Source organism: Salmo trutta, chromosome 28 (genome assembly GCF_901001165.1).
Source record: "Salmo trutta chromosome 28, fSalTru1.1, whole genome shotgun sequence".
Classification (NCBI taxonomy): Eukaryota; Metazoa; Chordata; class Actinopteri; order Salmoniformes; family Salmonidae; genus Salmo; species Salmo trutta.
Window position 1 is genome coordinate 112,081 of NC_042984.1, and position 55,213 is coordinate 167,293.

General features: G+C 46.0%; 2 protein-coding genes and 1 long non-coding RNA gene across 4 annotated transcripts; 2 read left to right on the forward strand and 1 right to left on the reverse strand.

Annotated features, from left to right (window-relative positions):
• Positions 1 to 3,574: 3,574 nt before the first annotated feature.
• ebp (EBP cholestenol delta-isomerase) lies at positions 3,575 to 20,425 on the reverse strand. Of its 2 annotated transcripts, XM_029718219.1 has the most exons (6): positions 20,230 to 20,424; positions 18,315 to 18,642; positions 18,098 to 18,134; positions 8,581 to 8,711; positions 4,655 to 4,681; positions 3,575 to 4,015 (listed from the first exon to the last, which is right to left on the reverse strand). In XM_029718219.1, exons 2-6 carry the CDS (start codon positions 18,640 to 18,642, stop codon positions 3,828 to 3,830), a joined length of 711 nt encoding a protein of 236 aa, XP_029574079.1. In that variant the 5' UTR covers positions 20,230 to 20,424; the 3' UTR covers positions 3,575 to 3,827. The 2 variants fall into 2 exon arrangements, with proteins under 2 accessions (XP_029574079.1, XP_029574080.1); XM_029718220.1 differs by lacking the exon at positions 4,655 to 4,681 and having other exon boundaries at positions 3,575 to 4,042; positions 20,230 to 20,425.
• Positions 20,426 to 25,742: 5,317 nt separating this feature from the next.
• Positions 25,743 to 50,518, forward strand: si:dkey-109j17.5 (zinc finger BED domain-containing protein 4). Its single transcript, XM_029720306.1, has 6 exons — positions 25,743 to 26,512; positions 33,346 to 33,600; positions 47,088 to 47,359; positions 48,645 to 49,206; positions 49,295 to 49,462; positions 49,553 to 50,518. The coding sequence occupies exons 1-6, from the start codon at positions 26,363 to 26,365 to the stop codon at positions 50,231 to 50,233; spliced, it is 2,088 nt and encodes a 695-aa protein (XP_029576166.1). The 5' UTR covers positions 25,743 to 26,362; the 3' UTR covers positions 50,234 to 50,518.
• A 1,507-nt stretch (positions 50,519 to 52,025) lies between these two features.
• LOC115165231 (uncharacterized) lies at positions 52,026 to 54,621 on the forward strand. Its single transcript, XR_003870111.1, has 2 exons — positions 52,026 to 52,465; positions 52,504 to 54,621. It is a non-coding gene; the product is annotated as an uncharacterized LOC115165231 (long non-coding RNA).
• The last annotated feature ends 592 nt before the right edge of the window (positions 54,622 to 55,213 follow it).

Below are 55,213 nucleotides of genomic sequence, written 5' to 3' on the forward strand. Positions count from 1 at the left end.
GTTCTCTGGCAAATGCCAAACGTCCTGCACGGTGTTGGGCTGTAAGCACAACCCCACCTGTGGACGTCGGGCCCTCATACCACCCTCATGGAGTGTGTTTCTGACCGTTTGAGCAGACACATGCACATTTGTGGCCTGCTGGAGGTCATTTTGCAGGGCTCTGGCAGTGCTCCTCCTGCTCCTCCTTGCACAAAGGCGGAGGTAGCGGTCCTGCTGCTGGGTTGTTGCCCTCCTCCACGTCTCCTGATGTACTGGCCTGTCTCCTGGTAGTGCCTCCATGCTCTGGACACTATGCTGACAGACACAGCAAACCTTCTTGCCACAGCTCGCATTGATGTGCCATCCTGGATGAGCTGCACTACCTGAGCCACTTGTGTGGGTTGTAGACTCCGTCTCATGCTACCACTAGAGTGAAAGCACCGCCAGCATTCAAAAGTGACCAAAACATCAGCCAGGAAGCATAGGAACTGAGAAGTGGTCTCTGGTCTCCACCTGCAGAACCACTCCTTTATTGGGGGTGTCTTGCTTATTGCCTATAATGTCCAACTGTTGTCTATTCCATTTGCACAACAGCATGTGAAATTTATTGTCAATCAGTGTTGCTTCCTAAGTGGACAGTTTGATTTCACAGAAGTGTGATTGACTTGGAGTTACATTGTGTTGTTTAAGTGTTCCCTTTATTTTTTTGAGCAGTATATATTAAGGAGTGAAAGAGACTGGGTCTCTATAGAAAGACAGATAGCTGTGGAATGTGTTGGGTGGACAAGAGGAGAGCACCGTGTTGATACAGGGGAGACAGATGGAAATCTGTGGATTAGATGAAGAGGGGTTGAGGTCAGGACAGATTCACTTAAGGGAGTAATAAAGGTTTGTGGTATCCTGTTACCCTCTTTACTCTCTTCCTGTAGAACCATAAGATGTAAGGATTGGAGAAATGTTTAGTTGTCTGAATTACAGCTGTAGAGAAACTTCGGGAAGAATTAAACTTGGTTAAAACTTCTCTAGTGTCCTTGAGTTATTTACTCTGAAAAATAAGAACCTATCACTATGAACCGAGAGGCCACTTTGGGGATTTTGGTGTCTAATGCAAGCAACTGCACAATGATCACTTTAATTACTTAACACAAACAGCGGAGTATTTATGCAGATTGTTAGTTAGAATAACATCAATAAGTGTTGACTTAGATGTCTTTTGGATTGAGTCTTGTGACTGCACTTATAATTTGAGTAAAATTCATTGTATTGCACAGTCCTCTTATGGCCTCAGAGTTTTGAGATTACCAATCCCAGTTTAAATCGCCCATAAGGTGTAGGCCGTCATTGTAAATAAGAATTTGTTCTTAACTGACTTGCCTAATTAAATAAAAAAATGTTAAATTACGACCATGTCAATTTTCCACGTGTCAGTTCAGCTAGAGAATCCAGGTATTCTACTTCTGCAGATGGAGGTCTATAACATCCTATTAAGTCTAAATTCACAGCTTTCAATAACTGCAGTTTCAATGCTAAAAACTCCACCTGTTTTGGTTAAGATCAAGACCTTAGTTCAGGAACCACATATCTGTCTTTCATTTGGATGGATGGATATACCTCCACCCTTACTTTTTGAAGAGTATTCTCTTGTCTTATCCGGTGTCCTGTGTGAATGTAAATATGCTCTCTCTAATTCTCTCTTTCTTTCTTTCTTTCTTTCTCTCGGAGGACCTGAGCCCTAGGACTACCTGGCATGATGACTCCTTGCTGTCCCCAGTCCACCTGGCCATGCTGCTGCTCCAGTTTCAACTGTTCTGCCTGCGGCTACGGAACCCTGACCTGTTCACCGGACGTGCTTGTTGCACCCTCGACAATTACTATGATTATTATTATTTGACCATGCTGGTCATTTACGAACATTTTAACATCTTGACCATGTTCTGTTATAATATCCACCCGGCACAGCCAGAAGAGGACTGGCCACCCCTCATAGCCTGGTTCCTCTCTAGGTTTCTTCCTAGGTTTTTGGCCTTTCTCAGGAGTTTTTCCTAGGGAGTTTTTCCCAGCCACCGTGCTTCTTTCACATGCATTGCTTGCTGTTTGGGGTTTTAGGCTGGGTTTCTGTACAGCACTTTGAGATTTCAGCTGATGTACGAAGGGCTATATAAATAAATTTGATTTGATTTACTTCGTCGGTCACATCGATAAACATTATAACCATCCAAGCCTATAGACTGATTTAGAACAGATCTCTTTAGCCAGGTCTCAGACAGAACTAAGACATCTGGGTCAGCAGTGTGAACCCAGACTTTTATCATGTTCATGTTCTGACTCTCACATTAATATGCATCATTCCCAACCCTGATCAAGTTTTAAAATAATTTGGAGTCAGAAGTTCATCCATAGCCAATGGGCCTGGGTTTGGGTGAATGTTTCCTGATCCATAGCCAATGGGCCTGGGTTTGGGTGAATGTTTCCTGATCCATAGCCAATGGGCCTGGGTGACTGTTTCCTGATCCATAGCCAATGGGCCTGGGTTTGGGTGAATGTTTCCTGATCCATAGCCAATGGGCCTGGGTTTGGGTGAATGTTTCCTGACACCGAAAACAGAAGAATAATAAAACACATTGATTTGTTACTTCTTAAAATTGCTCTGCACTTAGATGACATAAAAAAATCCAAACTACAGTCATCTGATACAACAAACACCGTTTTTAGCCAGACCAAACCCTTTGGATGAGAGTTTTATAAGCATGTCACAGTAGGAGTCAAATGGTAACACAATCAGATCCCTCTGAAAGATAAAAGCTGCTATACCATCAGTCAAAGTAGGGTTTAGCGGTATCTTTGGGGTAAGATGAGATTGCATAGTCTCAGTTATCAAAAACAATGAGCCATAACCCATGTAGGCAGCAATTACAACCATTTGTACAAAAATACAAATTTTTAACCACTGAATCAAACAATTAACAAAAACAAATGAAAATATGCTGAGTCAGTCTTTTGGAACCTTAAATGCCCTAAAAATGTTCAGCTGTAGCCTACAGGTCCAGTAGAGTTAGAAACCAAGTGGGTGCCTGAGCGTCGCAGCCTTTGTTGAAACACTGTGTTCAACAGCCGCTGCAGGAATGTACTGACAGGGACTTCTCCCAGTGTGTGGATCTGGTCAATGCGCCCAGTCGCCTTGCAATAGGCTACCGCACAGTGAGGCAGCAGCGGACCAAGCAGACCGGCCAATCACAGGTGGTGAGTCCACCTAGCGGGGGTATCCTGGGTTAGGAAGCCCAGCCCATCTAGAGGTTATGTCACACGTGTCTAGATAGTCAGTCACCTGAAACATCAAGGATGATCAATGGAAACAGGATGCACCTGAGCTCAATTTCAAGCAAAGGGTCTGAATACTTATGTGAATAAGGTATTTCAGTTTTTATGAATGTATACATTATGGGGTATTATGATGTCGATTTGACGAGTAAAACAATACATTTAATCCATTTTAGAATAAGGCTGTAACATAAACTAAATGTGGAAAAAGGGAAGGGGTCTGAATACTTTCTGAATGCACTGTTCACAAACCAACAGATAAGAGTCAAAGACCACATGTCGTCATGAGTTTAATCAGTTTAGAAAAAGGGAAAATTCACATTGCATAATGCCACCAAATTATGAAAAATATTCTATACAATCCACACATACATGACAGTATCTATCAACATGATTTTGTTCGGTCAGTTCAAACATTCATATTATTAATCAGAGTTCTGTTCAACAGCTAAAAGTATCTGCCTTTCTCCGTCTAGCTATTTTGATATCCTTTTTTTAATACCTCCCGCTCTCCCACCCACCCCTGCTCATCAGTTGGTCTTCTCCTTCTGGGCCAGGTCAGTGTGTGTCTGGGCCTGCTGCAGGTGTCTCCATGCATCCAGTATGAGGACCAGAGGAATGATGATCCAGAGGATGTTCATGAAGACAAAATAGAACCAAAAGTACAGAGGATGACCCATCTGACTGTGGCTGTAACCATCACGGTGCTCAGTGTAGAAATACAGGACCGCCCCATACAGCTGACCTGGAGACAGATGACAGGGGTTAAGGCACACAGAACTGTGTAGAAATACAGGACCGCCCCATACAGCTGACCTGGAGACAGATGACAGGGGTTAAGGCACACAGAACTGTGTAGAAATACAGGACCGCCCCATACAGCTGACCTGGAGACAGATGACAGGGGTTAAGGCACACAGAACTGTGTAGAAATACAGGACCGCCCCATACAGCTGACCTGGAGACAGATGACAGGGGTTAAGGCACACAGAACTGTGTAGAAATACAGGACCGCCCCATACAGCTGACCTGGAGACAGATGACAGGGGTTAAGGCACACAGAACTGTGTAGAAATACAGGACCGCCCCATACAGCTGACCTGGAATCAGATGACAGGGGTTAAGGCACACAGAACTGTGTAGAAATACAGGACCGCCCCATACAGCTGACCTGGAGACAGATGACAGGGGTTAAGGCACACAGAACTGTGTAGAAATACAGGACCGCCCCATACAGCTGACCTGGAGACAGATGACAGGGGTTAAGGCACACAGAACTGTGTAGAAATACAGGACCGCCCCATACAGCTGACCTGGAGACAGATGACAGGGGTTAAGGCACACAGAACTGTGTAGAAATACAGGACCGCCCCATACAGCTGACCTGGAATTAGATAATAAAATGTCTTAAAAACACACAGATCAGAATCAGCTCATGGGGTTTCTACCCCCCCCAGGTAATCAGCTCATGGGGTTTCTACCCCCCCCCCCCAGGTAATCAGCTCATAGGGTTTCTACCCCCCCAGGTAATCAGCTCATAGGGTTTCCACCCCCACCCCCCCCCCCAGGTAATCAGCTCATAGGTTCCCCCCCCCCAGGTAATCAGCTCATAGGGTTTCCCCCCCCCCAGGTAATCAGCTCATAGGGTTTCCCCCCCCCCAGGTAATCAGCTCATAGGGTTTCCACCCCCCAGGTAATCAGCTCATGGGGTTTCTACCCCCCCCAGGTAATCAGCTCATGGGGTTTCTACCTCCCCAGGTAATCAGCTCATAGGGTTTCCCCCCCCCCCCCCCCCCAGGTAATCAGCTCATAGGGTTCCCCCCCCCAGGTAATCAGCTCATAGGGTCCCCCCCCAGGTAATCAGCTCATAGGGTTTCCACCCCCCCCCCCAGGTAATCAGCTCATGGGGTTTCTACCTCCCCAGGTAATCAGCTCATAGGGTTTCCACCCCCCCCCCCCCCCCCCCCCCCAGGTAATCAGCTCATAGGGTTTCCACCCCCCAGGTAATCAGCTCATAGGGTTTCTACCCCCAGGTAATCAGCTCATAGGTTCCCCCCCCCCCCCCCCCCCCAGGTAATCAGCTCATAGGGTTTCCACCCCCCAGGTAATCAGCTCATAGGGTTTCTACCCCCCAGGTAATCAGCTCATAGGGTTTCTACCCCCCCAGGTAATCAGCTTATAGGGTTCCCCCCCCCCCAGGTAATCAGATCATTGGGTTTCCCCCCCCAGGTAATCAGCTCATAGGGTCCCCCCCAGGTAATCAGCTCATAGGGTTTCCACCCCCCCCCCCCCCCCGCCCCCCAGGTAATCAGCTCATAGGGTTTCCCCCCCAGGTAATCAGCTCATAGGGTCCCCACCCCAGGTAATCAGCTCATAGGGTTTCCAACCCCCCAGGTAATCAGCTCATAGGGTTTCTAACCCCCCAGGTAATCAGCTCATAGGGTTTCTACCCCCCCAGGTAATCAGCTCATAGGGTTTCCCCCCCCCCAGGTAATCAGCTCATAGGGTTTCCACCCTCCCCCCCCCCCCCAGGTAATCAGCTCATAGGGTTTCCACCCCCCCCCCCCCCCCAGGTAATCAGCTCATAGGGTTTCCACCCCCCCCCCCCCCCAGGTAATCAGCTCATAGGGTTTCCACCCTCCCCCCCAGGTAATCAGCTCATAGGGTTTCCACCCTCCCCCCCAGGTAATCAGCTCATAGGGTTTCCACCCCCCCCCCCCACCAGGTAATCAGCTCATAGGGTTTCCACCCCCCCATGTAATCAGCTCATAGGGTTTCTACCCCCCCAGGTAATCAGCTCATAGGGTTCCCCCCCAGGTAAATCAGCTCATTGGGTCCCCCCCCAGGTAATCAGCTCATAGGGTTCCCCCCCCCCCCCCAAGGTAATCAGCTCATAGGGTTTCCACCCCCCAGGTAATCTGCTCATAGGGTTTCCACCCCCCCCCCCCGCCCCCCAGGTAATCAGCTCATAGGGTTTCCCCCCCAGGTAATCAGCTCATAGGGTCCCCCCCCCCCCCAGGTAATCAGCTCATAGGGTTTCCAACCCCCCAGGTAATCAGCTCATAGGGTTTCTACCCCCCCCCAGGTAATCAGCTCATAGGGTTTCCCCCCCAGGTAATCAGCTCATAGGGTTTCCACCCTCCCCCCCCCCCCAGGTAATCAGCTCATAGGGTTTCCACCCCCCCCCCCCAGGTAATCAGCTCATAGGGTTTCCACCCCCCCCCCCAGGTAATCAGCTCATAGGGTTTCCACCCTCCCCCCCAGGTAATCAGCTCATAGGGTTTCCACCCTCCCCCCCAGGTAATCAGCTCATAGGGTTTCCACCCCCCCCCCCCCCACCAGGTAATCAGCTCATAGGGTTTCCACCCCCCCATGTAATCAGCTCATAGGGTTTCTACCCCCCCAGGTAATCAGCTCATAGGGTTCCCCCCCCAGGTAATCAGCTCATAGGGTTTCCACCCCCCCAGGTAATCAGCTCATAGGGTTTCCACCCCCCCAGGTAATCAGCTCATAGGGTTTCCACCCCCCCCCCCCCCCACCAGGTAATCAGCTCATAGGGTTTCCACCCCCCCATGTAATCAGCTCATAGGGTTCCCCCCCCAGGTAATCAGCTCATAGGGTTTCCACCCCCCCAGGTAATCAGCTCATAGGGTTTCCACCCCCCCAGGTAATCAGCTCATAGGGTTTCCACCCCCCCCCCAGGTAATCAGCTCATAGGGTTTCCACCCCCCCAGCTAATCAGCTCATAGGGTTTCCACCCCCCCCCCCAGGTAATCAGCTCATAGGGTTTTCCCCCAAGGTAATCAGCTCATAGGGTCCCCCCCAGGTAATCAGCTCATAGGGTTCCCCCCCAGGTAATCAGCTCATAGGGTTCCCCCCCCAGGTAAATCAGCTCATATGGTTCCCCCCCCCCAGGTAATCAGCTCATATGGTTCCCCCCCAGGTAATCAGCTCATAGGGTTCCCCCCCAGGTAATCAGCTCATAGGGTTTCCACCCCCCCCCCCCCCCAGGTAATCAGCTCATAGGGTTTCCACCCCCCCCCGCCCCCCAGGTAATCAGCTCATAGGGTTTCCCCCCCAGGTAATCAGCTCATAGGGTTTCCCCCCCAGGTAATCAGCTCATAGGGTCCCCCCCCAGGTAATCAGCTCATAGGGTTCCCCCCCCAGGTAATCAGCTCATAGGGTTTCCACCCCCGGTAATCAGCTCATAGGGTTTCCACCCCCCCCCCCCCCCCCAGGTAATCAGCTCATAGGGTTTCCACCCCCCCCAGGTAATCAGCTCATAGGGTTTCCACCCCCCCAGGTAATCAGCTCATAGGGTTTCTACCCCCCCCCAGGTAATCAGCTCATAGGGTTTCCACCCTCCCCCCCAGGTAATCAGCTCATAGGGTTTCCACCCTCCCCCCCCCAGGTAATCAGCTCATAGGGTTTCCACCCCCCCCATGTAATCAGCTCATAGGGTTTCTACCCCCCCCCAGGTAATCAGCTCATAGGGTTCCCCCCCCAGATAATCAGCTCATAGGGTTCCCCCCCAGGTAAATCAGCTCATAGGGTCCCCCCCAGGTAAATCAGCTCATTGGGTCCCCCCCAGGTAATCAGCTCATAGGGTTCCCCCCCCCCCAGGTAATCAGCTCATAGGGTCCCCCCCAGGTAATCAGCTCATAGGGTCCCCCCCCCCCCAGATAATCAGCTCATAGGGTTCCCCCCCAGGTAATCAGCTTATAGGGTTTCCCCCCCAGGTAATCAGCTCATAGGGTTTCCCCCCCAGGTAATCAGCTCATAGGGTTTCCCCCCCGGTAATCAGCTCATAGGGTTTCCACCCCCCCAGGTAATCAGCTCATAGGGTTTCCACCCCCCCAGGTAATCAGCTCATAGGGTTTCCCCCCCAGGTAATCAGCTCATAGGGTTTCCACCCCCCCAGGTAATCAGCTCATAGGGTTTCCACCCCCCCAGGTAATCAGCTCATAGGGTTTCCACCCCCCCAGGTAATCAGCTCATAGGGTTTCTACCCCCCCCAGGTAATCAGCTCATAGGGTTTCCACTCCCCCCCCCCCCCCCCCCCCCCCCCCCCCCAGGTAATCAGCTCATTGGGTTTCCCCCCCCAGGTAATCAGCTCATAGGGTTTCCACCCCCCCAGGTAATCAGCTCATAGGGTCCCCCCCAGGTAATCAGCTCATAGGGTTTCCCCCCCAGGTAATCAGCTCATAGGGTTTCCACCCCCCCCCCCCCCCAGGTAATCAGCTCATAGGGTCACCCCCCCAGGTACTGTATCAGTTTACCTACCAAGAGAGACAATGAGTTGCAGGACAAAGCGGCATGGTTTGTTGGCCAGGAAGGCAAACACCGTCCACACACTCAATGGACCCCAGAACCAGGCTGTTACTGTCTCCATACACACCGTGAAGTTATCAGCTCTACACGGAGAGAGAGGAGGAGAGAGGGAGGAGGAGAGAGGGAGAGAGAGAGAGAGGAGGAGAGCGATAGAGGAAAGGAGGAGAGAACACTCAGCAGTTGATTGAATTGTTCTCAGACTACAGTTAGTATACTAAATAAAAATAAAACAGTATACTAAACAAAAATAAAACCGTTAGTATACTAAACAAAAATATATAAAAAAAAAAACACAATGTAACAATTTCAAAGATTTTACTGAGTCACAGTTAATGAGGAAATCAGTCAACTGAAAGATTCATTAGGCCCTAATCTATGGATTTTGGGAATAGAGATATGCATCTGTTGGTCAGACACTGTACCTTAATAAAAAGTAGGGGTCAGTGCTTTGAGAGGCAAAGATCACCTCCTCGACACTCTCCCAATCACCTCCTCGACACTCTCCAATCACTAGGAGGGCACTGTCTCTGTGCTTGAGGCGTCACTACAGACACCCTGGTTCGGATCCAGGCTGTATCACAACCGGCCGTGATTGGGAGTCCCATAGGGCGGCGCAGAATTCGCCCAGCGACTTCCGGGTTTGGCCGGTGTAGGCCGTCATTGTAAATAAGAATTTGTTCTTAACTGACTTGCCTAGTTAAATAATATATATATTTTTTTAAATGTAGGTGCCTTTTGGCAAACTCCAAGCGGGCTGTCATGTGCCTTTTACTGAGGACTGGCTTCTGTCTGGCCACTCCTCAATAAAAGGTGGAGTGCTGCAGCGATGGTTGTCCTTCTGGAAGGTTCTCATCTCCACCGAGGAAGTCTGGAGCTCTGTCAGAGTGACCATCGGGTTCTTGGTCACATCCCTGACAAAGGCCCTTCTCCCCCGATTGGGACCTTATATAGACAGGTGTGTGCCTTTCTAAATCATGTGTCCAATGAATTGAACACAGGTGGACTCCAATAAAGTAGTAGAAACATCAAGGGTGATCTATGGAAACAGGATGCACCTGAGCTCAATTTCAAATCTCACAGCAAAGGGTCTGAATACTTATTTAAATAAGTATCACTTTATTTTGAATAAATTAGCACAGAAAAAAAGATTAGAAAACCAGGTTTTTCACTGTCATTATGGGATATTGTGTGTAGATTGATGAAGAAAACATTTAATTGAATCCATTTTAGAATAAGGATGTAACAAAATGTGAAAAAGTCAAGGGGTCTGAATAGTTTCTGAAGGCACTGTATATGATTATTATTTTTTTAATAATGTTTTTATATCACTTGGTCCCCACACCTCCTCAATGGTCATGTTGCTCCCCCTATGGTGTTATTTGTCACATGCACCGAATACAACAGGTGTAGACGTTAGTGAAATGCATACTTGTGGCAGGGGTTGCAAATGATTAGACTACAAAAGGGAAGCACAGCCACGAGTTGCCCAGTGACACGAACCTACCAGAAAAAATAAGTAATGGCCACGAAGGAGATGGCTGCCGTTTTACAATCCAGTAACCAATTGTGCATGTTTATTTGCAACTTATTTTGTACATAATGTTTCTGCCACGGTGTCTTATGACAGAAAAGAGCTTCTAGACAACAGGACAGCGATTACTCACCCTGGAGGTATTCTTCTTCAACGAACGGGACGGATTTACTCCAGACAACAGCCCTCATCCCCGTCATTCGCAGGAGGAAAAGACAGATCTTTATAAGGCACCTGGACCGTCATCCGAGAGGGTAATCTACCTTTACCATCGGTCCTATTAGCCAACGTACAATCAAATCGATAATAATAATAGACCAACGGGACATTAAAAACGAATATCTTATGTTTCACAGAGTTTTGGCTGAACGACAACATGATTAACTTACAGCTGGGGAGTTAAGCTTTTTCGGCAGGATAGAACAGCAGCCTTTGGTAAGACAAGGGTCCGCGGCCTATGTATATTTGTAAACAAAAGCTGGTGCACGATATCTAAGGAAGTCTCGAGGTTTTGCTCGCCTGGTAGAGTATCTCATGATAAGCTGTAGACTACACCATTTACCAAGAGAGTTTACATCTATATTTTTCGGAGCCGTCTATATATACACACACCACTATAGACCAGACCGATGTTGGCACTAAGACCGCACTCAATGAGCTGTATACGGCCATAAGCAAACAGGAAAACACTCATCCAGAGGCGCTCCTAGTGGCCGAGGACTTGAATGCAGGGAAACTTAAAATCTGATTTACCTAATTTCTACCAGCATGTTAAATGTGCAACCTAAAGAAAAAAACCTCTAGAACACCTTTACTCCACACACAGAGACACCTACAAAGCTCTCCCTCGCCCTCCATTTGGCAAATCTGACCATAATTATATCCTCCGGATTCTTGCTTACAAGCAAAAATGAAAGCAGAAACCACCAGTGACTCGGTCTATAAGAAACTGGTCAGATGAAGCAGATGCTAAGCTACAGGACTGTTTTGCTAGCACAGACTGGAATATGCTCCGGGATTCTTCCGATGGCATTGAGAAGTAACCAAATCAGTCACTGGCTGCATGGCCAGGCACGACTCCAACACCATCATCAAGTTTGCCGATGACAACAGTTGTAGGCCTGATCAACGACGAGACAGCCTATAGGGAGCAGGTCAGAGACCTGGCCGTGTGGTGCCAGGATAACAACGACGAGACAGCCTATAGGGAGCAGGTCAGAGACCTGGCCGTGTGGTGCCAGCAGAACGTTCTCCACGGCGTCTCCAGACTGTCACGTCTGTCACATGTGCTCAGTGTGAACCTGCTTTCATCTGTGAAGAGCACAGGGCGCCAGTGGCAAATTTGCCAATCTTGGTGTTCTCTGGCAAATGCCAAACGTCCTGCACGGTGTTGGGCTGTAAGCACAACCCCCACCTGTGGACGTCGGGCCCTCATACCACCCTCATGGAGTCTGTTTCTGACCGTTTGAGCAGACACATGCACATTTGTGGCCTGCTGGAGGTCATTTTGCAGGGCTCTGGCAGTGCTCCTCCTTGCACAAAGGCGGAGGTAGCGGTCCTGCTGCTGGGTTGTTGCCCTCCTACGGCCTCCTCCACGTCTCCTAATGTACTGGCCTGTCTCCTGGTAGCGCCTCCATGCTCTGGACACTATGCTGACAGACACAGCAAACCTTCTTGCCACAGCTCGCATTGATGTGCCATCCTGGATGAGCTGCACTACCTGAGCCACTTGTGTGGGTTGTAGACTGTCTCATGTTACCACTAGAGTGAAAGCACCGCCAGCATTCAAAAGTGACCAAAACATCAGCCAGGAAGCATAGGAACTGAGAAGTGGTCTGTGGTTACCACCTGCAGAACCACTCCTTTATTGGGGGTGTCTTGCTAATTGCCTATAATTTCCACCTGTTGTCTATTCCATTTGCACAACAGCATGTGAAATTTATTGTCAATCAGTGTTGCTTCCTAACTGGACAGTTTGATTTCACAGAAGTGTGATTGACTTGGAGTTACATTGTGTTGTTTAAGTGTTCCCTTTATTTTTTTTAGCAGTATATATTTTTTTGTCCCTATTGTGTTATTGACTGTACGTTTGTTAATTCCATGTGTAACTCTGTTTGTTGTACTGCTTTGCTTTATCTTGGTCAGGTCGCAGTTGTAAATGAGAACTTGTTCTCAACTTTCCTGCCTGGTTAAATAAAGGTGAAATAAAAAAAAATAAAAAAATCAATCTTCACCTGACCATTTTTTTATTTTTATTGACAGTCACTGGTGCTTCCTGCTTTAATTTTTGCTTGTAAGCAGGAATCAGGATAGAATTATGGTCAGATTTGTCAAATGGAGGGCGAGGGAGAGTTTTGTGTCACTGTGTGTGGAATAAAGGTGGCCTAGAGGTTTTTCCCCCTCTGGTTGCACATTTAACATGCTGATAGAAATTCAGTAAAACTGATTTAAGTTTCCCTGCATTAAAGTCACCGGCAACTAGAAGCGCCGCTTCTGGATGAGCGTTTTCCTGTTTGCTTTTGGCGGTATATAGCTCATTGAGTGCAGTCTTAGTACCAACATCGGTCTGTGGTGGTATGTAGACAGCCACAAAAAATACAGATACTCTATCTACAGAGTTTATCTCCTGATAAGCTGTAGATCACACTACCTCAGGCACGCAAAACCTTGAGACTTCCTTAGATATTGTGCACCAGCTGTAATATACATAGACTGCCACCCCTTGTCTTACCAGAGGCTGCTGTTCCATCCTGCTGATGCAGTGTACAGTGAGGGGGGAAAAAAGTATTTGATCCCCTGCTGATTTTGTACGTATGCCCACTGACAAGAAATGAGGAAAATAAGTATTTGACCCCCTCTGTCAGAAAGATTTGTCTCCCAGGTGTCTTTTATACAGGTAACGAGCTGAATTTAGGAGCACACTCTTAAAGGGAGTGCTCCTAATCTCAGTTTGTTACCTGTATAAAAGACACCTTTTCACAGAAGCAATCAATCAATCAATCAATCAGATTCCAAACTCTCCACCATGGCCAAGACCAAAGAGCTCTCCAAGGATGTCAGGGACAAGATTGTAGACCTACACAAGGCTGGAGTGGGCTACAAGACCATCGCCAAGCAGCTTGGTGAGAAGGTGACAGCAGTTGGTGCGATTATTCGAAAATGGAAGAAACACAAAAGAACTGTCAATCTCCCTCGGCCTGGGGCTCCATGCAAGATCTCACCTCGTGGAGTTGCAATGATCATGAGAACGGTGAGGAATCAGCCCAGAACTACACGGGAGGATCTTGTCAATGATCTCAAGGTAGCTGGGACCATAGTCACCAAGAAAACAATTGGTAACACACTACGCCGTGAAGGACTGAAATCCTGCAGCGCCCGCAAGGTCCCCCTGCTCAAGAAAGCACATATACATGCCCATCTGAAGTTTGCCAATGAACATCTGAATGATTCAGAGGACAACTGGGTGAAAGTGTTGTGGTCAGATGAGACCAAAATGTAGCTCTTTGGCATTAACTCAACTCGCCGTGTTTGGAGGAGGAGGAATGCTGCCTATGACCCCAAGAACACCATCCCCACCGTCAAACATGGAGGTGGAAACATTATGCTTTGGGGGTGTTTTTCTGCTAAGGGGACAGGACAACTTCACCACATCAAAGGGACGATGGACGGGGCCATGTACCGTCAAATCTTGGGTGAGAACCTCCTCTCAGCCAGGGCATTGCAAATGGGTCGTGGATGCGTATTCCAGCATGAAAATGACCCAAAACACATGGCCAAGGCAACAAAGGAGTGGCTCAAGAAGAAGCACATTAAGGTCCTGGAGTGGCCTAGCCAGTCTCCAGACCTTAATCCCATAGAAAATCTGTGGAGGGAGCTGAAGGTTCAAGTTGCCAAACGTCAGCCTCGAAACCTTAATGACTTGGAGAAGATCTGAGATGTGTGCAAACCTGATGGCCATCTACAAGAAACGTCTCACCTCTGTGATTGCCAACAAGGGTTTTGCCACCAAGTACTAAATCATGTTTTGCAGAGGGGTCAAATACTTCTTTCCCTCATTAAAATGCTAATCAATTTCTAACATTTTTTACATGCGTTTTTCTGGATTTTTTTGTTGTTATTCTGTCTCTCACTGTTCAAATAAACCTACCATTAAAATTATAGACTGATCATTTCTTTGTCAGTGGGCAAACGTACAAAATCAGGAGGGGATCAAATACTTTTTTCCCCCTCACTGTATAACCCACCAGCTGTATGTCAATCATGTCGTCGTTTAGCAATGACTCGGTGAAACATAAGATATGTCCTGTTGGTAGGATATAAGTGGTTTTAGATAGTCCGATTTATTTAAGGGATTGTGGGTTGGAAAATAGTATGGATGGAAGGGCAGATTAGCCACTCGTCGGCGGAACCTCAAGGCACCCCAATATCTTTCCCGTCTCTTTCTCCTGCGAATGAGAAATGAGGGCCTGTTCGGGTGTCTGGAGTAAATCCCTCTAGTTCGACTCATTAAAGAGAAATTCTTTGTCCAGTTCAATGTGAGTAATCGCTGTTCTGATGTCCAGAATAGAGGTCGACCGATTAAAATCGGAATGGCCAATTTCAAGTTCATAAATCGGTAATCGGCATTTTTGGACACCAATTACGGCCGATTACATTGCACTCCACGAGGAGGCTGCGTGGCAGGCTGACTACCTGTTACGCGAGTGCAGCAAGGAGCCAAGGTAAGTTGCTAGCTAGCATTAAAGTTATCTTAACAATCACTAGTTGAACTAGTAATATCATCAACCATGTGTAGTTATCTAGCTTGTCCTGCTTTGCATATAATCCATGCGGTGCCTGTTAATTTATCGAATCACAGCCTACTTCGCCAAACGGGTGACGATTTAACAAGCGCATTCGCGAAAAGAAAACCACTGTCGTTGCACCAATGTGTACCTAACCATAAACATCAATGCCATTCTTAAAATCAATACACAAGTATATATTTTTTCAACCTGCATATTTAGTTAATATTGCCTGCTAACATGAATTTCTTTTAACTCGGGAAATTGTATCACTTCTCTTGCGTTCTGTGTAAGCAGAGTCAGGGTATACGCAGCAGTTTGGGTCACCTGGCTCGTTGCAAACTGTGCGAAGACCATTTCTTCCTAACAAAGACCGTATTTAATTTGCCAGAATTGTACGTAATTATGACATAACATTGAAGGTTGTGCAATGTAACAGCAATATTTAGACGTAGGGATGCCACCCGTTAGAAAAAATACAGAACGGTTCCGTATTTCACTGAAAGAATAAACGTTTGACCATATTAATGACCTAAGGCTCGTATTTCCGTGTGTTATTATAATTAAGTCTGATTTGATACAGCAGTCTGACTAAGCGACAGTAGGCAGCGGCAGGCTCGTAAGCATTCATTCAAAATAGCACTTACCTGCATTTGCCAGCAGCTCGTCGCTGTGCTTCAAGCATTGGTGCCGTTTATGACATAAAGCTTATCAACTCCCAAGTTTAGGCTGGCAATACTATAGTACCTATAAGAACATCCAATAGTCAAAGGTATATGAAATACAAATGGTATAGAGCGAAATAATCCTATAATAACTATAACCTAAAACTTCTTACCTGGGAATATTGAAGACTCATGTTAAAAGGAACCACCAGCTTTCATATGTTCTCATGTTCTGAGCAAGGCACTTAAACGTTAGCTTTTTTACATGGCACATATTGCACTTTTACTTTCTTCTCCAACACTTTGTTTTTGCATTATTTCAACCAAATTGAACATGTTTCATTATTTATTTGACGCTAAATTGATTTTATTGATGTATTAAGTTAAAATAAGTGTTCATTCAGTATTGTTGTAATTGTCATTATTATTATATATATATATTGACAATTACAACAATACTGAATGAACACTTATATATATATATATGCCGATTTAATCGGTATCGCCTTTTTTTGGTCCTCCAATAATCGTTAGCTTTTACTTTCTTCTCCAACACTTGTTTTTGCATTATTTAAACCAATGAACATGACTAAATTGATTTTATTGATGAATTATATGAAGTTAAAAATAAAGTGTTCATTCAGTATTGTTGTAATTGTCATTATTTTAAAAAAAATTAATAAAAATGTGTCTGATTTTATCGGTATCGGCGTTAAAATCAGAATTGGTCGACCTCTAGTCCAGAAGCTATTTTCGTACATTAGACAGTAGCAGCAACAGTATGTAGAAAATAAGTTCCATAAAATGCAAAAAAACAAAATAGCACGGTTGGTTAAGAGCCCATTAAATGGCAGCCATCTTCTCTGGTGCCATCCCCATGGTCATTCCCCCACTCAATGGTCACGCCGCTCCCCATGGTCATTCCACCTGTCTTTACTCTGCCTCAACCCCAATTGACATTTATTTATTCATCACTGCTACAGTTACACTTACATTTTAGTCATTTAGCAGACGCTCTTATCCAGAGTGACTTACAGTAGTGAATGCATACATTTCATTAAAAAATTTTTCTCCGTACTGGTCCCCCGTGGCAATCGAACCCACAACCCTGGCGTTGCAAACACCATGCTCTACCAACTGAGCCACACGGGACCATATCATGTACACAGTGCTATATTATAGTTTTTATATAACCATTTTCATAATTTTATTTCCTGTATGTTAGAGCTCGGAGCCTAAGATTTTCACTGTACCCTGCAATCACTCCTGCAACCCTGTAGATGTGATCAGGCTGTTGATTCTAGACTGTGCCACTCCTCTTCAAAAGGCTGTGCGAAGTTGCTGGATATTGGAGGGAACTGAAGCACACTGTTGTACACGTCGATCCAGAGCATCCCAAACATGCTCAATGGCCATTATCATGCTGAAACATGAGGTGATGGCGGCAGATGAATGGTACGACAATGGGCTTCAGAATTTGGCATTATCAAATTGCCATTGATAAAATGCTATTGCGTTCGTTGTCCGTAGCTTATGCCTGCCCACACCATAACTCCACCATGGGGCCCACACCATAACTCCACCATGGGGCCCACACCATAACTCCACCATGGGGCCCACACCATAACTCCACCATGGGGCCCACACCATAACCCCACCATGGGGCCCACACCATAACCCCACCATGGGGCCCACACCATAACCCCACCATGGGGCCCACACCATAACCCCACCATGGGGCCCACACCATAACCCCACCATGGGGCCCACACCATAACTCCACCATGGGGCACTCTGTTCACAACGTTGACATCAGCAAACTGCTCGCCCACACGACACCATACGCCGTCTGCCATGTACAGTTGAAACCGGGATTAATCCATCTAGAGTACACTTCTCCAGTGTGCCAGTGGCCATCGAAGGTGAGCATTTGCCCACTGGAGTCTGTAACGACCCCAAACTGCGATCAGGTCAAGACGACAAGCATGCAGTTGAGCTTCCCTGAGACGGTTTCTGACAGGTGAAGAAGCTGGATGTGGAGATCCTGGGCTGGCGTGGTTATACATGGTCTGCAGTTGTGAGGCCAGTTGGACATACTGACAAATTCTCTAAAATAAACGTTGGCTTACGGTAGAGAAATGAACATTACATTCTGGCAACAGCTCTGGTGGACATTCCTGCAGTCAGCATGACAATTGCATGCTCCCTCAACTTGTGGCATTGTGTTGTGTGACAAAACTGCACAATTTAGAGTAGCCTTTCATTGTCCCCAGCACAAGGTGCACCTGTGTAACGATCATGCGGTTTCATCAGCTTATTGATATGCCACACCACAAACGTGTGCACAAAATTTGAGAGAAATACATTTTGTGCGTATAGGAAAATTTCTAGGATCTTTTATCTCAGCTAACACAGACCAACACTTTACATGTTGCATTTATATTTTTTGTACAGTATAAAAAAGAAAACGACAGTAAAAAAAAACTTACATGACATATCGGCTGTCTCCTTTGGAGTACTCCTTCCCTGCGGACAATGAGAGAAGACAACGTTCTGTTTGTTACATTCTGCTTGTTGTGGGTTCTCATTTCCTTTTTCTTGCAATAGGAGGGTTCTAGAAGAGAATGGAGGTTCTACTGGAGGGTTATAGGTTCTAGTAGTGAATGGAGGTTCTACCATAGGGTTCCAGCGCTAGGTTCTACTTACACAGCTGAGACAGGAAGCTCTGGTCTGAGGGGATGACGTCATAGTACAGAGAGAACCATCCTTCAATGACCCCGTGGATGAACCCACAGACAGCAAACCAGCAGATAGCCAGCCGCCTGGCCACCCCGAACTCCTGACCTCGGCCATCCCTGGCCCACTTCCGGCCCGTCAGGACCCAGGTGGACAGCAGGAAGAGACCCGACACAGAGAAGAGGAAGGACAGGATCTCATGCATTGACCTATCGTTCACCACGTAGCCTGGGATGGACAGGTCCCGCGGCCAATAGGGGTGGGGGACGCCAGTGGCTCGGACGGGGCTTTTCGCCATCTGCCAATCAGGGAGAGACATGTTACCAGCTGCCCCTTCATAGAGGCTAAGTCTGTGTTCCAATTCTCTATCCTTCTACTGAAGCGTGCACTCATTCACTGCCTTACATTACATTTAAAACACTGGATTGGTGAAAGTGTAACTGGAGAGAGTTTCCACCATATTGTTCACACACCAGTTTCAACAGTGAAGAGGCGACTCCGGGATGCTGCAAAGAAAAACCCATCTCTCAGACTGGCCAATAAAAATAAAAGATTAAGATGGGCAAAAGAACAGACACTGGACAGAGAGATGGCTTTTTCTTTGCAACTCTAACTAGAAGGCCAGCATCCCGGAGTCACCTCTTCACTGTTGAGTTGAGACTGGTGTTTTGTGGGTACTATTTCATGAAGCTGCCAGTTGAGGACTTGTGATCGTATAGTGAAAGTAGATTTTTTTTTTACTACAGAAATTACAGGGTACCCTACTCGGCTGACACTGCCAAGCAGATCAATAAAAACGACGTTGTCTGATCCATATAATAGGCCTATGAGAAAGGGAGACACAAATAGAAAATGACTTCCATCTAACCTGGAACAAACAAAAAATGGCACTGACCCAATGATGAAGACCGTGAATATGCACACCTCACCTACTGGGGATATGGCCAATGTTCTCCGCTGGTGCCAATACCATAGGCTACTAGTTCGCTCAATTAAGCTAAGAAATTTGATCACTTAAAGACAGATTGGAGTCTTTTCATAATCTCTTTCCTAACAGTTTTTCCGCCATTGTATTTTTAAATATTGCAATATGCTAGGCTGTGTCTCTCTGCTTTTCACTGACAGTCCCAACTCAATAATCATCTATTTTGGTATTTACTTTCTGGTGTAGTAGCCAATTTTGAATGATTTTATTTATTTATGCATGTATAGACTATTTTTGGCATTTGATTTTGCATAAGGCTTTCCATAAAGTCTTTTAATGTGGCATAAACACAACCAAACAACCACTAAATAAAGCAGCTCCTTTAGACTACCCGTGCACGTTAGTCCACTCACATCATTTCTGGATCCAAACCAACAGTGCACTATGCACCCCTAATTTGATGAATGGGGAAAAAAACATGTTACAAAACACCTACTTGTATTGTAACATTAGGCCTACTTACACTTGAATGAATTGATGCATCCACTGTTGTCCAAGCCTTGACAAAATGTACGCTTTCTCCTCAAACCACAACGCAAAGTTGGGTTTATACCACCCGGTGTCCAGTGTTTCATGCGGCTGACATGCAGTTGTTAAATAATGGTGTAATAGCCTATATATTTTTGTTGTATCATGTTGTATTAATTGTGATAGGCTCATGCTTTACCGGAATCGCGTACTCCAACATTTTATTTTCTGCTGGGGCCGCCATACCGGGCCGCCATACCGGACCGGCTCTTAGTGTCCACTCGGCTTTACTGGCACATCCATTTTAACCGCTAAACGACGCGCGAACACAGTCATCATAATTCCGTCTCCAACATTAGTTCTCCGACAGTAAAAGCTGTCTTGAGTAATTTAGTTTTGTATAATTTCTCTGTGTAACGTTAGCCAACTTACTGCGGAGGTAGAGATGAAGATGCTAGCTGAAGCTGAATGGAGAAGCCAAGTTCCTCGATTTCCAATGGGACGCAGAATGAAAGATCTGGCAGCAATAAGAGAGATATTCCCACAGGTTCCAGCCAGCTACCTTATTCCTACTCCAATCAGGTGGAAACAGAAGATCACTTCGGCATCTCCATTTGTGGCTCGGAAATAAGGGGTTAAAAGTAGGCGGACCCTTGTGATAACAATAGCCAATCAAACAGCCAACATTATGTGCCGAAGCCACACACGTGAGATTTTAGAAACTGTCGATTGGTTAGCCGTCTCGGATCATGGATGTTGTCACAAGTTGTCGACCAATGAAATGTATCACAAACATCACACACGGAAGTGTGACTAGTTACCGTCAACAAGTGAACCATAACAAAGATGATGTATGAATGTCCTAAAGTACTAAAACCATATTGATAAGCTATATTGCTAAATGTTGTAGTTTCAAAGAATATGATACGGTCGTTTATGAAAAATAAACCTCCAAATCGGTGTCTATTCCACAAATTACCACCTGCTAAATCTGAGTTGAAATGCCTATTTACTCTGCGCAATTCACTGTTTTATCAGCCCACCTAGACAAGTTATACACTTAATTTCCACTGTAAAAAAGCATCTAGACATTATCTCCCATTTCTTTGACTAGTAATTGCTTTTCAACAGCGGAATTTTGTATAATCGTTGCTGTCTGTCTCTCCGACATTTGCAACATTGTTTTAATATTGAAATTCGATCTCCACCTGTGCTATTGTAAGGGATGGATCTACATTTACTGAACTGTTACCTGGAGGAAAATGGGGAGGTCATGCTTTTTCAGTTTCTGTCAATTGGAGGGTTTACTATTTATTTAATCTATTCCACGGGAGGGTCATGTAATTTATGAAATGTCTATATTTCTCACTGTTTTAGACTTAGATGTTTATTAGGCTATATATCGATGTGTGCCCGATGCTGCCCCTCATCTCTGAATCTCTGCTGGGCGTGCAATATCAAGTGTGCCTATAGGCTATGTAGTGTGGTCTCAATCAAATGATCCATAGCCTATAGGCAATAGACTACAAAGTGTATGCTCGGATAAGCAGAGAGCAAAGTTATATTTCTAAGATGGATGGTGTAAATAAAGCTAGGCATCATTACACACCGCAATTAATATTCCAAGTCTGAGCCTGGCATGCTCTGCTCTTGCTGATCAATAATGTTTTTGTGTGCTGCCTAAACAATGGCTATTCTGTGTAGACTTAAGGTGGCAGTTGAGGAGGAGAGTCAAAGGCTTCTGAAAATATTTATTCCAGATGTGACGCTTGGAATTCAGCCAAAGAGTTGAATATTGGTATCATCAGACCAGAGTATCTTGTTTCTCATGGCCTGAGAGTCATTTTGCTTTGTCATTATGGGGTATTGTGTATAGATTGATGAGTAAAAATAACAATTTAATCCATTTTAGAATAAGGCTGTAACTTAACAAAATGTGAAAAATGTTAAGGGGTCTGAATACTTTCTGAATGCACTGTATATATGATTTATTTAGAATTCAAGGCACACTTAACCAGCATGGCTACCACAGCATTCTGCAGTGATACGCCATCCGATCTGGTTTGTGCTTAGAGGGACTATCCTTTGTTTTTTCAACAGGACAATGACCCAACTCACTTCCAGGCTGTGTAAGGGCTATTTGACCAAGAAGGAGAGTGATGGAGTGCTGCATCAGATTACCTGGCCTCCACAATCCCCCGAACTCAACCCAGTTGCAATGGTTTGGGATGAGTTGGACCGCAGAGTGAAGGAACAGCAGTGCTCAGCATTTGTGCAAACTCCTTCAAGACTGTTGGAAAAGCATTCTTGGTGAAGTTGGTTGAGAGAATGCCAAGAGTGTGCAAAGCTATCATCAAGGCAAAGGGTGGCTACTTTGAAGAATCTCAAATCTAAAATATATTTGATTTGTTTAACACTTTATTGGTTACTACATGATTACATGTGTGTTCTTTCATAGTTTTGATGTCTTCACTAATATTCTACAATGTAGAAAATTGTAAAAATAAAGAAACTCTTGATTGAGTCAGTGTGTCCAAACCTTTGACGGGTACTGTAGGACAGAAATTTCTTAACAAACTTCCTTTAGATTTTGTGGGGGGACTATATGTTGTTCAATGCATATCAAAACAAATTTTATTGGTCACATACACGTGATTAGCAGATGTTATTGCGGGTGTAGCGAAATGCTTGTGCTTCTAGCTCCAACAGTGCAGTAATATCTAACAAGTAATATCTAACAAATTACACAACAACTACCCAATACACACAAATCTAAGTAAGAATGAATTAAGACTATATCCATATGGACGAGCGATGTCAGAGTGGAACGGACTAAGATACAGTAGAATAGTATAGAAAACAGTATATACATACGAGATGAGTAATGCCAGATATGTAAACATTAAGTGACTAAGATACAATAGTATAGAATTCAGTATATACATATGAGATGAGTAATGCCAGATATGTAAACATTATTAAGTGACTAAGATACTGTAAAATAGTATAGAGTAGAGAGTTATCAGCTATACTTTTTGTGGCTGTTTATTTACCACCACAGACAGATTCTGGCACTAAGACCACACTCAGTCAGCTGTATAAGGAAATAACCAAACAGGAAACCACTCACCCAGAGGCGGCGCCCCTAGTGGCCGGAGACTTTAATGCAGGGAAACTTAAATCAGTTCTAACAAATTTCCATCAACATGTTAAATGTGCAACTAGAGAGAAAATAATTCTTGATCACCTTTCTCCACACAGAGACTGTACAAAGCTCTCCCTCGAACCCAATTTGGTAAATCTGACCACAACTCTATCCTGCTGATTCCTGCTTACAAGCAAAAACTACAGGAAAAGGAGGACCGAGCACGCCCCCATTCTCATCGACGGGGCTGTAGTGGAGCAGATTGAGAGCTTCAAGTTCCTTGGTGTCCACAGCAAAGCGTCAATACAGGACTAAGATCGAATCCTACTACACTGGCTCCGACGCTCGTCTTATGTGGCAGGGCTTGCAAACTATTACAGACTACAAAGGGAAGCACAGCCGTGAGCTGCCCAGTGACACGAGCCTACCAGACGAGCTAAATCACTTCAAGGCAAGCAACACTGAGGCATGCATGAGAGCATCAGCTGTTCCGGACGACTGTGTGATCACGCTCTCCGTAGCCGACGTGAGTAAGACCTTCTAACAGGTCAACATACACAAGGCTGCGGGGCCAGACGGATTACCAGGACGTGTTCTCTGGGCATGTGCCGTGTGGCTCAGTTGGTAGAGCATGGTGTTTGCAATGCCAGGTTTGTGGGTTCAATTCCCACGGGGGACCAGTATGGGAAAAAAATTATTAACTGTATGCATTCACTACTATAAGTTGCTCTGGATAAGAGTGTCTGCTAAATGACTAAACAGTAGCAGCAGTGAGTGTGAAAGTGTGTGTGTGTGGCATCAGTATGCATGTGTTATGTGTGGGCATGTGTAGTATGTGTGCGTTGGGGTTTATGTGTAGGTAGAGCCCAGTGTTTTTGCATAGAGTCAGTGCAAGAGAGGTCCAGGGAGCTATGCTTAGCCACAGATTATAAACAATTTCTACTTAGCTAAGGTCTCCTGAGGAGAGACAGGTAGAGGACAATGGACCTAAAGACAAGGAGGGTCTGAAGTCTTCTGAAGAGAGACAGGTGGAGGACAATGGACCTAAAGACAAGGAGGGTCTGAAGTCTTCTGAAGAGAGACAGATGGAGGACAACAGACCTAAAGACAAGGAGGGTGTGAAGTCTCTTTTCATTTACTGGCCCAACGCTCTAAACTCCAGACTACCTGTGCTATGTAATGTACATTATGGTTTTTATTTGTTGCTTCCTGTTTGGACCCCAGGAAGAGTAGCCACTGCCTTGGCAACAGCTAATTGGGGATCCTAATAAATAGGCACTACTGAACCCAATCCCCAGCAGGACTATCTGAAGTAGTTTGGAATCAGACCCTCAAACAGGCCCAGGCCTCATTCAAACAAGGTAGGCTAGTTTTCTGTTTGTATGTCTGCCAGTCAGCCTGTCTGGTAGGATAGATGAAACATAGTAGGGTAGCCTTCCTTCTGCCTGCACACACCAGTATGGATGAAACATAGTAGGGTAGCCTTCCTTCTGCCTGCACACACCAGTATGGATGAAACATAGTAGGGTAGCCTTCCTTCTGCCTGCACACACCAGTATGGATGAAACATGAACCACATTCAGTAACATTTAAACATGTTAATAGATGTGTTTTAGAACTTGATAAGTTGTAGTCTTCATAAGAAGCTCTTGTCACTCTTGTTCTCTCTCCTCTTTCTGTCTTCCTCTGTGGCCATACAGCTGTCTGTCTGTCTCTCTGCATGCAGGCTACTATGTTGTAATGGTGAAAACTCCTCTCTCCATAGTGGTAGAGTTGTTAGCGGAGGTGGCTGCTCTACCGTTTGCAGTCCTGACCACCAGAGAACAGCTGCAGCTCCAGCTGAACAGCAACCAGGACCAGACTGACAGACAGACTGACCAGATCATGGTTTAGATCTGACGCAGACTAGACACACCGGCTACATTCTCCAGAAGTGTGCACTCATATTATCCCCTCATGGATCTAAAATGAATTGACTGGTTTGAGGAATATGGTGGAAACTCTCTCCAGCCATGCCTGCACCAATCCAATGCTTTTAAATGAACGGACTGGTGAGAAATAAACACACAAGAATGAAGCTATATATAAGGAGTACCAATACCATATCAATATGCAGGGAATGGGGAGACGTGGTAGTTGAGGTAGATACTGTATGTACATGAAGGCAGGGTAAAGTGACTAGACATCAGGATAGATAATAATAAGGCATTTGAGGTAGATATGTACATGAAGGCAGGGTAAAGTGACTAGGCATCAGGATAGATAATAATAAGGCATTTGAGGTAGATTTGTACATGAAGGCAGGGTAAAGTGACTAGGCATCAGGATAGATAATAATAAGGCATTTGAGGTAGATATGTACATGAAGGCAGGGTAAAGTGACTAGGCATCAGGATAGATAATAATAAGGCATTTGAGGTAGATATGTACATGAAGGCAGGGTAAAGTGACTAGGCATCAGGATAGATAATAAAAATTTTAAAAGGCTGCGTTTTTAGACAGACAGTCCAATTCTATTGAGCAATCTGATCAGCTCTGAAAAAAAATCTGATGTGAAAAGATCTGTTTTGATTGGTCAAAAGACAAATTCGTGGAATTGGGCTGCCTGTGTTTCCTAAAAGCAGCATATAGAGCAGCAGCAGATATGGTGAGTGTATGTGTGTGATAGTATATGTGTCCAAGAGTGGCAGGTAAACCAGCAGTATAACAATGACCGAAAGGTTGTCAGCTCAAATTCCGAAGCCGATCATGTGAAACTGTCGATGTGCCCTTAAGGAAGACACCTAACCCCACTTGCTCCAGGGTCGTCTTTAATAATGTCTGAGTTGGAAATTAGCCACCAATCTCTGTTTGGTTTCCTCGGGAATCAGATTCAAGGAAATTTGAATATAAAATATAGCGTCTACTGTGGGGGAATTATATTGAAGTATATATTGAGTTGATCCGGCCGAGCGTTGTCGATAACTGCCGAAGTGTTTCGGAAACGCGTATCTGGTTTACTTCCTGGACCAATGGTGGCGGCCATCCTCTGCTAGCCCAAAGCCCAGCCTCCTCGAGTAGCTGGTGCAGTTTGATAACACGGACCAGGCAGGACTGGATAGCTACAGGATTTCAGTGTTTGCAGTGATACTAGATACTTTGTTTAATAGCATGATTCGTGTAATAGCATCATAGCTAGCTGAAACGCGATAGCTCCACTGCACTGTATTGGCAAGTCGCCTGTTTTAACCCATCTATTGTTGCGCGCGTCTGCCAGCGTTTTGATTACAGTGAGTGGGAAGGAAGAAAACGCACACACCCCTCCGCTCTTATGGTAGTGACTAGCGGGAGGCTCGGGAAAAGAAAGAATAGGTAGAGAGATCTCGATTGTTGTCTTTGGAAAGTTGATTCTACTTCCGAGTATAAAGGTTCGTCATCCCAATGGCGTCAATTTCGAAGGTGTCCATTCTGGATTACTTCAACATCGTGTTCGAGGGGGAGAACGGAAAGATCGAGTCCAACTGTAAAGCATGCGGCACCAGGATACAGGCGAAGAGGAGCGTCACATCCAACTTCGTCACACATCTCAAGGTACCGTATAGATCTGTTTTAACTAAGCTATAGATCTGTTTTAACTAAGCTATAGATCTGTCAGACAGTAGGTGACAACAGGTACAGTAGTCTATAGGCAGGGTTGGGTGAGTTACTTTCTAAATGTAATCCGTTACTAGTTACCTGTCAAATTGTAATCAGTAAGGTAACTTTTGGATTATCCAAACCCAGTAATGTAATCTGATTACATTTAGATACTTTTAAATTACTTTCCCCTTAAAAGGCATTCGAAGAAGACAAAAATGTATGTTACCAATTTAATGACATCTATTGCAGGATAAATCAATGTTAAAGATTACATAACTGGCCATATTTGGATGTTAAATTTTACTTTATGGGTTGGGTATGTAAGCTTCTTCTAACCCATCACTTTCTAATACATATTTACATTTACGTCATTTAGCAGACACTCTTATCCAGAGCGACTTACAAATTGGTGCAAATTGGTGCATAATATGATTTAAATTATATCTTTACATTAAAAACCAAAGTCCATCAGAATTCCAATCATTCCAAAAAATGGTATTCCCTGCGATCTTCAAGAACAGGACTTGGAAATATGGAAGTATAGATTATCCAAATTGATTTACCTGAGCATGACCCAAAACTAAGGACTTATTAGCCAGCCCTACTCTGTTGTTTATGATTTGTTGTCATGGAGGACTGATTGGGCTCATTGATTTAAGTTGAAAAATAAATGCTGTGCTCATGGAATTGCATGCTTTGAGCACTACTGAAAAGTGCTATTTACATGTGATAAATGAATGCCATATTCTGCATTTGCAAGGCCTATTGCAAGGCCTATTGTTTACCTTTTTCTTGGTGACACTTTGATATCTTGGTAATATGCAGCTGTTTAAAGGGCAAATCCACAGAAGAAACAAAGATACAATAACAAAACGTCGCCCCGCCTCTGTTTTAGTGAAAAGTTGAGGGATTGGCCAGGAGAAATGTAACCACTCTCAGATTAATAGACAGCTATGGATGCAAGGACTGACCATCCATGATATCAAAAGTATTGTTTTAACGAAGTTATGAGGCTATACAGTGTTTGTTTACATTTACAGTGTTTACAAACATTGGAGTGAAACAAGCCTATGTTTTGGGTTCTCATCGAGTTTGACAGTTGAACTAAGCTCATGAGGCATTTATAAGTTATATTCTTCAAGAATCAATGGACATATATACAGTAACAGTCAAGTTTGGACACACCTACTCATTCTAGGGTTTTTCTTTATTTTTAATATTTTCTACATTGTAGAATAATAGTGAAGACATCAAAACTATGAAATAACACATGGAATCTTGTAGTAACCAAAAAAGTGTTAAACAAATCAAAATATATTTTATTTTTGAGATTCTTCTAAGTAGCCACCGTTTGCCTTGATGACAGCTTTGCACACTTGGCATTCTCTCAACCAGCTTCATGAGGTAGTCACCTGGAATGCATTTCAATTAACAAGTGTGCCTTGTTAATTTGTGGAATTTATTTTCTTAATGCGTTTGAGCCAATCAGTTGTCTTGTGACAAGGTAGGGGTGATATACAGAAGATATCCCTATTTAGTAAAATACCAAGTCCATATTATGGCAAGAACAGCTCATATAAGCATAGATAAATTACAGTCCATCATTACTTTAAGACATGAAGGTCAGTAAATCTGGAAAATGTCAAGAACTTTGAACATTTCTTCAAGTGCAGTCGCAAAAACCATCAAGTGCAATGATGAAACTGGCTCTCACGAGGAACGCCACAGGAATGAAAGACCCAGAATTACCTCTGCTGCAGGATAAGTTCATTAGAGTTAACTGCATCTCAGATTGCAGCCCAAATAAATGTTTCACAGAATGCAAGTAAGACACATCTCATCATCAACTGTTTAGAAGAGACTGTGTGAATCAGGCTTTCATGGTTGAATTGCTGCAAAGGAACCACTACTAAAGGACATCAATAAGAAGAAGAGACTTGCTTGGGCCAAGAAACACGAGCAATGGACATTAGACTGGTGGAAATCTGTCCTTTGGTCTGATGAGTCAAAATTTTAGATTTTGGATTCCAACCACCATGTCTTTGAGAGACGCAGAGTAGGTAAACGGATGATCTCCGCATGTGTGGTTCCCACTGTGAAGCATGGAGGAGGAGGTGTGATGTTGTGGGAGTGCATTGCTGCTTACACGGTCAGTGATTTTTATTTAGAATTCAAGGCACACTTAACCAGCATGGATACCACAGCATTCTGCAGCGATACTCCATGCCATCTGGTTTGCGCTTAGTGGGACTGTTGTTTTTCTACTGGACGATGACCCAACACACCCCCAGGTTGTGTAAGGACTATTTGACCAAGAAGGAATATTATGGAGTGCTGAATCAGATGACCTGGCCTCCACAATTACCCCATCTCAACCCATTTGGGATGAGTTGGAACCCAGAGTGAAGGAAAAGCAGCCAACAAGTGCTCAGCATATGTGGGAACTCCTTCAAGACTGTTAAAAAAGCATTCCAGGTGAAGCTGGTTGAGAGAAGGCCAAGAGTGTGCAAAGCTGTCATCAAGGCTAATGGTGGCTACTTTGAAGAATCTAAAATATAAAGCAGATTTTGATTTGTGTAACACCATGGATTACAGGCAACATCCGCATCGAGCTAAAGGCTAGAGCTGCCGCTTTCAAGTAGCGGGACACTAATCTGGACGCTGATAAGTAATCCCTCTACGCCCTCAGATGAACCATCAAACAGGCAAAGCATCGATACAGGATTAAGATTGAATCCTACTACACCGGCTCTGACGCTAGTCGAATGTGGCAGGGCTTGAAAACTATTCCGGACTACAAAGGAAAACCCAGCTGCGAGCTGCTTTGACACGAACCTACCAGACGAGCTAAATGCCTTTTTATGCTCGCTTCGAGGCAAGCAACACAAGCATGCATGAGAGCATCAGCTGTTCCAGACGACTGTGTGATAACACTTTCATTTACATTTACATTTAAGTCATTTAGCAGACGCTCTTATCCAGAGCGACTTAGAAATTGGGTAGCCGATGTGAGCAAGACCTTTAAACAGGTCAACATTCACAAAGCCGCTGGGCCAGACGGATTACCAGCATGCGTACTCAAAGCATGCGCGGACCAACTGGCAAGTGTCTTCACTGGCATTTTCAACCTTTCCCTGACCGAGTCTGTAATGCCCACAGTACTGTGCAAAAGTTTTAGGCAGGTGAGAAAAATTGCTGTAAAGTAAGAATGCTTTCAAAAATTGACATGTTAATAGATTATATTTATCAATTAACGTAATGCAAAGGGAGTGAACAGAAAAATCTAAATCAATTCCATATTTGGTGTGACCACCCTTTGCTTTCAAAACAGCATCAATTCTTGTAGGTACACTTGCACAAAGTCAGGGATTTTGTAGGCATATGGTCAGGTGTATGATTTAACAATTATACCAAACAGGTGCTAATGATCATCAATTCAATATGTAGGTTGAAACACAATCATTAACTGAAACAGAAACAGCTGTGTAGGAGGATTAAAACTGGGTTAGGAACAGCCAAACTCGGCTAACAAGGTGAGGTTGCTGAAGACAGTTTACTGTCAAGACTGAGCACAGCAACAAGTCACAAGGTAGTGATACTGCATCAGCAAGGTCTCTCCCAGGCAGAAATTTCAAGTCAGACAGGGGTTTCCAGATGTGCTGTCCAAGCTCTTTTGAAGAAGCACAAAGAAACAGGCAACATTGAGGACCGTAGACGCAGTGGTCGGCCAAGGAAATGTACTACAGCAGATGAAAAAGACATCATTCTTACTTCCCTTTGCAATCGGAAGATGCCCAGCAGTGCCATCAGCTCAGAATTGGCAGAGAACAGTGGGACCCGGGTACACCCATCTACTGTCCACAGAAGTCTGGTCAGAAGTGGCCTTCATGAGAGACTTGCGCCCAAAAAGCCATACCTCCGACGTGGAAACAAGGCCAAGCGACTCAACTATGCACGAAAACACAGGAACTGGCGTGCAGAAAAATGGCAGCAGGTGCTCTGGACTGATGAGTCAACATTTGAAATATTTGGCTGTGGCAGAAGGCAGTTTGTTCATCGAAGGGCTCGAGAGTGGTACACGAATGAGTATCTGCAGGCAACAGTGAAGCATGGTGGAGGTTCCTTGCAAGTTTGGGGCTGCATTTCTGCAAATGGAGTTGGGGATTTGGTCAGAATTAATGGTCTCCTCAATGCTGAGAAGTACAAGCAGATACTTATCCACCATGCAATACCAATAAGGAGGCATCTGATTGGCTCCAAATTTATTCCTGCAGCCTGACAACGACCCCAAACAGTTCTTAATGACTTTCGCTGTATCTTCAGCGTAAAGAAGAACAAGGAGTCTTGGATGTGATGGTATGGCCCCCACAGCCATAGCATCGACGAGTCTGTCTGGGATTACACGAGGAGGGAGAAGCACCTGAGACTGCCTAAATCCACAGAAGAACTGTGGTTAGTTCTCCAAGATGTTTGGGCCAACCTACCTGCCGAGTTCCTTCAAAAACGGTGTGCAAGTGTACCTAGAAGAATTTATGCTGTTTTGAAGGCAAAGGGTGGTCACACCAATTATTGATTTGATGGAGAATTTTCTTCTGTTCACTCACTTTGTATTTTGTTAATTGAAAAATGTAAACTAATAACATGTATCGTTTTGAAAGCATTCTTACTTTACAGCATTTTTTTCACACCTGCCTGAAACTTTTACACAGTACTGTACATGTTTCAAGCAGACCACCATAGTCCAAGGAAGCGAAGGTAACCTGCCTAAATGATTACCGCCCGTAGCACTCACGTTGGTAGCCATGAAGTGCTTTGAAAGGCTGGTCATGGCTCACATCAACAACATCCTGGATACCCTAGACCCACTCCAATTCGCATACCGCCAGATCCACAGATGATGCAATCTCAATCACACTACACACTGCCCTTTTCCACCTGTGAAAAGTGAGAATGCTGTTCATTTACTCAGCGTTCAACACCATTGTCTTGCTCACATTGAAGGAGAGGTTGTTGTCCTGGTACCACGCTGCCAGGTCTCAGACCGCTTCTCTATAGGCTGTCTCATCGTTGTCGGTGGTCAGGCCTACCAACGTTGTGTTGTCAGCAAACGTAATGATGGTGTTGGAGTCGTGCTTGGCCTTGCAGTCGTGGGTGAACAGGGAGTACAGGAGGGGACTGAGCACGCACCCCTGAGGGGCTCCAGTGTTGATGATCAGCATGGAAGATGTGTTGCTACCGACCCTCACCACCTGGGGGTGGCCCGTCAGGAAGGCCAGGATCCAGTTGCAGAGGGAGGTGTTTAGTCCCAGGGTCCTTAGCTTAGTGATGAGCATTTAGAGCACTATGGTGTTGAACGCTGAGCTGTAGTTAATGAATAGCATAGCAGGATTTCTCATAAGCTTCCAGGTTAGAGTCCCTTGAAAGCGGCAGCTCGACCCTTTAGCTGATTGCGAATGTTGCCTGTAATCCATGGCTTCTAGTTGGGGTATGTACGTACGGTCACTGTGGGGACGACGTCCTCGACGCACTTATTGATAAAGCCAGTGACTGATGTGGTGTACTCCTCAATGTCATCAGAAGAATCCCGGAACATGTTCCAGTCTGTGATAGCAAAACTTTCCCGTAGTTTAGCATCTGCTTCATCTGACCGTTTGTTATAGATCGAGTCACTGGTGCTTCCTGCTTTCATTTTTGCTTGTAAGCAGGAATCAGGAGGATAGAGTTGTGGTCGGATTTACCAAATGGAGGGTGAGGGAGAGCTTTGTACGCGTCTCTGTGTGTGGAGCAAAGGTGATCTGCTGAATGTTATCCATGTCGTCGTTCAGCCATGATTCGATGAAACATAAGATATTACAGTTTTTGATGTCCTGTTGGTAGGATATTCATGATCGTACCTCGTCTAATTTGTTGTTCAATGATTGTACGTTGGCAAGTAATACCGATGGTAAGGGCAGATATCCCACTCGCCGTCGGCGGATCCTTACATCTGTCTGTCTGTCTGGCTGACAGGAGACAACAGGTACAGTAGGTTATAGGTCTGTCTTAACTAAGGTATACATCTGTCTGTCTGGCTGGCTGACAGAAGGTGACAACAGGTACAGCAGGTTATAGGTCTGTCTTAACTAAGGTATACATCTGTCTGTCTGGCTGGCTGACAGAAGGTGACAACAGGTACACCAGGTTATAGGTCTGTCTTAACTAAGGTATACATCTGTCTGTCTGGGTGGCTGACAGGAGACAACAGCTACAGTAGGTTATAGGTCTGTCTTAACTAAGGTATACATCTGTCTGTCTGGCTGGCTGACAGAAGGTGACAACAGGTACAGCAGGTTATAGGTCTGTCTTAACTAAGGTATACATCTGTCTGTCTGGCTGGCTGACAGGAGACAACAGGTACAGTAGGTTATAGGTCTTTCTTAACTAAGGTATACATCTGTCTGTCTGGCTGGCTGACAGGAGACAACAGGTACAGCAGGTTATAGGTCTGTCTTAACTAAGGTATACATCTGTCTGTCTGGCTGGCTGACAGGAGACAACAGGTACAGTAGGCTACTGGCTGTGATAGATACAGTATTGTCTGTGTAAGAAACTGATTGCAAAGTTAAGAATGCACATTGTATTCCACAGGGATAGGTAGAAGCATGCTGCGGCTGAATTATACAGTTCCTGTTTGTCTCTGTGTGAAATTCTGTTTTATTAATCAATATCAAATCTAAAAACATTGCAATAGGTAGTCTGTCTGACGTTTGATCATCAGAATTACACTCTCTCTCTCGTTTCTACAGAGGAAACACCAGGCGATGTACGATGAGTTTGTAAAGAAGAAGGATATGAAGAGAGAAGCCTACTCCTCCTCATCCTCCTCCATCCATCCCTACTCCTCAGCCTCCCTTCACAGCCTGGCTAACGGAGGAGGCCATCGCTGCAATCACTCCATCACCGCTGGAGGAGGAGGGGTGGGAGTAGTAGGAGGCATAGGGGGAGGAAGAGAGGGAGCAGGAGAAGGGGTGACGAAGTTCCACAGACACGACCCTCGCCAGGTGTGTGTGTGTGTGTGTGTGTGTGTGTGTGTGTGCGCCCATGGTAACGGAATTACGTTTTGACTCAGTTTTTTTTACTTAACGGGATTTGAGCCATAAGAAGTTTAACGGGATCGATTTGACAACATCCGGTGAAATGGCAGAGCGCCAAATTCCCCAAAAATATATAAAAAATATTTAACTTTCATACATTCACAAGTGCAATATACCAAATTAAAGCTGAACTTCTTGTTAATCTAGCAACCGTGTCAGATTTCAAAAAGGCTTTACAGCGAAAGCAAACCGTGCTATTATCTGAGGACAGCACCCCATCAAACAAACACAGACAATCGTATTTCATCCCGCCAGGCGCGGCACAAAACTTAGAAATAACGATATAATTCTTGCCTTACCTTTGACAAGCTTCTTCTGTTGGCACTCCAATATGTCCCATAAACATCACAAATGGTCCTTTTTGTTTGATTAATTCCGTCGTTATATATCCAAAATGTCCATTTGTTTGGCGCGTTTGATCCAGAAAAACACTGGTTCCAACTCGCGAAACATGACTACAAAATATCTCATAAGTTACTTGTAATCTTTGTCCAAACATTTCAAACAACTTTCCTAATACAACTTTAGGTATTTTTTTTAACGTAAATAATCGGTGAAATTTAAGACGGGATAAACTGTGTTCAATACCGGAGGTAAACAAAGTGGAGCGTGCTTTTCAGGTCACGCGCCTCTATCAAACAGTACACTTCTCAATGAAAGCCCATTGAAGAGAGAGTGACCTCCAAAAAAAAAAATCCTGGATGGTTTGTCCTCAGGGTTTCGCCTGCCAAATAAGTTCTGTTATACTCACAGACATCATTCAAACAGTTTTAGAAACTTTAGAGTGTTTTCTATCCAAATCTACCAATTATATGCATATCCTAGCGTCTGGGCCTGAGTAGCAGGCAGTTTACTTTGGGCACGCTTTTCATCCGGATGTGAAAATAGCGCCCCCAAGCCATAAGAAGTTAAACATTTTTGCCAAACAAAAACTATTGATATAAAAGTTCAACAAATTAAAGTCCATGAACAAGGACTACTTTTAACAATTTCCACTGAAAAATGTACTAAAACTAATTTAGTGTCAGAACTGTGCAAACTTATAGTAAAATCTGTTTTTTTTGTGCAACCACATTTTCCAAAAACGTATCTGCTCTGAATTAACATTCAAAGATGTCTGCATAAATAATGGGGTGTCAGCTATTACATGGCACGTGAGTTTGCGAATATCTCTTTTGGCTATTGAACTACAATTAGTGAAGTGGATCAACACCCGCTAACAGAATTACATCATGGGTCCCTGATCTGTACTATACAGAAATGCATAATTATGGCTTCAATGTTGTTCTCATGTTTCATAAGTTTGGACATCACAGTAGAGGTCCGTATGGTAGGGTGAAGTTCAGTAGAGTTTAGTACAGTAGGCTAGGATTCAGTAGAGTTTAGTACAGTAGGGTAGAGTTCAGTAGAGTTTAGTACAGTAGGCTAGGATTCAGTAGAGTTTAGTACAGTAGGGTAGAGTTCAGTAGGGTGGAGTTTAGTACAGTAGGGTACAGTACAGTAGGGTGGAGTTTAGTACAGTAGGGTACAGTTCAGTAGAGTGGAGTTCAGTACGGTAGTGTACTGTACAGTAGAATACAGTACAGTAGTGTGGAGTTTAGTACAGTAGGGTAGGGTACAGTTCAGTAGAGTGGAGTTCAGTACGGTGGTGTACTGTACAGTACTGTAGGCTAGATTTCAGTACAGTTCAGTACAGTGGGCTAGATTTCAGTACATTTCAGTAGGCTAGAGTTCAGTACAGTAGAATAGGGTAGTGATCAGTATAGTTCAGTACAGTGGACTAGATTTCAGCACTGTAGACTAGATTTCAGTACAGTTCAGTACAGTAGACTAGATTTCAGTTCAGTACAGTGGGCTAGAGGTCGGTACAGTACGGTAGAAGTCGTTTTAGTACAGTACACTAGTGGGAAGTTCAGTACAATAGAGTAGGGTAGTGATCAGTAGAGTAGGCTACAGTTCAGTACAGTGGGCTAGATTTCAGTGCAGTTCAGCACTGTAGACTATAGGTCGGCACGGCAGGCTAGGGTAGAGGTTGGCACGGCAGGCTAGGGTAGAGGTTGGCACGGCAGGCTAGGGTAGAGGTTGGCACGGCAGGCTAGGGTAGAGGTCAGTTTAGTATGGTAGAGTACAGTACACTAGGGTGAAGTAGGGTAGAGGTCAATACAGTAGCCTAAGGTTCAGTGCAGTAGACTAGAGCTCAGTGCGGTAGGCTAGAGCTCAGTGCGGTAGGCTGGAGCTCAGTGCGGTAGGCTGGAGCTCAGTGCGGTAGGCTGGAGCTCAGTGCGGTAGGCTGGAGCTCAGTGCGGTAGGCTGGAGCTCAGTGCGGTAGGCAAGAGCTCAGTGCGGTAGGCTAGAGTTCAGTGCGGTAGGCTAGAGTTCAGTGCGGTAGGCTAGAGCTCAGTACAGTTCAGTACGGTGGGCTAGAGGTCGACATGGCCAATAAATTATGGCCGATTTCAAGTTTTCATAACAAACGGTAATCATAATTTTTAGACGCCGATTGTGGCCGATTACATTGCATTCCACGAGGAAACTGCGTGGCAGGCTGACTACCTGTTATGCGAGTGTAGCAAGGAGCCAAGGTAAGTTGCTAGCTAGCATTAAACTTATCTTATAAAAAACAATCAATCTTAACATAATCACTAGTTAACTACACATGGTTGATGATATTACTAGTTTAACTAGCTTGTCCTGCGTTGCATATAATCAATGCGGTGCCTGTTAATTTATCATTGAATCACAGCCTACTTCGCCAAACGGGTGATGATTTAACAAAAGCACAATCGTTGCACGAATGTGCCAAACCATAAACATCAATGCCTTTCTTACAATCAATTCACAGAAGTATACTTTTTTAAACCTGCATATTTAGTTAAAAGAAATTCATGTTAGCAGGCAATATTAACTAGGGATATTGTGTCACTTCTCTTGCGTTCATTAAACGCAGAGTCAGGGTATATACAACAGTTTGGACCGCCTGGCTCGTTGCGAATTAATTTGCCAGAATTTTACATAACTGTGAGATAACATTAAAGGTTGTGCAATGTAACAGCAATATTTAGACTTAGGGATGCCACCCGAGCGATAAAATACGGAACGGTTCCGTATTTCACTGAAAGAATAAACGTTTTCGAAATGATAGTTTCCGGATTCGACCATATTAATGACCTAAGGCTCGTATTTCTGTGTGTTATTATAATTAAGTCTATGATTTGATATTTGATAGAGCAGTCTGACTGAGCAGCAGGCTCGTAAGTATTCATTCAAACTTAACTGCGTTTGCCGCTCTTAGCAATGCTTGAAGCACATCATTGTTTATGACTTCAAGCCTATCAACTCCTGAGATTAGGCTGGCAATACTAAAGTACCTATTAGAACATCCAACAGTCAAAGGTCTATGAAATACAAATAGTATAGAGAGAAATAGTCGACGCGTCATGATTCCTAGAATAAATACAACCTAAAACTTCTTAACTAGGAATATTGAACCACCAGCTTTCATATGTTCTCATGTTCTGAGCAAGGAACTTAAACGTTAGCTTTTTTACATGGTACATATTGCACTTTTACTTTCTTCTCCAACACTTTGTTTTTGCATTATTTAAACCAAATTGAACATGTTTCATTATTTATTTTAGACTAAATAGATTTTATTTATTTATTATATTAAGTTAAAATAAAAGTGTTCATTCAGTATTGTTGTAATTGTCAATTTTATATATATATATATATATATATATATATATATATATATATATATATATATATATATCGACAATTACAACAATACTGAATGAACACTTTTATTTATATATATATATATATGCCGATTTAATCGGTATATATATATGCCGATTTAATCGGTATCGCCTTTTTTTGGTCCTCCAATAATCGGTATCGGCGTTGAGAAATCATAATTGGTCGACCTCTAGTCAGTATGGTAGACTACATTTCAGTACGGCAGGCTGGAGGTCGGTACGGCAGGCTGGAGGTCGGTACGGCAGGCTGGAGGTCGGTACGGCAGGCTGGAGGTCGGTACGGCAGGCTGGAGGTCGGTACGGCAGGCTAGGGGTCGGTACGGCAGGCTAGGGGTCGGCACGGCAGGCTAGGGGTCGGCACGGCAGGCTAGGGGTCGGCACGGCAGGCTAGGGGTCGGCACGGCAGGCTAGGGGTCGGCACGGCAGGCTGGAGGTCGGCACGGCAGGCTGGAGGTCGGCACGGCAGGCTGGAGGTCGGTACGGCAGGCTGGAGGTCGGTACGGCAGGCTGGAGGTCGGTACGGCAGGCTGGAGGTCGGTACGGCAGGCTGGAGGTCGGTACGGCAGGCTGGAGGTCGGTACGGCAGGCTAGGGGTCGGCACGGCAGGCTGGAGGTCGGGACGGCAGGCTGGAGATCGGTACGGTAGAGGTCATTTTAGTACAATAGGGTAGAGTACAGTACACTAGGGGGAAGTTGAGTAGGGTAGAGATCAGTACAGTAGGCTACAGTTCAGTACAGTGGGCTAGATTTCAGTGCGGTAGGTTAGATTTCAGTTCAGCACGGTATGCTAGAGTTCAGTGCAGTTCAGCACGGCAGGCTAGGGGTCGGCACGGCAGGCTAGGGGTCGGCACGACAGGCTAGGGGTCGGCACGACAGGCTAGGGGTCGGCACGACAGGCTAGGGGTCGGCACGGCAGGGTAGAGGTCAGCACGGTAGGGTAGAGGTCAGCACGGTAGAGTAGGATAGAGTTCAGTACAGTTCGGATACGGTAGGGTGGTGGAGGTCGGTTCGGTAGGGTGGTGGAGGTCGGTTCGGTAGGGTAGGGAGGAGGTCGGTTCGGTAGGGTAGGGAGGAGGTCGGTTCGGTAAGGTAGAGGAGGTCGGTTCGGTAGGGTGGAGGTCAGTACAGTTCAGTACATTAGGATGGAGTTCAGTAGTGTAGAGGTCAGTACAGTTCAGTACAGTAGGGTAGGGTAGTGATCAGTATAGTTCAGTACAGTAGACTAGATTTCAGTACAGTTCAGTGGGCTAGATTTCAATAGAGGTCAGTACATTGGGCTAGATTTCAGTAGAGTATTGATCAGTATAGTTCAGTTCAGTAGACTAGATTTCAGTAGAGGTCAGTAGGCTAGATTTCAGTAGAGGTCAGTAAACTAAGGTAGAGGTTGGTTCGGTAATGTAGGGTAGAGGCCAGTAGGGTAGAAGTCAGTACAGTTCAGTACATTAGGGTAGAGGTCTGTCTGGGTAGAAGAGGTCGGTTCGGTAAAGTAGGGTAGAAGAGGTCGGTTCGGTAAAGTAGGGTAGAAGAGGTCGGTTCGGTAAAGCAGGGTAGAAGAGGTCGGTTCGGTAAAGCAGGGTAGAAGAGGTCGGTTCGGTAAAGCAGGGTAGAAGAGGTCGGTTCGGTAAAGCAGGGTAGAAGAGGTCGGTTCGGTAAAGCAGGGTAGAAGAGGTCGGTTCGGTAAAGCAGGGTAGAGGAGGTCGGTTCGGTAAAGCAGGGTAGAGGAGGTCGGTTCGGTAAAGCAGGGTAGAGGAGGTCGGTTCGGTAGGGTAGAGGAGGTCGGTTCGGTAGGGTAGAGGAGGTCGGTTCGGTAGGGTAGGGTGGAGGTCGGTTCGGTAGGGTAGGGTGGAGGTCGGTTCGGTAGGGTGGAGGTCGGTTCGGTTCAGTACATTAGGACGGAGTTCAGTAGTGTAGAGGTCAGTACAGTCAGTACAGTAGAGTAGGGTAGGGTAGTGATCCGTGGGCTAGATTTCAGTAGAGGTCAGTAGGCTAGCGTAGAGGTCGGTTCGGTAAAGTAGGGTAGAGGTCAGTAGGGTAGAGGTCGGTTCGGTATAGTAGGGTGGAAGAGGTCGGTTAGGTAAAGTAGGGTAGGGGGTCGGTATGGTATGGTAGGGGTCAGGATGGTATGGTAGGGGGTCAGTATGGTAGGGGTCAGTATGGTAGGGGTCAGGATGGTATGGTAGGAGTCAGTATGGTATGGTAGGGGTCAGTATGGTATGGTAGGGGTCAGTATGGTAGGGGGTCAGTATGGTATGGTAGGGGGTCAGTATAGTATGGTAGGGGGTCAGTATGGTAGGGGGTCAGTATGGTAATGGGTCAGTGTGGTAGGGGGTCAGTATGGTATGGTAGGGGTCAGTATGGTATGGTAGGGGTCAGTATGGTAGGGGGTCAGTATGGTAGGGCGTCAGTATGGTTGGGGGTCAGTATGGTATGGTAGGGGGTCGGTATGGTAGGGGGTCAGTATGGTATGATAGGGGTCAGTATGGTACAGTAGGGGGTCAGTATGGTAGGGGGTCAGTATGGTGGGGGTCAGTATGGTATGGTAGGGGTCAGTATGGTAGGAGTCAGTCTGGTAGGAGTCAGTATTGTAGGGGGTCAGTATTGTAGGGGGTCAGTCTGGTAGGGGGTCAGTATGGTATGGTAGGAGCCAGTCTGGTAGGGGGTCAGTATTATAGGGGGTCAGTATGGTAGGAGTCAGTATGGTAGGAGTCAGTATGGTAGGGTTGTCAGTATGGTATTAGTCAGTATGGTAGGGGGTCAGTATGGTAGGGGTCAGTATGGTAGGGGGTCGGTATGGCAGGGAGTCAGTATGGTAGTAGTCAGTACGGTACGGTAGGGGTCAGTACAGTACAGTAGGTGTCAGTACAGTACAGTAGGGTCAGTAGGGTAGGGTAGGGGGCAGTACGGTAGGGTAGGGGTCAGTAGGGTAGGGGTCAGTACGGTAGAGTAGGGGTCAGTACGGTAGGGTAGGGGTCAGTACGGTAGGGGTCAGTACGGTAGGGTAGGGGTCAGTACAGTAGGGTAGGGGTCAGTACGGTAGGGGTCAGTACAGTAGGGTAGGGGTCAGTACAGTAGGGTAGGGGTCAGTACGGTAGGGTAGTGGTCAGTACGGTAGAGTAGGGGTCAGTACGGTAGGGGTCAGTACGGTAGGGGTCAGTACGGTAGGGGTCAGTACGGTAGGGGTCAGTACGGTAAGGTAGGGTCAGTACAGTAGGGTAGGGATCAGTAGGGTAGGGATCAGTACGGTAGGGGTCAGTACGGTACAGTAGGGGTCAGTACAGTAGGGGTCAGTACAGTAGGGGTCAGTACGGTAGGGGTCAGTACGGTAGGGGGTCAGTACAGTAGGGGGTCAGTACAGTAGGGGGTCAGTATGGTATGGTAGGGGTCAGTATGGTATGGTAGGGGTCAGTATGGTATGGTAGGGGTCAGTATGGTATGGTAGGGGTCAGTATGGTAGGGTAGGTAGTCAGTAGGGTAGGTGGTCAGTAGGGTAGGGTGGGGGTCAGTAGGGTAGTGGTCAGTATGGTATGGTAGGGGTCAGTATGGTATGGTAGGGTAGGGGTCAGTAGTGTAGGGTAGGGGTCAGTAGGGTAGGGTAGTGGTCAGTACGGTAGGGTAGGGGTCAGTAGGGTAGGGGTCAGTAGGGTAGGGTCAGTAGGGTAGGGGTCAGTAGGGTAGTGTAGTGGTCAGTACGGTAGGGTAGTGGTCATTATGGTGGTGGTCAGTAGGGTAGTGGTCAGTAGGGTAGGGGTCATTATGGTAGGGTAGTGGTCAGTAGGGTAGTGGTCAGTAGGGTAGGGATCAGTACGGTAGGGGTCAGTAGGGTAGGGGTCAGTAGGGTAGGGTGGGGTCAGTACGGTAGAGTAGGGGTCAGTACAGTAGAGGTCAGTACGGTAGGGGTCAGTACGGTAGGGTAGGGGTCAGTACGGTAGGGTAGGGGTCAGTACAGTGGGGGTCAGTACGGTAGGGGTCAGTACGGTAGGGTAGGGGTCAGTACAGTAGGGGTCAGTACAGTAGGGGTCAGTACAGTAGGGTAGGGGGGAGTACGGTAGGGTAGGGGTCAGTACAGTACGGTAGGGGTCAGTACGGTAGGGGTCGGTAGGGTAGGGGTAAGTACGGTAGGGTAGGGGTCAGTACGGTAGGGTAGGGGTCAGTACGGTAGGGTAGGGGTCAGTATGGTAAGGGGTCAGTATGGTAGGATTCAGTATTGTAGGAGTCCGTATGGTATGGTAGGGGGTCAGTATGGTAGGAGTCCGTATGGTAGGAGTCCGTATGGTATGGGGTCAGTATGGTATGGTAGGGGGCAGTATGGTAGGAGTCAGTATGGTAGGAGTCAGTATGGTAGGGGGTCAGTATGGTAAGGTAGGGATCAGTATGGTAGGGTTCAGTATGGTAGGGGTCAGTATGGTAGGAGTCCGTATGGTAGGATTCCGTATGGTATGAGTCCGTATGGTAGGGGTTCAGTATGGTATGGTAGGGGGTCAGTATGGTATGGTAGGGGGTCAGTATGGTAGGGGGTCAGTATGGTAGGGGGTCAGTATGGTAGGGGGTCAGTATGGTAGGGGGTCAGTATGGTAGGGGGTCAGCATGGTAGGAGTCAGTATGGTAGGGGGTCAGTATGGTAGGGGGTCAGTATGGTAGGGGGTCAGTATGGTAGGAGTCAGTATTGTAGGAGTCTTTATGGTATGGTAGGGGGTCAGTATGGTAGGAGTCCGTATGGTAGGAGTCCAACCAGCCAGCATAATTTTTCGTCATTTCAGTCAAGCTTTCTGAACGTAAGATTTAACTTTCTGAACATTCGAGACGTGTAGTTCCACTTGTCATTCCAATCTCCTTTGCATTAGCGTAGGCCTCTTCTGTAGCTTGTCAACTATGTGTCTTGTCGATCCCGGGTTCTCTCCACTCTGCACAGGGCCATACAAACGCTTTCACCACCGTTGTGGCCGCTGCCACTCTAACCTGGTGGGTCCCCAGCGCGGCACCGAACCCCACGTGGAGTTCCAGGTCTCCGGCAGCCTCTGGCAACTGCCCGGTCTGCGGCCAACAAGGATGCAGTACCCACTCTCAGGCCTAATGCTTACCCTCCAAGTCCCTAGACTTCCTGGCGCTTGACCCGGAAACAGGGTCATCAACCACAGATAACCCACTGCATGCTACTCCTACTGCTCTCTCCTCGTATGGCCCACGTGTTCTCGACATACCCATAGAGCATCGACGCCAGCGGGGATTGGTGGTTGCACTGGCATCCTCATGCTCTCCCCAAGTGGGACATTCTCTCTTTCTCCCCTGAACCCATCTGTCTATCTCCTCATTTGAATTCCATGCTGTCACAGTACCAGCCCTTTCAAGCTTTAACATCCTCATCATATCGCCCTCCAGGTTCCCTTGGAGAGTTCATCAATGAGCTTGACGCCTTGATAAGTTCCTTCCCTGAGGATGGCTCACCTCTCACAGTTCTGGGTGACTTTAACCTCCCCACGTCTACCTTCGACTCATTCCTCTCTGCCTCCTTCTTTCCACTCCTCTCCTCTTTTGACCTCACCCTCTCACCTTCCCCCCCTACTCACAAGGCAGGCAATACGCTTGACCTCATCTTTACTAGATGCTGTTCTTCCACTAATCTCATTGCAACTCCTCTCCAAGTCTCCGACCACTACCTTGTATCCTTTTCCCTCTCGCTCTAATCAAAAACTTCTCACTCTGCCCCTACTCGGATGGTATTGCGCCGTCCCAACCTTCGCTCTCTCTCTCCTGCTACTCTCTCCTCTTCCATCCTATCATCTCTTCCCTCTGCTCAAACCTTCTCCAACCTATCTCCTGATTTTGCCTCCTCAACCCTCCTCTCCTCCCTCTCTGCATCCTTTGATTTTCTCTGTCCCCTATCCTCCAGGCCGGCTCGGTCCTCCCCTCCTGCTCCGTGGCTCGACGACTCACTGCGAGCTCACAGAACAGGGCTCCGGGCAGCCGAGCGGAAATGGAGGAAAACTCGCCTCCCTGCGGACCTCGCATCCTTTCACTCCCTCCTCTCTACATTTTCCTCTTCTGTCTGCTGCTAAAGCCACTTTCTACCACTCTAAATTCCAAGCATCTGCCTCTAACCCTAGGAAGCTTTTTGCTACCTTCTCCTCCCTCCTGAATCCTCCTCCCCCTCCCCCCCCCCCCCCCCCTCCTCCCTCACTGCGGATGACTTCGTCAACCATTTTGAAAGAAGGTTGACGACATCCGATCCTCGTTTTGCTAAGTCAAGCGACACCGCTGGTCCTGCTCACACTGCCCTACCCTGTGCTTTGACCTCTTTCTCCCCTCTCTCTCCAGATGAAATCTCGCGTCTTGTGACGGCCGGCCGCCCAACAACCTGCCCACTTGACCCTATCCCCTCCTCTCTTCTCCAGACCATTTCCGGAGACCTTCTCCCCTACCTCACCTCGCTCATCAACTCATCCTTGACCGCTGGCTACGTCCCTTCCGTCTTCAAGAGAGCGAGAGTTGCACCCCTTCTGAAAAAACCTACACTCGATCCCTCCGATGTCAACAACTACAGACCAGTATCCCTTCTTTCTTTTCTCTCCAAAACTCTTGAACGTGCCGTCCTTGGCCAGCTCTCCTGCTATCTCTCTCAGAACGACCTTCTTGATCCTAATCAGTCAGGTTTCAAGACTGGGCATTCAACTGAGACTGCTCTTCTCTGTGTCACGGAGGCTCTCCGCACTGCTAAAGCTAACTCTCTCTCCTCTGCTCTCATCCTTCTAGACCTATCTGCTGCCTTTGATACTGTGAACCATCAGATCCTCCTCTCCACCCTCTCCGAGCTGGGCATCTCCGGCGCGGCCCACGCTTGGATTGCGTCCTACCTGACAGGTCGCTCCTACCAGGTGGCGTGGCGAGAAGCTGTCTCCGCACCACGTGCTCTCACCACTGGTGTCCCCCAGGGCTCTGTTCTAGGCCCTCTCCTATTCTCGCTATACACCAAGTCACTTGGCTCTGTCATATCCTCACACGGTCTCTCCTATCATTGCTATGCAGACGACACACAATTAATCTTCTCCTTTCCCCCTTCTGACAACCAGGTGGCGAATCGCATCTCTGCATGTCTGGCAGACGTATCAGTGTGGATGACGGATCACCACCTCAAGCTGAACCTCGGCAAGACGGAGCTGCTCTTCCTCCCGGGGAAGGACTGCCCGTTCCATGATCTCGCCATCACGGTTGACAACTCCCTTGTGTCCTCCTCCCAGAGTGCTAAGAACCTTGGCGTGTTCCTGGACAACACCCTGTCGTTCTCCACTAACATCAAGGCGGTGACCCGATCCTGTAGGTTCATGCTCTACAACATTCGCAGAGTACGACCCTGCCTCACACAGGAAGCGGCGCAGGTCCTAATCCAGGCACTTGTCATCTCCCGTCTGGATTACTGCAACTCGCTGTTGGCTGGGCTCTCTGCCTGTGCCATCAAACCCCTACAACTCATCCAGAACGCCGCAGCCCGTCTGGTGTTCAACCTTCCCAAGTTCTCTCATGTCACCCCGCTCTCCGCTCTCTCCACTGGCTTCCAGTTGAAGCTCGCATCCGCTACAAGACCATGGTGCTTGCCTACGGAGCTGTGAGGGGAACGGCACCTCCGTACCTTCAGGCTCTGATCAGGCCCTACACCCAAACAAGGGCACTGCGTTCATCCACCTCTGGCCTGCTCGCCTCCCTACCTCTGAGGAAGCACAGTTCCCGCTCAGCCCAGTCAAAACTGTTCGCCGCTCTGGCACCCCAATGGTGGAACAATCTCCCTCACGATGCCAGGACAGCGGAGTCAATCACCACCTTCCGGAGACACCTGAAACCCCACCTCTTTAAGGAATACCTGGGATAGGATAAAGTAATCCTTCTAACCCCCCCCCCCCCTTTAAAGGATTTAGATGCACTATTGTAAAGTGTTTGTTCTACTGGATATTATAGGTGAATGCACCAATTTGTAAGTCGCTCTGGATAAGAGCGTCTGCTAAATGACTTAAATGTAATGTAAATGTTATTGTGTTGATGTTAGTTGGCAGGGGTCTTAACGTCTACGTTATTGTGTTGATGTTAGTTGGCGGGGGTCTTAATGTCTACGTTATTGTGTTGATGTTAGTTGGCGGGGGTCTTAACGTCTACGTTATTGTGTTGATGTTAGTTGGCGGGGGTCTTAACGTCTACATTATTGTGTTGATGTTGGTTGGCGGGGTCTTAACGTCTACATTATTGTGTTGTTAGTTGGCAGGGGTCTTAACGTCTACGTTATTGTGTTGATGTTAGTTGGCGGGGGTCTTAATGTCTACGTTATTGTCTTGATGTTAGTTGGCAGGGGTCTTAACGTCTACGTTATTGTCTTGATGTTAGTTGGCGGGGGTCTTAACGTCTAAGTTATTGTGTTGATGTTAGTTGGCAGGGGTCTTAACGTCTACGTTATTGTCTTGATGTTAGTTGGCAGGGGTCTTAACGTCTACGTTATTGTGTTGATGTTGGTTGGCGGGGGTCTTAACGTCTACGTTATTGTGTTGATGTTGGTTGGCAGGGGTCTTAACGTCTACGTTATTGTCTTGATGTTAGTTGGCGGGGGTCTTAACGTCTAAGTTATGGTCTTGATGTTAGTTGGCGGGGGTCTTAACGTCTACGTTATTGTGTTGATGTATTTCTAATACCTTATAAGACTTTCTGGTAGATGTTTTCTAAGACCCCTATTCCATCAGTTTGTCCAGAAATCAACCTTTCTTATGTCTATGTGTCCCGTTCGACTGAAAAGCCTGTGTTGTGTGTTGTAGTTTTAGTGTGTTATAGACAGTGCTGTGTTTGACTTCATCTTGTATTATTAAGCAATAAGTCCCAAGGGTGTGTGGTATATGGCCAATATACCACGGCTAAGGGCTGTTCTTAGGCACGACTCATCGAGGTGCCTTGTTGCTGTTATAAACTAGTTACCAATGTAATTATGGGGCACCAGGTAGCCTAGTGGTTAGAGCGTTGGACTACTAACCGGAAGGTTGCAAGATTGAATCCCCAAGCTGACAAGGTAAAAATCTCGTTCTGCCCCTGAACAAGGCAGTTAACCCACTGTTCCTAGGCTGTCATTGTAAATAAGAATTTGTTCTTAACTGACTTGACTAGTTAAATAAAAGTCAAATAAAATTAGAGCAGTTAAAAATGCATGTTTTGTCATAACCGTGATATATGGTCTGATATACCATGGCTGTCAGCCAATCAGCATCCAGGGCAGGAACGACACAGTTTATAATTAATAATAAACCTGTTGTTAGTTGTTCCATACTTGTTGGAGACCGTTTTTAAATAATGACCGTAACCTGTTATCCTCCCTACTGCTGATCTATGTATGTTGAACCAGGTGCTGATTGGAAAAGTTTACAGTAACATTTCGTTATCCTCCCTACTGCTGATCTCTGAAGCGATAGCTAAGATGTTGGTCCGTTGTCAATCAATCAATCAAATATATTTATATCATCCGATGTCACAAAGTGCTGTACAGAAACCCAGCCTAAAACCCCAAACAGCAAGCAATGCAGATGTAGAAGCACGGTGGCTAGGACAAACTCTGTATGTGTATGTGTGTGTGTGTGTTGTAGTAGGTGTGTAATAGACGGTATTATGTTTGTCTAGGTGCTGATCTCGGAAGCGATCGCTAAGATGTTGGTCCAGGACCTCCAGCCTGCCTCCCTGGTGGATCTCAGAGGGTTCAGAGAGTTACTGCAACTGTTAGAGCCTCGCTATACCCCCGAACCCCCCAGATACCTCCACACCCAGCTCCTCCCAGCCTACGCCTACCAGGCCCAGCTGGCCACCAGACAGGCCCTGGCCTCAGCCCTCTCTCTCAGCCTCTCTGTCTCCCTCTGGAGGGGTCTCCTTGGGACCACAGCAGGGGCTAACACTGGGTATGTACTCTAAGCCTAACTCTAGGGTAACGGCAGGTCTCAGGTTTCACTAAATTGATCGCTAACATTTTGAAGCTGAGCCCTTTGCTCTTCCTCCTCTCAGTACAGTCATATCTGACTAAGATCATAACATGGAGTCAGAAGTGCTTCAACCTCGTTAAATATCAGACAGAGATTATTTCACAGAAAATGTTGCTAGACTGTCAGAGTGATGAAAAGTAGCTAACCGCTCTCATTGGGCAGCCCAAGCAGAGCTGTTGCTATGGATACTCAGACTCAGAGCCTCCATGAGCAGAATGCATGCAGAGCGAGCTCCATGCGCACAGGGAGCGAGTGACAGACAGAGAGGAGCAGCTAATGGATTTACTAACAGAGGAAGTTATTTCTGATTTCGGTCTTCGGGCCGGGCCTTAAATTTGGCTGAAGCAATCGGGCTTAAAATTCATGTCGGTACAGGGCTCTAATGTGCATGGCTAAAATCACCATCTCTGGGTTTTAATGTCTGTCCTACTGTCCTACTCAGGGTGCCATTTGGGACTATACCTAATATTTTCCTATATAGTGCGCTAGTTTGACACGCTATTTCCTATATAGTGCGCTAGTTTGACACCCTATTTCCTATATAGTGCGCTAGTTTGATACCCTATTTCCTATATAGTGCGCTAGTTTATGACACCCTATTTCCTATATAGTGCGCTAGTTTATGACACCCTATTTCCTATATAGTTCGCTAGTTTTACACCCTATTTCCTGTATAGTACACTAGTTTATGGCACCCTATTTCCTATGTAGTGCACCAGTTTGACACCCTATTTCCTATGTAGTGCACTAGTTTGACACCCTAATTCCTATATAGTGCGCTAGTTTATGACACCCTATTTCCTATATAGTTCGCTAGTTTGACACCCTATTTCCTATATAGTGCGCTAGTTTATGACACCCTATTTCCTATATAGTTCGCTAGTTTGATACCCTATTTCCTATATAGTGCGCAGTTTATGAGACCCTATTTCCTATATAGTGCGCTAGTTTATGACACCCTATTTCCTATATAGTTCGCTAGTTTATGACACCCTATTTCCTATATAGTGCACTAGTTTATGGCACCCTATTTCCTATGTAGTGTACCAGTTTGACACCCTATTTCCTATGTAGTGCACTAGTTTGACACCCTATTTCCTATGTAGTGCACTAGTTTATGACACCCTATTTCCTATGTAGTGCACTAGTTTAATCTAGGGTTGTTCATTATGATAATCACTGTGTCCCCCTACCCGTCCTGCAGGTACCTGGGCGTGACCTGCCACTTCCTGTCGTCTGATTGGCAGATGCGTTCCGCCCTGCTGGCCTGCCTGCCTCTGGTTGGTGGGCTCTCGGCCAATCGCGTGCTAGCAGAGTTCGAGGAGGTGTGTGTGGCGCATGGCGTTTCAGGCCGAGCGTTCCGTGTCGTGGCTGACCCATTTCCCGCTGAAACTCACCCCTCATGCCGCCTACCAGGGTTCTGTATCCACGGCAACCCGGGAGATGATGCCGAAGAGGAAGAGGAGGAGAGTGGGGATGAAGGAGGAGAGAGGGAAGGAGAGGTAGAACAGGAGGACTGGTGGGAGGGAGGTCTGGGGGCCGGCAGGATAGACTGTTTCTGTTGTTCTCTGGGTCAGTGTGTGAGAGATGGACTGCTCTCCTCCTCTCCTCTCCTCTCCTCCACCCTGGCTAAAGCCTCATCCTTCTATAACTACGTCACCTCCGCCGTGCCACACGACAAACTGGTGGGGCTGTTGGGAGGGGGGGTGGAGGGGGGTGTGGGGGGCCGCAGGGCTGGAGAGCGAGACTGGGCCGTACAACTCAAGGTAAGAAGGACTTAATGTAGTCTAGTTACAACATAGAACAGCCTGCTGGTTTAAAAGTGGAAATGGTAACCATTGTCCTCTCCTCCAGGTGTTGCGTGGTCTTCTGGACTCAGCAGAGTTCTTGGAGGATGTGTCTGATCGGGCTGACCTGGTGCTGAGTGGCCAGGAGGTGGCGCTGCTCAGAGAACTGACAGACACACTGGAACCCTTTACTGAGGCCTGGGACATGGTGCACACGCACAGACAGGTGAGACAGGTGAGACAGACAGACAGACAGACAGACAGACAGACAGGTGAGAGACAGACAGACGGACAAGTTAATGGTTGTGTTCTTGTCTCCTGACAGGGTGACAGACACGTCTCCATCAGTCTGGCTCTGCCCTGTGTCCTGGGGCTCCGTAAGCACCTGTCAGAGTGCGTCTCCCCCCAGCTACCCTGCCTGCTGCTGGGCTTGTCTCAAGCCGTAGAGCGCCGCCTGGCTCCCATCCTGGAGGACCCTCTGTACGTCACCGCCACCACCCTGGACCCACAGTTCAAACTCACCTGGAGCTCAGACCCTGACTGGCACAGACAGGTCCTCCTGGACGAGGTCACCAAACACACACAAACACAGGGCCCCAGCATGGAGCTCACCCCTCAGGCCCAGTCCCCTGACGCAGCTTTGTCCCCAGCCTCGTCCCCTCTTCCCTCCTCCACTTCGCTCAGCAGGCCCTGCAAGCTGTTCTCCTTCATCAAGCAAAGGCCCACGGCGCAGGCAAAGAGCGTGGAGCAGGAACTGGCAGGATACCTGCGTGAGGAGCCCACTGAGGAGGAGCCTCTCCACTACTGGAGACGAAAGACTATAGACTTCCCTCAGCTCAGCCAGGTGGCCAAGCGGGCGTTTACTGTGCCGGCCGGGACCTCTACCGTGGAGACCATCTTTAACTTGGCCAGACACTGGCTCCAACCCGGCAGAGGCAGGGCTCTCCCCAAAAACCTTGAGACACTCATCTATCTCAAAACCAACTATAGGTTACTGTGGACTTAGTGGATCAGCCCTACACCCTAACACAGCTACAGAGGCACTAACACAGCTACAGAGGCACTAACACAGCTACAGAGGCACTAACACAGCTACAGAGGCACTAACACAGCTACAGGCTGGGAATGTTGTCCATGTAACCCGATGGAGACTCAAACTTGAAGGCCAATTACAGACTACTGTGGACACTATAGTCCATGTAGCCTACAGGTTTCAGACCTACAGTGCCTTGCAAAAGTATTCATCCCCCTTGGAGGTTTGCCTACTTTGTTGCATTACAACCTATAATTTAAATAGATTTTTATTTGGATTTCATGTAATAGACATACACAAAATAGTCCAAATTGGTGAAGTGAAATGAAAAAAACGGAAAAGTGGTGCGTGCATATGTTTTCACCCCCTTTGCTATGAAGCCTCTAAATAAGATCTGGTGCAACCAATTACCTTCAGAAGTCACATAATTAGTTAAATAAAGTCCACCTGTGTACAATCTAAGTGTCACATGAGCTGTCACATGATCTCAGTATGTATACACCTGTTCTGAAAGGCCCCAGAGTCTGCAACCCCACCAAGCAAGCGGCACCATGAAGACCAAGGAGCTCTCCAAACAGGTCAGGGACAAAGTTGTGGAGAAGTACAGATCAGGGTTGGGTTATAAAATATCTGAAACTTTGAACATCCCACAGAGCACCATTAAATCCATTATTAGTGAATGGAAAGAGTATGGCACCACAACAAACCTGCCAAGAGAGGGCCACCCACCAAAACTCACGGACCAGGCAAGGAGGGCATTATTCAGAGAGGCAAACATATGGAAGAAGGTACTCTGGTCAGATGAGACTAAAATTGAGCTTTTTGGCCATCAAGGAAAACGCTATGACTGGCGCAAACCCAACACCTCTCATCACCCCGAGAACACCATCCCCACAGTGAAGCATGGTGGTGGCAGCATCATGAAACTGGTCAGAATTGAAGGAAGGATGGATGGTGCTAAATACAGGGAAATTCTTGAGGGAAACCTGTTTCAGCCTTCCAGATATTTGAGACTGGGACGAAGGTTCACCTTCCAGCAGGACAATGATCCAAAGTATACTGCTAAAGCAACACTCGAGTGGTTTAAGGGTAAACATTTAAATATCTTGGAATAGCCTAGTTAAAGCCCAGACCGCAATCCAATTGAGAATCTGTGGTATGACTTAAAGATTGCTGTACACCAGCGGAACCCCTCCAACTTGAAGGAGCTGGAGCAGTTTTGCCTTGACGAATGGACAAAAATCCCTGTGGCTAGATGTGCCAAGCTTATAGAGACATACCCCAAGAGACCTGCAGCTGTGATTGCTGTTAAAGGTGGCTCTACAAAGTATTGGCTTTGTGGGGGTGAATAGTTATGCACGCTCAAGTTTTCTGTTTTCTTGTCTTATTTCTTGTTTTTTTCACACAAAAAAAATATGTTGCATCTCAAAGTGATAGGCATGGTGTGTAAATCAAATGAAACAAACCCCCAGAAAATCAATTTTAATTTCAGGTTGTAAGGCAACAAAATAGGAAAAATGCCAAGGGGGGTGAATACTTTCGCAAGCCATTGTAAACACTATAGTTCATGTAGTCTACAGGTTTCAGACCTAAACACTATAGTCCATGTAGCCTACAGGTTTCAGACCTAAACACTATAGTCCATGTAGTCTACAGGTTTCAGACCTAAACACTATAGTTCATGTAGTCTACAGACCTAAACACTATAGTCCATGTAGCCTACAGGTTTCAGACCTAAACACTATAGTCCATGTAGTCTACAGGTTTCAGACCTAAACACTATAGTCCATGTAGCCTACAGGTTTCAGACCTAAACACTATAGTCCATGTAGCCTACAGACCTAAACACTATAGTCCATGTAGTCTACAGGTTTCAGACCTAAACACTATAGTCCATGTAGCCTACAGGTTTCAGACCTAAACACTATAGTCCATGTAGTCTACAGGTTTCAGACCTAAACACTATAGTCCATGTAGCCTACAGGTTTCAGACCTAAACACTATAGTCCATGTAGCCTACAGACCTAAACACTATAGTCCATGTAGTCTACAGGTTTCAGACCTAAACACTATAGTCCATGTAGCCTACAGGTTTCAGACCTAAACACTATAGTCCATGTAGTCTACAGGTTTCAGACCTAAACACTATAGTTCATGTAGTCTACAGGTTTCAGACCTAAACACTATAGTCCATGTAGCCTACAGGTTTCAGACCTAAACACTATAGTCCATGTAGCCTACAGGTTTCAGACTGCTTTGGACCTAAACACTGTACCCAGCTGACAACAAACATTCCTACAACTTTAGAAAACGAGTCTCATTAGGTCATTAAATAACATTTTCATACGAATGTTCCTGTGATGTGCAAGGAATGTTTTCAAGAGACAATTCATTTTAATGTAAAATAGAACGTGGTTACCATGTTCTCAGAACTTAATATTTCCCCAGTTGTTTTATTTGTTACACATCATCAAGGCCCTGCTTCTGTTGCTGAGCCAATCAAGGCCCTGCTTCTGTTGCTGAGCCAATCAAGGCCCTGCTTCTGTTGCTGAGCCAATCAAGGCCCTGCTTCTGTTGCTGAGCCAATCAAGGCCCTGCTTCTGTTTCTGAGCCAATCAAGGCCCTGCTTCTGTTGCTGAGCCAATCAAGGCCCTGCTTCTGTTGCTGAGCCAGTCAAGGCCCTGCTTCTGTTGCTGAGCCAATCAAGGCCCTGCTTCTGTTGCTGAGCCAATCAAGGCCCTGCTTCTGTTGCTGAGCCAATCAAGGCCCTGCTTCTGTTGCTGAGCCAATCAAGGCCCTGCTTCTGTTTCTGAGCCAATCAAGGCCCTGCTTGGTGAACCACTGATCCACTCATAGTTCTTTGTCTGTTGTCAAGGAGACTCACACACACAGTGCTTTTAACATACTGTTTTCAACTAACATATTTGACACATTTTGACAAGCGTGATGACATAGTGCATGTTCATTTTTACAGTAATTATTATTCTCACCTGGGATTTGAACTCACAACCTCTTGGTTCATGGTACTCTGATCTTCCTGCTACGCCTCCATATTGGGTCTCAGTTAATCTGACTATTCTCTCATAATTTATTTGATATACTTATTTCAGCAATTTAATGGCTTTCTGTATAATTGTCTGACTTTGGTGGGTCATTTTAACCTGTATTGAATGATACTCCTGAATCACTAGTATGATCATTAAAATATTTTCCTGAGTGTAATTTCACCAGAGCTGAGATTCCACCTATCAGGCTGTTTCAGATCAAGTGCCTAGGGAGGAGGGGTTAGGGGTTATTCAGGACGGGGCCTAACTATACTGGGGAGGAGGGGTTAGGGGGTTATTCAGGACGGGGCCTAACTATACTGGCCCAATAAGTACATGTCCAAGAGATATCCCTTACTGGGGTAGTGGTTAGGGCTTTCATCATTGGTGCTGGTGGCCTGGGTTTGAGACCCTCTAGAGGAGGCACCCTACTGTCACATTCTTTGCAGTATATATTAATGTTACAACACACCTATCTGGTCTAATTAAAATGAGTTTCTCATTGAAAAAGGGAGTCTGTATGATTACCCCTTGATCACCTACTATGACTGCTTTTCCACTACCTGCTGTTCACTATGTATTCATTCTATATAGATGAGCATCATGGTCTTCTGGGAATCTACACCATGAATATCATTCATTTTAAAGTTCTAAAATTGATGCAGCAACTGCAGATTTCCCCTTAACATGTTGTTATTTCTGTGATTTGTCCCAAGTTATTCTGTTGCAGTGTGTGTTTATCCACATTAAAACTTGGAGACGGAACTCTGTGTTGTTTTGGTATAACTGACATCATCGTTGCTTAAATGGTACATTTGAGAAAGTAAAGACATGCTGCTGTAAATATAGAATATGAAAATGACAACGTATATTGCTAAGAATGTGACAGTACCCCCTCCTCCCTAGATCTGAAACACCTTGATAGGTGAAAGCAATAGGGTGAATGCACTTTGAAGTAAATCTCAGCTGTGTTAAAAGTACACTCAAGAAATGCTTTTATTGATCAAAGTGATTCAGGAGTATTATTAAAACAGGTTAATATGCCTCACCAACATTGGACAACTATACAGAAAAGCCCTTCAGTAAATCAAATCAATGATGAGAGCTATATGGTTAAGAGGATTCTGAGATAATTGTCTTTTAAAGTTTCTAACCCTCATTGGTGTCAGCCATTTTTATCTTGTATTCTTTTCAACTTAGCAACATGAATTTGAGTACTATATGCACTGAACTAAAATATAAACACATGTAAAGTGTTGGTCCCATGTTTCATGAGATTAAATAAAAGATCCCAGAAATGTTCCATATCCACAAAAAGCTTATTTCTCTCAAATTTTGTGCACACATTTGTTTACATCCCTGTTAGTGAGCATTTCTGCTTGGTCAAGATAATACATCCACCTGACACACGTGGCATATCATGAAGCTGATTAAACGGCATTATCATTACACAGGTGCACCTTGTGCTGGGGACAAAAAGCCACTCTAAAATGTGCAGTTTTGTCATGCAACACAAAGCCACACGTCTGAAGTTTTGAAGGAGCATGCAATTGGCATGTTGACAGGAGGAATCTCCACCAGTGCTGTTGCCAGATAATTTAATGTTAACTTTTATACCATAAACCGGCACCAACATAATTTTAGAGGATTTGGCAGTACGTCCAACTGGTCTCACAACTGCAGACCATGAATATGGTGTCGTGTGGGCGAGCAGTTTGCTGATGTCAACGTTGTGAACAGAGTGCCCCATGGTGGCGGTTGGGTTATGGTATGGGGCAGGTATAAGCTACGGACAAAGAACGCAATTGCATTTTATCGATGGCAATCCGAATGCACCGTGACGAGATCCTGAGGCCCATTGTCGTGCCATTCATCAGCCTCCATCATCCCAGGTTTCAGTATGATAATG

Coding starts and splice junctions, on each gene's coding strand:
- ebp (XM_029718220.1), bottom strand. CDS start 18,642: ATGGCGAAAAGCCCCGTCCGAGCCACTGGCGTCCCCCACCCCTATTGG. Junction 8,712..18,097: donor GGAGACAGCCGATATGTCAT/GTAAGTTTTTTT, acceptor CTCTCCGTGTAG/AGCTGATAACTTCACGGTGT. Junction 4,043..8,580: donor GCAACTCATTGTCTCTCTTG/GTAGGTAAACTG, acceptor ATCTGTCTCCAG/GTCAGCTGTATGGGGCGGTC.
- si:dkey-109j17.5 (XM_029720306.1), top strand. CDS start 26,363: ATGGCGTCAATTTCGAAGGTGTCCATTCTGGATTACTTCAACATCGTG. Junction 26,513..33,345: donor ACTTCGTCACACATCTCAAG/GTACCGTATAGA, acceptor TCGTTTCTACAG/AGGAAACACCAGGCGATGTA. Junction 33,601..47,087: donor ACAGACACGACCCTCGCCAG/GTGTGTGTGTGT, acceptor ATGTTTGTCTAG/GTGCTGATCTCGGAAGCGAT.